The sequence below is a fragment of the Silene latifolia genome, chromosome X (assembly GCF_048544455.1).
Source record: "Silene latifolia isolate original U9 population chromosome X, ASM4854445v1, whole genome shotgun sequence".
NCBI lineage: Eukaryota > Viridiplantae > Streptophyta > Magnoliopsida > Caryophyllales > Caryophyllaceae > Silene > Silene latifolia.
In genome coordinates, this window is record NC_133537.1 from 72,114,145 (window position 1) to 72,186,233 (window position 72,089).

General features: G+C 38.2%; 2 protein-coding genes and 1 non-coding gene across 3 annotated transcripts; 2 read left to right on the top strand and 1 right to left on the bottom strand.

The window, feature by feature from the left end:
• Nucleotides 1–16,708: 16,708 nt before the first annotated feature.
• On the bottom strand, nucleotides 16,709–17,419 carry LOC141617612 (beta-amylase 3, chloroplastic-like). Its single transcript, XM_074434785.1, has 2 exons — nucleotides 17,408–17,419; nucleotides 16,709–17,233 (listed from the first exon to the last, which is right to left on the bottom strand). The coding sequence occupies exons 1-2, from the start codon at nucleotides 17,417–17,419 to the stop codon at nucleotides 16,709–16,711; spliced, it is 537 nt and encodes a 178-aa protein (XP_074290886.1).
• A 3,396-nt stretch (nucleotides 17,420–20,815) lies between these two features.
• On the top strand, nucleotides 20,816–34,503 carry LOC141623405 (zinc finger protein BRUTUS-like). The gene is made up of 14 exons (XM_074439520.1): nucleotides 20,816–21,419; nucleotides 24,117–24,326; nucleotides 24,622–24,816; nucleotides 24,887–25,236; nucleotides 27,862–28,087; nucleotides 28,376–28,544; nucleotides 28,640–29,854; nucleotides 29,962–30,133; nucleotides 30,220–30,441; nucleotides 30,537–30,674; nucleotides 31,308–31,542; nucleotides 32,156–32,215; nucleotides 33,797–33,868; nucleotides 33,946–34,503. Exons 1-14 carry the CDS (start codon nucleotides 21,105–21,107, stop codon nucleotides 34,078–34,080), a joined length of 3,714 nt encoding a protein of 1,237 aa, XP_074295621.1. The 5' UTR covers nucleotides 20,816–21,104; the 3' UTR covers nucleotides 34,081–34,503.
• Nucleotides 34,504–62,861: 28,358 nt separating this feature from the next.
• Nucleotides 62,862–62,968, top strand: LOC141625641 (small nucleolar RNA R71). Its single transcript, XR_012535410.1, has one exon. It is a non-coding gene; the product is annotated as a small nucleolar RNA R71 (small nucleolar RNA).
• Nucleotides 62,969–72,089: the final 9,121 nt, after the last annotated feature.

Consider the following 72,089-nt stretch of genomic DNA (forward strand, 5'->3'; position numbering starts at 1 on the left):
TAAGGGCTTAAATGACGATTAAGTCCTTGAGGAATCGCTCCTCTCAGAAAAAGATGCGGGTCTCGTTTTAGCCGGTCTTTCAAAAATATGCGCATCTTTCATGGAGCAAGAAGAGGACGTGTGGGTCTGTAACACAATCCGAGCGTCCAAGGGTCGGGACGAGCGGATTCTTAGGTGGCTGGACGAGCGGCCTTCAAGGTTGGACGCTCGGATTCTGGCAGTCTTGGACGGGCATCTGGGAAGCTTGGACGAGCGTCCTGGGAAGCTCCTGGACGGACGTCCTGCGTGGTTGGACGAGCGGATCTTGCCCCAGCCTTCCTTTTCTTCTTTTCTTCTTCTCTTTTCCCAACAATCCTCCGGGATTTTGTCGGGGATGCAAGGATCTTCTTCATCATTGCCCATCTACTACAATATGTACAAAGGCCTTCTAGTCTTGTCTTATCTTTGATGCTTGGTCATTAGATTCGATCAATTTAGCTCTATTTTGCCATGAAAATACAAGGTTTGCACTCCTCTCCTACCAAGGAAACAAAACCTCAAAGAATATGCAAAACAAAGGACTAAAGATAGTAAATGACCCAAATATGCACTAAAAAGCATAGGAACGAGGCTAATTCGGGGACTAAATATGCTCAAATAATGGTCACATCAATTACATAAAACGTAAACAAATGAATAAAAGTACAACTCATGACATTTATACTCTTCTAGCCAACTAGACTCGTCTCGTGACTCATCAAGCTCGTCCCGTCTCCCGCGTGATATCCAAACAACGTGTACTTAACCTGCTCCCCATATGATCGGAAATATCATATGGATCGACACAGGCCACCCCGGAAATAGGTGACAATTACACAGACACACAACAAACGTCAGTTTCAATAAACAAATGAATAAGGTGTGACACGACTCGAGTGTGTGAGCATGCAACATGACTACAACATGAATGAACCACTATCAACAACCACCACCACGGTACCGGGACATGCCCAGACATACCAACAACCACACTGGTACCGAGACACGCCCAGACATACCGATAACCACAAACAGGTAACGGGACACGCCCAGATGTACCGGGTCCGAAAGCCAACCGGATTCCCTGCTAGACGTCGTGTCTCAATCACACGAGTCCCTCCGTGACTCAAGCCATTAATGTACACATCCTTCTTGGAGTGGGAAGGTCCAAGAGGCGACTTAAGCGTAAGACGGTCTCCCAACCGTCTTACATCTCCAAAACAACAACAACAACAACAACAAATCCTCCAACATATACGATCCCAACATGCAACAACCGTCACAATATAAAATGCATGACATGTAATATACACCATGACATGCCAAACATGCCATGGATACCAGTTTCTCAAATATCCCGACTCCTCGAGTCGTCATGACCAATCAACATGTAATACGACTCACTCAATGCAATTAAATGATAAAAGACTCATTTTATAAATAAACACAACAATGAAACTGAGTAGGATAAACCTACCTCACAGTATATCCGCATATGCAATCCGTCACACAAGCTAGGCCCGTCTCGTAAAACCGTATCACAAAACCCATCTCCTAAAATCAATACATATATATAAAGCAGAAACGTTTCGAGCGATATTAGAGAGTCCAAGTTTTGAGAAATTCTAAATATTATTTTCAATGAAGTTATTAATTATTATTAACAATAATCAATCATCAATACGTATATATAAAGTAGAAACTTTTCGAACGATATTAGAGAGTCCAAGTTTTGAGGAATTCTAAATATTATTTTCAATGAAGTTATTAATTATTATTAATAATAATTGTAGAAGTAGAGTAGGAGTCTTGAGTATCCATATACTACTCTGAATTTGCAGGAGATGTAAATTGTAATTGACAAATTAGAGTACGAGAGACTATTAATACTCCCTCTATTTTTCTTTATATGACTTTCTCACATTTCGAGACATACACTTCTCTCTTCAATATCTCTCAAATTATATGCTTAAATATAGTGATATGTATACTCATATGAAAGAGTTTTTCATAAGTAATCTAATGGTATAATTTTTATAATTTTTTACCAAATATTTTGTTGTAAATATTAAAGTCAAATGGTCGCCTCGAAAAAGCAAAACGTCATATATTAAAAAGTGGAGGGAGTAATAGTTATCAACTTATTATTATGATATGTAGCATCATCTACGTAATTCATGGATCAAAGTGTGTAGAAGTAGGGAAAGATAACATGTCTTTAATTTGTCATAGAATATAATACAATGCTTACATATACTATGATTCATAATCCTAATATCCTATTAAGGAAAAAACGTTACAGGCGTTTATACTCTCATTAATAGTTGTACACCCATTAAGCATATAAGCATAAGATTAAACGAATGAATTGTTACTCCTACGAATAGTCCCGGATCCTAACAAGCAAATTACACTATCTCTGTTTTTTTATATATGTCATTTCACTTTTTGAGAAACTCTCTTATCTCTTAAAATATAAGAAAAAAAAAATCATGAAATATATACTCATATGAAAGACCCTTTTATAAATAATTATTTAATGGTGTAATATTATAATTTTTTGATTACAATATTATTGTAAAAATTAAAGTCAAATGGTCATCTCGGCCTCGTTATTTGTTTATCTTTAAATTTGATACAAATTAAAAAAGAAAAAAGAGGGGGTCACCTTGGATGATAAGTAGACCAAATTGAGTGTGGAGGATTAAATTGTTCATCAAATGCATTTCCAAAATATAAAGGTAAACAATTGACTGAAACATCCCAAAATTAAATAAGTAAATAAATGATCGGGACAGATGGAGTATTATCCTATCTTATTTCAACTCTTTCTAAGACAACATATATGATTTGTCATTTGGATAGATGAGACAAAAAAGTAAATATCGAGCAAATAACAAAAGTTTTTCTCATCTATCTAAATAGTTTATATTTGACCATTTATCTATATGTAAAACGAGATTAACTGTTCAAGAATTAACACCTTAAGCTTAATATTAAAAATCGGTTTTTGACACTTTGAAATCTTAGGTATTGCGGTAATGCTTTTACCACGAGGAAAAATGGGTCATAGAAGATTTAAGATACCTATTAACTTATTTGAGAACTCAATATGTAACATCTCGCAGAAAGGCTAACTTAGCTTGTATAACTCATATGCATATGTCATTAATTATATAGGCGAGACTGTGAGATATAATCACATTTCAGGACCCACAAACAATGTCAAAGGTTTTTGGAGGGAAAGTAGTGCTGCTTAGGGATGTTTCTCGCTAGGTCATTGCGATAATCGCGAAAGGATCACGATAAGACATTGTTTAGACATAAATTAGAGGAATGAGTGCAAAGTTTAAAAACTTAAAACAGAAAAAAACATGAGGGGAAGGACACGAGCAAAAACAACGAAGGCATGGCTTGTTTAATGAATGACTATTAGCTACGGGAGAGGCCATCTCAAAGAAAAGACAAGTAATAAGGAGTAAGAAGCGACTTGAAATAAGATACCCGAGAAGTATATTGAAAGCCTAGGATGGAGAGCTCAAATTTGTGACAACGGTAGTGAAATATATCCTAATGGTGACTTCAAACATCATAATAAAAAGTACCTCGGGGAAATAGTCATACTTACACGGTTACACCCTTGGACACGACGACGAGTTTGATACACAATTACATTAGCGGCCTTTTTTCAAGGGAGAAGATAACGTATAGAAGTGATGACAAAATGTGTTCTTCGTACACGGAATGTGAGGAGCAGTTCACATCGTAGGCAACCAAATATTTGAACAGTCTTATCTTGCAAGAACTATAACATCATGATTCATGAGTTAAAACTCAACGTAGATATGTCAGTTATGTTGTTAAGGCCTCGTATGAGGATTATGTAATGGGACTTGTCTTATTATTAGTCGCATCAACAAATTCATAATATAAGGGAAAATAATCATAGATTCCAAATCGACTAAAAGGTATTGATCAAGAGGATAGTGATTATTTCTTCCGTGACAAAAATCATTTAATTTCGTGCTTAAGCGGAGGCAGTATCTATGGCAGTCACTTTATTATGTTGGAGTTTATCTACAAAAATCAGTTTAGTCCCGTAGCAGAGTCAAGACAACATCACCGAAAGGATAAAGTTTTACATTGTTGATAGGGACCAAATGTACCGGGACCACACGAAAAACTTTATTTATAAAGAGGTTTGCATAAATCTACCAAATTAGGCGTCATATTATATATTTTGCATGAAGTTAATTGGGAACAAGTAGTCATAATCGTAGATAGTAAAAGACAAATTCTGTTGTATAGACATAAAATAAATTCTCCAAACACGCTATATGTATATTGTCTCAAAAGATCCTATGAGAGTCACGTGTATCGCACGGGATTTCCAACTAGTACGATAATAATACAAATAAGTATAAATATACTAATATATTTATACAAATACGCATAAATATACTAATCTAATACTAATTGAATACGTATACACTAATTAAACCCGTCTTATACAACTACCCAAAATCCGACTCACTACACTCGGTACCACTTACCGCCGCCACCGTGGCCACCACCGCCAACCACGGTGGACCACGGCCGGCAGCCACCACGACCCTCCAACAACAACAACAACACGACGATCTCAACAACAACAATCACACGACAACCCATCCACCATGGCCACCACTGGCCACGGTCGGCCGTGCTAACCACCCCCACCGTGTCCCCCAACCTTAGTTGACACCAGCCCCTCCGACAACCACCAGTAACACCAACGAGACCAGCAACAACGAAGACAACAACACCACCCCGACATCCCTTATTTCTCCCCTTGAAACCTCCATTCCCGCCGCCCTCACAGCCACCCACAACCACCACTCTACTCCTCTCACCACCCTCAACCCAGACCTACCCAGAACCGGACCCAAACCGACCCCTAAAAGGGTGAAACCCGCTGCCCTAACCCGAGTCACCAAAACCCCCAAAACTCCCTTTTTACAACTCGTTCAAAGCCCTATATGGGTGGTCAACGGCAGTCATATGGTGGTCAAAGACGTGTCAAAGATGAGTCGGGGTCAAGGCGGGTCAACGGTATTAATTAAATAATATAAAGGCTAGTATAAGACGGTCTTACCTTACGAACTCAAGAGGGAGGGACAAAATCTCCATATCTTCTAATCTCTCTCTTTTCTCTCTTTTTCTCTCTATAAATTTTGTGGTGGATTGTGTTTATGAATGGATATATATATATATATATATATATATATATATATATATAGAGAGAGAGAGAGAGAGAGAGCAAAGTTCTCCTAAGTCCTTTATATCTTTTTAGTCCCTAAGTCTTCATATGGGCCTTAGGATGAAGGGGATGGAGGGAGGAGATTGCATCTCAATGGAGGGCTAGAAATGCATCTAGCTAATCTTCCTCCCTAATCATTCCTAATCTCCTCCTCATTCTAATCTTATTCTTATCATCCACTCACTCATCTCTCTTTCATTCATTCCAAAATCAAAACCACATCTCTCATCCTCTCTTCCTCTAAAAAAAAACCAAAAAAAAAACCAAAAAAAAACCAAAAACCAAAACCAAATCAAAAACCACCCGACCACCATCAACCCTCATAATCCATTCCTCCGTGCGCGCCCCCTTGACCCCCTGGCCCCCACGACACCACCAATCCTGTCGCCTAACACCCGTCACCAACCAACATCCTTCTCCTCCCTTCTTTTCAGATCTGAAACCACCTTCCACCCCCGTCACCAATACCACCACGCACCACCACCTTCCACCTCCGTCACCAACACCGCGCCTCATTCACACTCGGCCTCCACAACCCAAAACCCGACACCTAACCACCATCCTCCCACTTTCACGGCCACCAGGCCGGCTCCACCCTCCTTCACGGCCCACAGCCATCTTCTGTTTCTCTTTTTTTTTTTTTTTTTTGGGTTTTTGAGATCTGTTTCTCATCACTCCCATCTTCTATTTCTCTTATTTTTTTGGAGTTTTTTCGTTTATTATTTCAAATTTGTATTGTTTATTTGTATTGTTTCACATTTTCAGAAAAAAAAATTGGGTTAATACCCTAAAAGAAATCGTTTTTTTTATTGTTTTTTTCGTTTTTTTTTCTGCATTTTTGAATTGTTATGATGTTTTGGTTGTTTTGAGTATTGTTGATAATTATTACTCGTGTAATGTTATAATAATTTCAGTATTTTTTTCGGTTTTTTATAATCTCATCTATTTTTTTCGGTTTTTCAATTTATTATTTTAGATCTAGTATTGTTGATTTTTTTGCTAGGTTATACGGACTATATTTTTTCAGATTTGTTATTTAAAATCTCGTCTTATTATTATATTGTCTTGTTTTATATTTTACAAATCACGCCTTGTTAATATCCGTCTTGTTATTATATTAAAATTACACTTTTTTTTGTTAAAATTACATTTATTTCTGTTATAATTATACTTTTGTCCGCTAAAATTATACTTTTTCCTATTAAAGTTACAATTACACTTTTTTTGGTTAAAATTACACTTATTGCTGTTACAATTACACTTATTTCGTTAAAATTACACTTTTTCCTGTTAAAATTACACTTTTTTCTAATAAAATTACATTTTTTCCTGTTAAAATTACACTTTTTTCTATTACAATTACACTTATTTCTGTTACAATTACACTTTTTTTGTTACACTTTTTCTGTTCAAATTTCACTCAATTCTGTTACAATTACACTTTTTCCTGTTAAAATTACACTTTTTTTGTTACAATTACACTTTTTCTTGTTACAATTACACTTTTTCTGTCACAATTACACTTTTTCTTCTTACAATTACACTTTTTTTGTTACAATTACACTTTTTATGTTAAAATTACACTCAATTCTGTTACAATTATACTTTTTCCTGTTAAAATTACACTTTTTCTTGTTGGAATTACACTTTTTCTTGTTACAATTACACTTTTTCTGTCACAATTACACTTTTTTTTCTTACAATTACACTTTTTTTTTGTTACAATTACACTTTTTATGTTAAAATTACACTCAATTCTGTTACAATTACACTTTTTCCTGTTAAAATTACACTTTTTTGTTGGAATTACATTTTTTTCCTTTAAAATTACACCTTTTTACTTTAAAATTACACTTTTTTCGGTTAAAATTACACTTTTTCCTGTTAAAATTACACTTATCTCTATTAATGACTAAAGTTACACTCTTGGACTAAAGTTAGACAGACTAATTTGGACTATTTGGACTAACTAATTTGAACTAACTAATTTGGACAATTTGGACAATATGGACTTACTAATTTGGACTATTTGGACTATTTGGACGAACTAATGGAGTTATTTACGACTAAATTGAATACAATATTTACAACTAAATTTGGACTAAAATTATACAATTTTGGACTAAAAATACAATTTTGGACTGAAAATACACTATTTACGAATAATTTTGAACTAATAATACACTATTTAGGACTAAATTTAGAGTAAAATTACACAATTTGAACTAAAGTTACAGAATTCATTTATTTTGAGTCGTTGAGATTGTGTAATTTCAATTATTGTCCACTAAAGTGTAACTTAGTAAATTGATAGTGTGTGTATCTTTTATCATTTTATGAGTGTAATTTTAGTCCACAAAAGTGTAATTTTAGTCCAAAAAAGAGTAATTTTAGTCTACAAATGTGTAACTTTAATCCACAAATGTATAAATTTAGTCTATAAAACTGTAATTTTAGTCCATAAAACTGTAATTTTAATCCAAAATGTATAACTATAGTCCAAATTTGTGTATCTTTAGTCCAAATTGTGTAAGTTACAATTTACAAATAACTCCATTAGTTAGTCCAAATTGTGTAATTTTAGTCCAAATTTGTGTAACTTCAGTCCAGATTGTTCTAGCTTTAGTCCAAAAGCGTACTTTAGTCATTGAGAGGGTAACCTTAGTAGAGATAAGTGTAACTTTAATAATAGAGATAAATGTAACTTTAATGAAGACAAGTGTAATTTTAACAGAAAAAAGTGTAATTTTAACGGGAAAAAGTGTAATTTTAACCGGAAAAAAAGTGTAATTTTAAAGGGAAAAAGTGTAATTTTAACCGGAAAAAAGTGTAATTTTAACGAAAAAAAGTGTAATTTTAACGTTAAAAAGTGTAATTTTAACAGAAAAAAGTGTAATTTTAACGTTAAAAAATGTAATTTTAACAGGAAAACAACTGTGATTTAAACCGAAAAAAGTGTAATTTTAACGGAAAAAAGTGTAATTTTAACGGACAAAAGTGTAATTTTAACCGAAAAAGTGTAATTTTAACCGAACAAGTAAGTTTAATAGATCCTAAATCACACAATACCAAAACAAAATTTTAAATACGAAATTTGGCAAATATATATAACAAGACGGATATTAACAAAGTGATATCAACAAGAAAAAAGTAAAAAATGAGATTTCATAACTAATAGATTTAGTACTAAAATCACACTATAATTTGTAAGAATGTCAATAACCGGAAAAAAAAGACCAAAACATCAAAATTGAAAAAAAAAAAAAAAAAAAAAAACGGGTCAATGAAAATTTATCTATTTTAGTAGATCTAAGATTAAAATTTAAAAAACTCACAAATTTAAAACAATATTATATAGCAAGACGATATAAGGAGGAAAAAAACAAAATAAAAAATAAAAAGAACACCCAAACATCAAGTTTAAAAAAAAAAAAAAAAAATGACGTCGGGCGGCGGCGGCGGTGGTGGTGGCGGTTGGCGACTGTGGTGGTTTCCGGTTGGTGGTGGTAGTTGAATGGTGAATGAGAAAAAGATGAGTAAATAATTTATTTGGATTTTTTGGGTTTTTTATTTGTTTGGTTTTTTGAGTTTTTTTTTCTTGGTTTTTTTGGAGAGAATATGGAGAAGTGAGATATAGAGAGAGAATGAGAAGATGTGATAATGAGTTGGTGAATGAAAGATGAGAAGGATTAATGTAGTTAATGATAAAATTAGAGGAAGATGGCAAAATTAGAGCATTAACCTTAATTTTTTTGTTCTCATCTTAGCTCTCCATTTCCAAGATCCAATGGCCCATAATGGAACTTATAGACTCACATGTAAGAGGAGGACTTACTTGATCTTATTACATATATATATATATATATATATATATATATATATATATATATATATATATATATATATATATATATATATAGAGAGAGAGAGAGAGAGAGAGAGAGAGAAGAGATCAACTAAGGCCAACATTTATATTGAGTCCATAAGTTCTATTATGAGCCATTGGATGGAGGAAAATGGAGGGATGAGATCAACCCCAAAAAGTGTGTTTATAAGCTAATCTCACCATCTCTCTCCTCCTTCACTAATCCACTCTAATTAATCACTAATTTACTATATATTTGTTTTCCACTCATCCATTTCTCTTTCATCTTACACATTTCATTTCTCTCTTCTCTCAAACTCTAAAAAAAACCCAAATAAATAAAAAAAAAACCCAAAAATCCAAATAAATAAAAACCCAAAAAAATCCAAATAAATCAAAAAACTCAAATAAATCATTCATTCCTCTCTTCCTCATTCACCACCACCCACCACCACCCCACCCGACACCAAATAACCACCCACCACCCCCGCCGCCGCCACCCCACCGCCGCCCTTATTGCACGACTTTTTTTTTTTTCATTTTGTATTAATTTGTATGTTTTTAGTTGTTTTTTCCATTCATTATTTTTTTTGTCTTTTATTTTATTTTAGTTGTCTTTTATTTTGTTAGTTCTCATTTTTTATTCATTTTCTTAAATCTCTTCTTGTTATACGTTTTTTTTAAGATTTCGTGTTTTAAATCTCGTTTTTTTTTGTGAGATACTTTTTTTTCATCTAAGACAAAAATGGAGTAAAGTTATACAAAAATGAACCAAAGTTATACAAAAATATACCAAAGTTATACAAAAAAAGACTAAAGTTATACAAAAATTGGACTAAAGTTATACAAAAAATTGGACTAAAGTTATAAAAAAATGAACCAAAGTTATACAAAAATGAACCAAAGTTATACAAAAATGAACCAAAGTTATACAAAAATGGACTAAAGTTATACAAATATGGATTAAAGTTATACAAATATGGGCTAAAGTTATACAAATAAGGACTAAAGTTATACAAAAATGAACCAAAGTTATACAAAAATGAACCAAAGTTATACAAAAATGGACCAAAGTTATACAAAAATGAACCAAAGTTATACAAAAATGGACTAAAGTTATACAAAAATGGACTAAAGTTATACAAATATGGATTAAAGTTATACAAATATGGGCTAAAGTTATACAAATAAGGACTAAAGTTATACAAAAATGGACCAAAGTTATACAAAAATGAACCAAAGTTATACAAAACTGGACTAAAGTTATACAAACATGAACCAAAGTTATACAAAAATAGACCAAAGTTATACAAAAAAAGACTAAAATTATACAAAAATTGGACTACAGTTATACAAAAAATTGGACTAAAGTTATACAAAAATGAACCAAAGTTATACAAAAATGAACCAAAGTTATACAAAAATGGAATAAAGTTATACAAATATGGATTAAAGTTATACAAATATGGACTAACTTTAGTCAATTTTTGTATAACTTTGGTTCATTTTTGTATAACTTTGGTTCATTTTTGTATAACTTTAGTCCAATTTTTGTATAACTTTAGTCCAATTTTTTGTATAACTTTAGTCCATTTGTATAACTTTGGTGCATTTTTGTATAACTCTGGTCTATTTTTGTATAACTTTGGCTCATTTTTGTATAACTTTAGTCCATTGTTGTATGACTTTAGTCCAATTTTTGTATAACTTTAGGCTTTTTTTTGTATAACTTTGGTCTATTTTTGTATAACTTTAGTCAATTTTTGTATAACTTTGGTTCATTTTTGTATAACTTTGGTTCATTTTTGTATAATTTTAGTCCAATTTTTGTATAACTTTAGTCCAATTTTTTGTATAACCTTAGTCCATTTTTTGTATAACTTTGGTGCATTTTTGTATAACTCTGGTCTATTTTTGTATAATTTGGTTTCATTTTTGTATAACTTAGGTCCTTATTTGTATAACTTTAGTCCTTATTTGTATAACTTCAGTCCAAATTTGTGTAATTTTAGTCCAAAATTGTATAACTTTATTCCATAAGAGTACAACTTCAGTCCAAAATTGTATAACTTTAGTCCAAAATTGTATAACTTTAATGCATGATGTATAACTTTAATAGACAAGATGTATAACTTTAATGCACCCAGTGTATAACTTTAATGTTTTAAGTGTATAACTTTAGTCGTAAATAGTATAACTTTTATAAAAACCAAATAAATATGAAAAATCGTAATTAATCAACAAATATTAAATCTGAAAAAAAAATTAAATAATAACAAAAACCAAAAAAACTCATAATAACAAAAACAAAAAACCAAATAACAATAATAAAACCAAAAAACCAACAACCCAACCAAACCCGAAATCTGAAATAAACCAAATAACAATAAAAAAAAAACCAAATTTAAATATCGTGTGTATAACTCTAATGCACGCAGTGTATAACTTTAATAGATAAGATGTATAACTTTAGTCCAAAAAATCAAATAACAATAACAACCAAATAAAAAAATAAAAAATAAAAACAAAAACAAAAAAACAAAAACAAAACAAAAAACAAAGAACAAAAACAAAAATAAAACAAAAAACAAAGAAAAATAAATAAACCAAACACTGATTAGAAAACACAAAACAGAGAACACAAAAACACAAAAAAACCCACCCTTAGCCACGCAAATCTGAAAAAAAAAAACAAAAAAAAACTGAAATACTAAAAATGTTTTAACCAACACCCAAATAAACAAAAAAAACGAGATCTAAAAATACCAAAAAAAAAAAAAAAAAAACGAGAAAACCAAAAACGAGATCTAAAAATACCCAAAAAAAAAACGTGGTGGTGATCGTTCAAACTTCAAACAATGAAAAACAAAGTTAAGAATTGATCTCAGAAATTATCAAAAACAAGATATCAAAACCAATATCAAAAACCGATACATCAAATACGAGATCTAAAAAAATTATAAAACATAAAACAAAATGCAACAAATGTAAATCTGAAAAAATAAAAGAGAGAAAGAAGAAAGGGAGGCAGGCGGCGGTGTCGTGGCTTTAGGAGGTGGCCGTGGGTGTTGTGGTGGTCAGGAGAACGTCGAGGAAGTCGTGGGTAGTCGGGTGTCGGTTTGTCGGGTGGGTTTCTCGGTGGTGGTGGTGGGTCTGGTGGATCTGGTGGTTTAATTTGTGGTGGGCGGGTTATTGTGGGTCGGGTGTGGTGTGTCGTGTCTGGTGGTATGGTGGTGGGTTCCGGATCTGTGCGGGTGAGGAGGTGGTGGTGGTGGTGCAGTGAGGTAGAGGTGGCGGGGGGTGGTGTATGGCGGCCGAGAAGGAAGGAGGTAATGGGAGGCAGTAACGGGATGAGGGGAGGAGGGTGGTTTTTTGGTTTTTTATTTGTTGGAAATTTTAGGGGAAATGGATTTTTTGTTTTGGGTTTTTTTGTTGGGAATTTGAGAGAAAATGGGATTTAGTGAGAGAGTGGAAGGGTGGGATAATGAGAGGATAGATTAGGAGAGGGTAAAGTTTAAGGAGTTGGAATGATTAAGGGAGATAATTAGAGGAGATTAAATTGTAGCCTTTCATTTAGATACAATCTCATCCCTCCATCCCTTCCATCCAAGGGTTCTTATCTCTCTCTCTCTCTCTCTCTCTCTCTCTATATATATATATATATATATATATATATATATATATATAGATTCAGGATCCTATGAGAACCACTAAGATAATGAGAACTGTGAGAACCTCTCACAACCCTTAGATCTCATGAAAATAAAGGGCTGAGATGAAGTCACTAAACAAATGGAAAATTATACAAAAATGAAACGTACCCCCAAACCCTCCATTTCCTGTCATTTTACAAAATCTCCTTTCTCACTCCACTTTCTCTCTCTCTCTCTTCTATCTCAATCTCCATCTACGTATTTCTTCATCACTTCCGCATTCATCAAAGACGATCGACCACAATCCAATCTTGTTCCTTCCTTTGTTTGCTTTGATTTCATCTCGTTTCTCTTGCTTTATTCTTTAAAATTTAGGCAATTTCTCAATTTCCCCTATTTTTTTTCTAGTTCTTCAATTTTAATGATTTTATGCTTCGAATCCATGTCTTTTTTCATTAAAAATTAGGGTTTAGTTATTGTCAATGTTGACATATTTTCTCATTTCTCTTAATTTCAAGTTCGATATCATTACTCGAATAGTAAAAATTAGGAATTGGTGATTAGTGAATTTTATTAGTTTGAGCGATTCCCGAATAGTTTATGTTCAGTGATGTTATTTTGGTTGTTATCCGACTTCATCACTAATATTAGACTGTCACTTCTCAATAATGTGAATTTAGTAGTAGGTGATTTTTTTTAATTTTGTTATTAAACAGTTTTGAGGTGTTTTAGGGCTGGTTTAGAGTAAGGTTGAGGAGTTTTATGGCAGGTTCAGCAAAAAAAAATAAGGTTGTCATGATATTGTAATGGCCACTTGTTTGTGAGGGTAAAGAGGGTAAAAGGGACGAAAATAGGGACTGGTTTGTTACTTTGTTTGTACGTCTGATATGGGTTGCAGTAGGGCTATTTGAGACGGGTTTTGGGCTGCTTTTAGTTGCAATTTAGAGGTTATTTGGGGTGGGTTTAGCTGTTGTTCCATGAATTTTGAGGGTAGAATGAGGATGGTTGAAGGGTAGAAATGAATGTGGTGTTAAGGGTGGGTTGAGGTGGGTTGAGGCAAGTCAGAGGTGTCTGCGTGAGGGGCGTTTACATGGATGTTCCATTTATACATTAAGGACTGTATTTAGCTTAAAACCTTGTTTGTTATTTAAAGAGTATAGAGTGATATGTAGGAAAGAAGTAATAAGTCTTTTGATTTATCTTGGAGCTACCATTTTTATTCTTGTTGTATATCTTATTAGCAAGGTGATATATATTCTTAGAAGGTGAGCCAATACACTATTAATGGTGCATATACGGATGAGTAATATTGTGTAAAATTTGGTACCATATTTAATCTATCTTTTTTTGCTCTTTTTTTTGTAGAATGAGAAGGTTGGTTACGAAACTGGCACGTGTGTCCATTGTTCGCTTCAGTATACTTGCTCCGGAAGGAATGAAATTATCGTGTTTTCACAGGTGAACCATGGTATTATGATATTGTATTGTTTTAGTAGCTCCATTATATATTGTCTACCTTAGAATATTAGTCAGTACTCATGGGTTTGATAATGAAATTTTAATTGTTGGTCTTATGTCTTGATTAGTAAGTGGTTGGACTAATTTAATCTTTAGAGGGAGCTTGTTTTGTTCTCAAGCCTATTCCTATCAGATTGTTAAGGGACTAAAGCATCATGTATAACTGGAGCTTTAGCTAGTGTATTCGAAGTTAGAAGAAACATCCTAGACACTCACTTATTGTGATTCCTATGTGTGTGGCTGTTAGACGCATTGGAATTTTGCTTGCTTGATTGGTGTGGGAGAATACAACATGAGGTGGACTATAATATGAATATTATAATTGAATCTTTTTGCTATAGAATTTGCGGACTAAGGATGGATGTTGTTGTGCAAATGCAACTTATGACATGATTGTAGTTAGATTATGAATATGTTCTAAGTCGATTAGATAACGAGGTCAGTAGTTGACGTGTTTTTCCTTAGTTTGTATTTATTTTTGGGGTTAGTATAGGTTTTTTTTAAAAATAGTTAGTGGAATTGATTTTTGTATGAATGGTGTAATTTTGTTATTACTGATTGATGAAAATTCTTACTTTTTAGCTTGCAAAAATTCCGGTATGTATGAAATTGTAGTTTTGAACATGCTTAAGGTCCTATGTGTATTAAATAAGGTTCTATCTGTATGAAATAAGGTTCTATGTGCATTAAAAAGTTCTTCAGATGCATCCGTTGGTTATACTATGATACTAATTATTGTTAGTTAAGGACGCTAATTTTATATGGGCGTGAAATAAGGTTATATGTGTATAAAATAAGGTTCTATGTGCATGAAATAAGGTTTTATGTGTATTAAAAAGTTCTTCAGTTGCATCAGTTGGTTATATTATGATACTAATTACTGTTTATTAAGAACGTTAATTTTATATGGGCTTGAAATAAGATTATATGTGCATGATATACGGTTCTATGTGCATGAAATAAGGTTCTATGTGCATGAAAAAAAGTTCTATGTACATGAAATAAGGGAAATGATTGTGGAGGAGATTTAATGTATTTACCGTTCTTTTTATGTAACTATAAGGCATTTTAGTTTATCTATTACTTATCTTGCTAATATGTCAGAAACATTTCAGTATACTTATGTCAGTTATTTAGGAGGCCATAATCATACGATATGCTCGTTATTTCATACTCATATTGGTTTAGCGTCTTTTATCTGGGCATGATGTGCATGAAATAAGGTTCCATGTGCATGAAATAAGGTTCTATGTGTATGAAATAAGATTACAGTGTATCTTCAGGATATGAATGGTTTAGGGAGAAAGAACAAAAAGTTGGATGGGCAAAATTGGTCTGGAACAACGGGTGCATCCCTAAACATTGTTTTCTGAACTGGTTTATTTTCAGGAATGGTCTAATGTTAATGAAAAATTGTTCAGACATGGAGTTATTCAAGATAATAGATGCTGCATTTGCAATAGTCACTCTAAATCCGTTGTGCATTTATTTCAGGAGTGCAGATATGTGAGCATTTTGCTGGATAGAATCTCTGCTAAACTTCATATACCAGCCCCTACAGGTAATGTCGTTAGCTGGATTGGCAGGAGACGTTGCTCTTAGGAGAAAACAGTTGTTTGCTTATTTATTTGTCATGGCGACTTATTACTTTGTATGGCAATAGAGGAACACAGCTAGAAAGGAAAGAGTGATCCATAGGCCTGAGTGTGTATTTGAGCAAATCATGCTTATTACTTTGAATGACACCACTCTTGTATTTTCTGCTACTGATAGTGTGTGGATCAACTCAATTACTCTAATGTAGTATGCTGTAGTTGAGTGGTCGTGATGTAGTAATTTAAATTCGGTGATAGCTTGTAATAGTTTGTTTTGTGCTTAATGAATTTACTGACATTACACCCAAAAAAAAATTGTATGTGCATGAAATAAGGCTATTAGCTCAATGGTAGAGCAATGTGCAAATTTTGCACAAAGATATGGGTTCAAGTCCCATATAGCCTACTAAATTGCAAATCCAATGATATGTGTTACCAATTATACTATTTTTCATTCTTGTAAAAGAAAGATTTGTTATTTCATAGCCAATATGGGAGTCGAACCCATATCTTGTGCATTGCACAATGCTCTCTCGTTTGAGCTAATTGGCTTCAATATGTGAAAAGTTGACGAATTAACAAATTTGAAACAAATTTGAAACTTCTAGTATAGTCGAAGTAACATAGCTGCCAACAAATAGACTCTCTAGCTTCATACATTAACATCAGATACCAAAACCAATATTTTCACCTCAAGAGTCTCATCATTCTAAAAGAAATGTCATGTGCATTCACACATCGCTCCACCAAGTAAAGGCACCTAAACAAACATCAAGTTTCCATAGTCGCATTTCAATTTCCAAACAATTCTCTGCTTGTTTACATAATATCTCTCCAAGGCATTTTCTCCCGCAAGTTCTATTCCAGTCGTTTGTGTTGCCATTTTTACCTGCTGAACTAGCTTTTCTGGTGAGCAGTTTGCATTCCCTGGCTGATCGCCATCTTTCATTTCAATACACATAAAATTAAACACAACCCCGTGTTTAGCAAACATTCTTGCTATTGGTAAGTATCCATCCTTATTTCTCGAGTTATTATAACCGGCTGTTAACTCAGCTGCGTGTGATCTAGTATTGTAATGCCAGTGAATTCCTGCTACTTTACCAGATAACTTTACCCCAGTTCCCTGAAATACCGGTTTCATAGCTCCGAGAATGGTGTCACCGTGTTCAAGTAGTTTCCCACTGTACCACTCTAGGAAGAACTGTCCATATTCTGTATTCCATGTTCCGTCTTTACGGAAAAACCCAGTTTCTTCCGGATAATGATTGTCTACACAGGTTTTCTGAAATGGAGGCAGAATATTTTTCCCCAAGATAAGATGTAGTTCTTCAAAATGAGGCTCCAACGGATATTTACATCCTTGTCTCCGGAGCAGCGGCAAATGTTTTTGGACATAATCTCTACTGCAATTTCACTAGCCTGCAAATGCAAAATTACTGATTAAACTGGTTTGTACTTGAATGGACATGGTAGCACATGCAGGACATGAACTGGTTGTTCAGAAGGTTCTAACAGGAGATACCTTTGGGGAGGTAGGGGTACTCTGTGACAGGCCACAACCCCTCACTGTAAGAACAACTGAACTGTCTCAAATCTTAAGGATAAAGAGAACTCCACTTCTGAACCTTATTCAAGCAAACAAGGAAGATGGCCAAATCATAATGAGCAACCTATTCCTGGTATTGTCTTTCTTAACAACTTTTTTTCATTTGTCCGTGTATAGCTTTTTGGCGGTGAACAACTAACTCCAATCCGATCTTCATGCGCGAAACTCAAAGTCCCGGAGAACCAAGGGTTTACTGTACCCCAAAATTCCGAGGAGTATCATTCCAGTGACATCGAATACAAACCCATGATTCAAGATGAGGACTTAGGTGAGGTTAATATTCTGGTAGATGCAGATGCACCTGTCAAATGGAGGGTAGACGATTTCAACCAATTTAGGCAATGTATCACTTTCCCCATCCCTAATTTTCCAGTTTCCACAGTCTAATTCACGAACCCTATTTTAACAAAAATAATTCATTTTTACGACCGACAAGGCATTGGACCTTAATTAATCTAATCTAAACGGAATGGACATCCACATCTCCTTGAACTACTAAACCAGCGGCGTCTTTCGAAACAATTGAGGTAATTTCTCAATACTCCAACCCTAGTTTCAATTTATTTTCCAATTACATGTATATATATAACCTCGAATCAATAATTCGTCGGCCCTATTTTGTTGACTAATTAACAAATTTGAGACACATGATGTCGAAATTCAAGCAAATTGATAAATAAATTAAACAAACCTCATCGGATTTTGATGAACGGCGAGGTCGATTTACGTCTCCATTGATGAAGGATGTAGTAGATATCGAAGCTGTCTCCATTGATGAAGGATGTAGCAGATATCAAAGCTTGTTCTTCAAATCCAAGAAGCTGTAAACAGAGAGAGAGAGAAAAAAAAATTGGAGACCAAAATTATGAGTGAAACAAATAGTATTTTGGTTACATAATGCGGTATTATGTCAGCCATCGATTTGTTTAAGATTTAAAGGTCATGTGAGAGGTTCTCACGGTTCTCAATATACTAGTGGTTCTCACGGATCCCGACCTATATATATATATATATATATATATATATATATATATATATATATATATATATATATATATATATATATATATATATATATATATATATATATATATATATATATATATATATATATATATAGGGTGAGTATATGTATGAGGTGGGTATAGTATGTATGTATATACATATAACTTGTTATTATTATTATTATTATTATTATTATTATTATTATTATTATTATTATTATTATTATTATTATTATTATTATTATTATTATTATTATTATTATTATTATTATTATTATTCCGTCTCAAGCCCAATTCGCTAAATACGATAAAATATTATTATTATTATCAATTATTAAATACGGAGTATTACAATCCCTCAAACTTAGGCATCAAAATAAAAGTTAGATACTCCCTCCGACTGGGGCGGACGCAAGATTTTACTTAAGGGAGGGCACCAGAATTTTTTTTTACTAAAAGAATGTTTGGTTTGCATTTTTTTCCAAAAAAATAATACATAAAGTAATGCTCTTGGTGGGATTTGAACCCTGATGGTCTTGTTTATAAAGTAAAGCTCCAACCATCAAGCCAATTGAAGATTAATGCTACTAATAAGTACCAAAATTAAATTATTTCTAAAATTTGAGGGTGGCACTTGCCCTCCCTTTTCACCCCCCAAATCCGCCCCTGCCTTCCGATTTAGACCAAATCTAACATAGGCAAAAATGGAGTATTTAAGAAAAGGTGAAAAAACTAAGGGTAAAGAGGATAAATATAGGTGATGTATGTAATTTTGGGTTGGTAAGTGGGTATGTAATTTCATTTTTTGTAAATATCAAATGGGTATAAGGGCAATTTGGTAAAGTTGTGGGCCAAATAAGGAATATTATCTTTGGTTTGGATCGTCCGTTTATAGTAAGTGTTACCTTTGATCTGGATTAGGGATGGCAATGGGTGGGATATGGATGGGGCAGAGCCATATCCATATCCATATCCATTTAATTTATGGTCATCCATATCACGTCCTCATCCATTTAATGTTTTTTCATCCGTCCATATCCATATCCACGAGGTGAAGCGGGTACCCGTTGGATATTTTCACAACTTATAAAATTTAAAGATAATATATCGTAAAAAAAATTGTGGCGATAAAATTAAAGGCATACATAATTCAAGTAACAATATTTGTTAGCAAATAGCAACCCAGTATATATCCAACAACAAAGTGTCTTTGCAAAGCATGTGACCATACAAATATGCCACGCCAACTACAAAGAAACCACCAATGCATTATATTATTGATTAAACTAACAAAAGTAAGTTACTTTGATTAGTGAAAATAACAATATGTCAATATTCACATTATTGAAAATAACAATATGTCAATATTCACATAAACACAAGTTTTACTTTTCCTAAATTATAGTATGATATTAAAATTAAGTAAAATTTCTGATAAAAAAATATACTTTTGAAGGGAAATCATTAATGAACTAAATAATTATTAACTTAATAAAAAAATTAATTATAAATAATAATTTCGGATATCCACAGGGTGGTTAAGCGGGTGAGAGACGATCATCCATATCCCACCCTAAATTCACCCATATCCATATCCTACCCTAAATTCGAAAAAAATTTGTCTTCCATATCCCACCCATTTAATTTATGGTGGATGGATATCCACAGGGTAAGGGTGAGACTGTCATCTCTAATCTGGATTAGAGGAAGTATTTTATTTTTAATTTTTGTCATTTTTTTATTTATTAGAATGTTACTAAAATTCGACTTCCATTACCAAAATAACATCCAATACAATTCAACATTTTACAATCATGGTATAACAATACAATAGGTCTTGGTATAGACGGGTGGGGCGAACAGACGGGTAAAGACCTCTAATAAAATGGGTAGGGGGGATAAGGTGGGGCACCTCCCATGTGCTTCCCACTTTATGACAAATGGGTATTTTGTGAGGGAAAATGGTATCCGTCTATATGTATAGACGGATAGTGTCCGTCTATAATGAGAATTTGTGATAACAATATCTCCCAATTAAGCATAGGCGATGAGGGCAAACGTCGTCGACAAGACCGTGGAAAGAAAAGAATAAAACGTGGTGTACAACGACGACCCGCAATCCCTCCTGCATACGAGCGTGAGCGTATACCCAGAATGAGTGGATGACACACAAGGCAAACTCCATCCACGTGGACCACCCATTTTTACATTTTTACATTGTACATACTTTTCAAGACCATCCACCCAGTCACCCACTCTCCTTGTTATACTAAGGACTATTACTATTACTTGTATCATTTATCCTCCTCCATTGCCTATTTGCCTCTCTCTCCTTTATCCCCCCCTTTTTTTTTTACCCTTTCCACATTAAGATTAGATTTAAAACCAACCCAACAGCATAACAACCCAACAACTTCAACAACAAATAAATGATTAAATGAAATGAATTCACCCTCTTCTCGTGCTCCAACCTCCTTTCAATTGCATCCATATTGCTTCAATTTCTAGGGTTTTATTTTTGAATTGGAGGGTAATTTTGATTAATGGCGACGCCGATGACGGGGTTAGGGCACAGGGAAGCTGGAGGAGGAGGAGGAATTGCGATAATGGCGGGAACGCCGGTTAACGCTGTTGATCCTTCGCCTTCTACGGCGATAACTTGTGTCAAGAATTCTGCACTTAAATCGCCTATTTTGATCTTTTTGATCTTTCATAAGGCTATTAAATCCGAGCTTGAAGGTCTTCATCGTGACGCTGTCGATTTTGCAACCAATCATCGTAGTGATATTGCTCCTTTGCTTCGCCGTTATCACTTTTTACGCTCTATTTATCGACATCATTGCAATGCTGAAGATGAGGTTTTCTTTCTGTTTTTGCTTCTTTTTTTTGGCATTATTTTGGAATTTAGCTGTTCATTTCGGTTATGATTGGTGATTTTGGAACCTAGTGTAGGTTGTTGATTACCGGTAGCTGTTACTGCGGTTGTTGTGTTGTGATAATTGCCTGATAATTTAGAGAAACTTGTCATCTTAGCGTATCGTCTTGTTGCTACGTTTATGTGGATGCAACCTTACATTTGTTTAGTTGATGTCAGATAATTCATATTCTTATGAAAGTGTTTTCAGTTACGAATTTAATGGTGCAAATTTCATAATTTTTCTCAAAACACGTTATATAAAGTTGGAAGTTAAAGGCTTACCTCGAACGACAAAAACGACTTACCATAGGAAAGAGAGGGACTGAGGGAGTCCTAGGTATGTTGTAGCAACGTGAATGTGAAAGGTTGTAGCATTGCTCTTCCTACATATGATAATGTCTGAGTTGAGACACTAGTTTTTGCAAGGGTTCAAACATTTATTTGGCAGCGGATTGAGGTACTACATAATTATGTTGTCCGTTGTATGTAATTTAGCATATGCATCCTTGTGGTTGAGGTTAGGTGGACATCGGAATGACGTCAAGTGTAGTAAACAGTTAAAACCTTGGGAAAAGTGAAACGTTACTCTTAGAAAAGATGCACTTACGGATTTCCTTTGTTTGTGTATAGGAGTAATAATTAGGAATCGGCAAAAAGTAAGACTTCCCTTTTCCTATATTTTGGCGCCACGATAATAATTGAAAAAGAAAAGAGAGGGGGGTGGGGTGGGGTTGCTAATTTATCATCCGCACTTAATACATTTAATATATGTAGTTCCTTACATTATTCGAGTATCTGAAAGCAAAAATGTGGGTTCATCTGTTTCCGACCTACAAATCCCCTGTTTTGAAAAAAAATGTTCTGATGATTGTGGCTTGAAGCTAAAGTTGGGTATCTTAAGTGTTCTGTAAAATTCTTGATCGGATTCTTTCGACAGTGAGGAACTATATTCAGATGCATGATATGGTATGCAGTAATTGTACTTTGAAGCCGCACTAATATGACAAAAGACGTATTAAGGAAAGGGATGTAAATAGTTGTGGATCTTATCATAAATTTCTTTGTACACATGAGATTTTTCACTTCGTATCAAGTGGCCAAATGTTTTGGCATCTATGCTTTATTTAAGACATTGAAGAGATTTTCATTATCCCTTTAGTAATATTAAAGTATTTCTTTCTGATAGTTGAACCAACTCAACCAAAACCTTAAGGTGATGGTTGAGGCCGAACTATTATAAATATTCCTATTACGCTCCCTCACTCAAATGCCCATTGGGCTTGAAGAGTGGTTGGTTGTGCACCGGCTCCCCCGTACCGTGTGCTGGAATTCCACTTCGAGTTTTTGAGGAGTTTTGAGGTTGCCAGGATTTGAACCCGTGACCTTCGGTCACACTGGCTCTGATACCATGATAAATATTCCTATTACTTTCCTTATGCACTTTATTTATTTTCTTTTGTGTGTTCGCGACAACGTGGACACTTTGACACTGTTGCAAGGTCAGGATGTTGGCATCTTAAAATTGATAATGCGTGAAACGAGTGTGGAAAAAAAGTGTTGGAAGGAAGAAAAGGTCTTTTTGTGAAGAAAGTTTCTTCGTTTCAAACTGGTTTTGGTTACTCATTTGGGAAGTAAAAGTTACATCCGATGGGATTAAAGAGAGGCTGTGCAGTACACTAATCCAAGCCAACGTTATTAAATATTTGGATTACAGAATGAAGTACAAATGTTGTATCAAGATTAAGAAAGTTCCATAACTTGTATGGAATATTTTTTTTTACTGCCGCTACATTTACACTGCATGTTTTTATGTTAACTTGCTCACCATTAGACAAGTTTCATGTTTTACTATTATTAAACTGTTTACTTGTTTAGGTTATTATCAATATTCAGCTAATGAACTGTGTGGATAAGATTGACGAACTACCCAAAAAATTTCTGTTAATTCTTTGTTTATTTTGTCTATGCTTCCTTCTTTTGTTTAGCAAAATATTAATTTGTGATTGATGATTATATATCAGCACTTTTATGTTAATTTCTCGAGCATCTGTGTTTACTGGTTATCATTGTTGAAAGTTATTCATAACAGATTGATTTGATCATTAACTTTACGATCCATAACGGGACCCGTTCTCTTTGCAAATCGCCTCTCAATTCGCAAATGAGGAAATATCTTAATTTAATGTCCAGGATCTCATGACTACTATATTGATTGCCTCTTAACTCTCCTCTGTGGCTCTGTCTCCCTCTCTTTGTTTTTTTGTCACTAGATTCACCGAAGCCGTGTGCCTTTATGTGATATTGAATTCTAGTTCATGTCTAGTATTGTTCAAACTCCATTGTGATTATCAATAAATGTAATGTTGCTTATTAAGATCATCTGTAAAGATTGGAGTACACGTATCTGCGAGTTCCATATTGGTCCCCTCTAACTCTCTAACTTCACGCATCGTTCTTCTTAACATGCATTAGAAGTCTGTTAAGATGCCCCCATTCGGGGTTAAGAAAGTATTGTTTGAAAGAAAATCGTTTGTCAAGTACTTCATTCATTATGTAAAATCTCAAAACAGAACATCTATAGTGTTTCAAGAAAATAGTTTGTCCTCAGGTTTGTCGCAATTGTTTTTGAAAACTACAGGTCATCTTTCCAGCGCTTGATATTCGTGTGAAAAATGTGGCTAGAACTTATTCTCTGGAACATGAAGGAGAAAGTGTTCTGTTTGATGAATTGTTTGAGCTTTTGACAAGAGATGTGCATAGAGAAGAAAGCTACAGACGAGAGTTAGCTTCTCGAACAGGGGCCCTCCAAACATCTATTAGCCAGCACATGTCCAAGGAGGAAGAGCAGGTGATTGTTTTTATTATTGTTGGATCTTGTGCAATTAAGTTTCATCAATGAAACCATTAGTCAAGCAAAAGTAAAACATAAACTTTCCCATGATAAAACATGGCATGATAATTGGAATATGTTGATGTTGTGATTTAAGTTGAGCTAAATGGATGATGTGTGACTGGATACTTCTGATGTTATATGATTAACTGAACACCTGATGTTGTGCTAGTGATGGGAGGATTCATCATTCTCTATTGATTGTTGACTTTTACTCACTATCATTCCAATGTTTGTTCTTCAAAAATTGCAGGTATTTCCATTGCTTATTGAAAAGTTCTCTTTCGAGGAGCAAGCATCACTAGTATGGCGGTTCCTCTGCAGTATACCTGTTAATATGATGGTGGAGTTTCTCCCATGGCTTTCTTCTTCTGTCTCCACTGATGAAAGCCAGGATATGCATAAATGCCTGCGCAAAATCATTCCAAATGAAACTCTTCTTCATCAAGTAAGATTCTAACTGCTTTGTGGGCTTTGCTTGAATAGATTGTTTATTGATATCATTTTTCTATATGGAGGTTATTTTCGACTGGATGGATGGACCAACATTAAGTGAAGGTGGTTCCACACTGTTGTATAACCTTGAGTCTACAGCCTGCAAATCAGTGGCTCAAACCAATGGGGCATCTTGTGCTTGTGAAGCTCCACAGGCTGGAAAAAGAAAACATGATGAGCTGAGCAGTTCTGCTGTAGATTCAGATCTCAGTTGCCCAATAGATGAGATTTTGCACTGGCATAAGGCGATTAAGCATGAACTTACTGAAATAGCAGAAGCTGCTAGAAACATACAGTTAAATGCGGAGTTTTCTGATTTGTCTGGGTTTAATGAGAGGCTACATTTTATTGCAGAAGTATGTATCTTTCACAGGTATGCCCCTGTGTTTTATTTGGTTCTACTTTCTCTGTTCTGTCAAAGAAAAAATGCTTTACACGCCTGTACATAGTTATATATTGATTACTCTATGCTAATGTTCGGTTGCTTGCACTAATAAATCATAGTAGCTTGCTTACAACCTTCAAATTAGCCAATTGCACAATCTTGTGCGCTTGTGCCCTTTCTCTCCCTTTATTTTAGCTCATTAAATCAACTTTCTTTTATATATGGAGTGGTTGGTTTTGACATGGCTCTGTATGTATTGATAGGGGAGTTATTGTCTTTGAGGCCATTTCCTAAGAATAGGTGGTCTTGCTAGATGTCTTATCTGGATTAGTTTTTGTTTTGTATTGTTTTTACTCTGAACGTCTGTCAAATCATGATCGAGAGGAGCAGAAGCATGTGAAAGCCTGAGGAAAAAATAGTCATATGGTGGTTCTCTTAGAAATAAAATGGCCCTGATTGTTGAGGTGTATTGTGCCTTATAAGCAATCAGTTACTTCTGGTTTGAATATCCACGAATCTATGAATTTAATTTTGTCTTTTGTAGTAATACAACTTGTTTAACCTTGTCATTTGTACTAAATAATAGTTGGTCTTGCAGAATGACTTTTGCGCCTTTTTTGTATTGCGTTTCTTTTTTTTTTTTAAAAAAAAGAATTCTGAACTCGTGTCAAAGCAAGACTTGCTAGGGTGGAAAGCATGAGAAAAAAGTAGTGTGCTGTTTTTTTCCCTCTGTCTCTTTTATTTCATCGTGAACTGAATAAATGTTGTAATACCCTGATTACATGAGGTGACTCTCATCGCCATCATTTTTAGATTATGGGTGCACGGATTTTCGTTCCCAAGGTGAAAAACAATTACAAAAACGTATTGGTGTTTCAACTCCTACTTAATTCTTCTTCCAATGTGAAGAGCATTTATGAATCTCGGGGAGAGTGTGAATCATTATATGCAATTCTAGTCATACTTTCATTATGAAATCATTTTAAACACTAAAAAACCTCTTTGTGTCAACCAATGGGTAAGGCTGCATGTATCTAACCCTCTTACCTGACATTCAGTGGTGGATCTTGGATAATTTTTTGAGGAGAGCCATGGATAAGCTAACAATTACGGAGTATATATAGAGTATAATTGTAATATTGATAGCCAGATTACCTGTAGTACCTATTTCTACTTTTATTTTCTTTATTACAAAGTCTTGTGCTTTTGGAGTATGATATGAAATAAATAATGACTAAACAAACTGACTTTGAATCTTTCTATATTGAAGTACTATCATTCGGTGGAACACCGACATAATTCTAATAATGGGTCATTTAGATGCAATATCGTTGTCTTGTTATCATATTAGTAAGTGGGTATATGTGTTTTACTTTCCTACTCGCGCATTATGTTATGTTAATGCTATTAACATGATTAAGACATCTGCCCCTAAATATATTTAAACATACTGAGTATTAATTAAGATGTTTTTTTTTAAGACACAAGCTTATATTTTAAATATATTATATTGCATTTACTTTTAATATATGTCTAATCTATTATCCGCGGTGAGTGGTGTAAGCATATTGTCTATTTTTAAAACAATGAGAATGAAGTTTGTAAAATTGAAAGGGAAGGAATAAAAGTGACCAAAAAATTGTAAAAGAATTCACTAATCAATCCTTATTACAAGGCGAGTTCTTTGTTGTTTATAGTCTCCTAAGAATTTGATAAGCGCAGCTTCTGTTCTTATTGAGCTTTCCCTTTGTGGAAATATCGGAGGGGCCAGAAATTATAAAAGAATCCAATCGGGTTGAGGGTGCAGGGGACTTGCCTCTGCCCAAGCAATAGAAGATCCGCCGTTGCCAGCGTTTGTGGGAGCCTTTGAGGTAGTGGGAAATGTTGGGGGTATGGGGAGACAAGGAGCAAACGGATGTCTTGTTTCTTGCATGTATTTTGCGAATATTGAACTTTGTTATAGAGTGTGAACTTTTCCATCTTCGAATATAGTCTATGGGGATCCTCGCAATGTAATGGCTTTTGATCATCTCAGTGATGAAGGATCCATGTAAAGTCATAAACATTCCCGTTCCTTCTAGAATGTGTAGTTGCTTCCATAGTCTAATCGGAATGAAACTCAATATTTCACTCATGAAGAGGCTGTCTCTATATGGGATTCTATCCGTTCCCCTTCCAGAGGACCACTTCAGCTGTCTCTTACAAGTTACAAGTCAAATATTAATTTTGTTAACATATTGATTTGGTGTTCTAATTCCAAATCGCAATGGAATCAAAGACTCGTTATTCTTTTGTTTTGGACCATGATGGAATATAACATAATGGCTCACTAAACTAGTTGCGATTCTTTTTATTGTGATGTATAACAGTCATTCAATGTAGTTCTCAACGCAATTTTCATCTTGGGTTAAAATAACAACCTCTTTGTGTTGCTAGTACAAGGATAAGGGCGTAAGGCTGTGTACATCCGAGCACTCCTTACCCCTCAATTTGTGGGAGCCCTTGAGGCACTGGAGTAACATTGTTGTTGATTGATTTGGTGTTTTCTTTGATTGTGAATTGTGAATTGTTTTTCATCTCTGAGTGTGAAATGTGCTTTAATGTTTGCCGCAGCATTGCGGAGGATAAGGTTATATTCCCTGCAGTAGACGCAGAACTCTCTTTTGCTCAGGAGCATGCTGAGGAAGAAAGTGACTTTGAGAAACTTAGATGCTTGATTGAGAATATACAAATTGCTGGAGCAGAATCATCTCTAGCTGATTTCTACGTGCAACTATGTTCTTATGCCGATCAAATAATGGACTCTATACAAAAGCATTTCCATAATGAAGAAGTTCAGGTTTGTACATTAGGTGTATGAATTTCCAGAAGCTGTGTTATTTTCGTTTATGTAAGGGGCAAAAAATATTCATTCTATAGATTGATTTATGGGTTGACGATATACTATAAACCTTTATGAGTTGTGGGCATTGGTGATTGCGACTCTGCAATTCCTCAATTACCCTGTGAATATACGAGACTATAGTTTGAGTAGGCAACTTGCATAATTTAAATGTGATCTTTTTACTTCCCATTCTCTAGGGAAACCATTTTGAGTTTTAGTGGTTACATCTATCTTGCACTCCAGGTACTCCCTCTTGCTCGAAAGCTTTTTACTCGTCAAAGGCAACGGGAACTTTTGTATCAGAGCTTGTGTGTGATGCCATTGAAACTGATTGAGCGTGTATTGCCATGGTTGGTGGGATCACTTGGTGAAGAAGAAGCAAAGTGCTTTCTCAAAAATATGCACATGGCAGGTGATTAGGAATTTATTTAAGCTTGTTGATATGGTAAGATCCTCACATTCATGATTCTTTTATCCCTAGTTTATTAAGCTCAAGTTTTTATGCAGCCCCGGCTTCAGATAATGCTCTTGTTACACTTTTTTCTGGTTGGGCTTGCAAAGGTTTTACAAAGGATGTCTGTTTGTCGACGAGTGCTATTGGGCGGTGTCCTGCAAAATTTCTTTGTGGGGAAGCTAATGGGCAGCCAAATCGTAAATGCAACCCTTGCTTATCGAATGGTAAAGCAGCTTCAATGTATCAAGATGATGAAGCACGGCCGTCCAAACGGGGTAACATCACATCAAGAGAGGAACTTGGTGTTATAGACAATAGGGACATTGATGCGCAAAGGTTGTCCTGTGGCACCTTATCTTGTTGTGTCCCTGGTTTAGGAGTTAATAACGGTAATCTTGTAGCCAGTTCTTTGGCTGCTGCCAAATCTCTCCGTTCCTTATCTCTTAGTCCCAGCGCGCCGTCTCTAAATTCAAGTCTTTTCAACTGGGAGACGGAGATAAACATTTCAGACTCCGGCTCTTCTTCAAGGCCCATTGATAACATATTTAAATTCCACAAAGCTATACGTAAAGACTTGGAGTACTTGGATGCTGAGTCTGGGAAATTAAATGAATGTGACGAGACTTTCCTTAGACAGTTTAGTGGTAGGTTTCGATTGTTGTGGGGGCTATATAGGGCTCACAGTAATGCTGAAGATGATATAGTATTTCCGGCGCTGGAGTCTAAAGAAACACTTCACAATGTTAGCCACTCATATACTTTAGATCACAAGCAAGAAGAGAGACTTTTTGAAGACATTTCCTCTGCATTATCTGAGCTCACAGAACTCCACGGAGAAGTAGGTAAATCTGGATCTGCCCATGATCCAATTAAAGACTATTTTGATGCTGGTGAATCGAGTGATAGTTTGAAGAATTATCATGAACTTGCCACAAAGCTACAGGGAATGTGTAAATCTATTAGAGTTACTCTTGATCAGCATGTTTTCCGGGAAGAGCTAGAACTTTGGCCTCTGTTTGACAAACACTTCTCTGTGGATGAGCAGGATAAACTTGTTGGTCAAATAATTGGTACTACTGGGGCAGAGGTACTTCAATCTATGCTGCCTTGGGTAACATCTGCTCTCACACAAGAAGAGCAAAATAAGATGATGGACACGTGGAAGAATGCGACAAAAAATACTATGTTTAGTGAATGGCTCAATGAATGGTGGGAAAGAAATCCTGCTTCTCAACAGTGTTCTGCATCAGAAATTGGTAGTGCACAAGGTCCGTGTTCTGTCTAAATATGCACCATTCTTTTTCAGTTTTTGACTGTCGTAATGTCTTGAAAACTTCTCTTCCTGATCATTGAATGTCCTTTCTTGAATCTTTAGGCCATGATATGTGTGAGTCTATTGATCTGACTGATCAGACGTTCAAGCCTGGATGGAAAGACATTTTCAGGATGAATCAAAATGAACTTGAGTCTGAGATTAGAAAGGTTTCTCGTGATTCCAGCCTAGACCCAAGAAGAAAAGCTTACTTGATCCAAAATCTGATGACCAGGTTAATTACTTATAGTACTGTCTCAATTATTAAAACTGTTGTAAATTAGGGTGTTATTCTGACAAATTTTCTTCTGTTATTCTTAGTCGTTGGATAGCTGCCCAGCAGAAGTCTTCCCATGGAGGAGCAGGCGAGTCTTCTAGTGGGAATGACCTTCTTGGATGCTCTCCTTCATACCGAGATTCTGGGAAGAAAATTTTTGGGTGCGAACATTATAAAAGAAACTGTAAACTTCGAGCTGCCTGCTGTGGCAAATTGTTTGCATGTAGGTTCTGTCATGATAAAGTCAGTGACCACTCCATGGATAGGTGGGATATGTTACTCGTACTTCTGATCTACTTGTTTTTTATTTACGGAGTATTTTTTTAGTTGTACGCTTATTCTGCGTTCTTATTGCTTGCAGGAAGGCTACCTCTGAAATGATGTGTATGCAGTGCTGTAAGATACAACCTGTTGGACCAGTTTGCACAACACCCTCTTGCAATGAACTACCAATGTCTAAATATTATTGTGGCATCTGCAAATTTTTTGATGATGAGAGGTAAAAAACATATTCTTGGCTACATTAATACAGGTTAACTTTTCTTTTGTATATATATTTGAAATTTCTTGGTCAGACTTTCAGCTTTATAGTCAGACTTGATGGCCTACTTATACTCATAGTATCTGCTGTTCTAGACGTTACTTTGTATATTGGCTTTTCTTTTTGAGATATGTTGGTGACTTGTGATATATTGGTTTCAAGGTGTTTCTAGGACATGGTCATTACCTTGAATTTTATGTCGGAGACTACTGGGCTCCTGGGCCTTTCAAGCACTGTAGAGATTATATTTTTCAATGCTATGTCACTATATACACTATATTGGCATCCTTGTATCCTACTTTGACAAGTTTTGTTAGTCAGCAACGTTGAAACCAGGTAAATCAGGAATTAATGATATTGCTGCCAACTTAATATTAACTTCAAGACTGAAAGGGCAATTTTTGTAGACGGATCAGTTCATTTCTTGATTATTTGCTCAAATATTTTCATGAATTTATGTTGCCATCTTGGCGTAATCTTCTTAGGAAATCCTCCAATTGACCTTGTAAATTAGCCTGAATGACAATTTTCTGCACACAAGATTTTCTGAACAAACTTAATGGTACTGTATCTTTTTGCCTTGAATTGTAGGAGTGTGTATCATTGCCCCTTCTGCAATTTATGTCGCGTAGGAAAGGGACTTGGTTCAGACTTCTTCCATTGCATGACGTGTAATTGTTGCCTAAGCGTAAAGTTAGTTGACCATAAATGCCGTGAGAAAGGTTTGGAAACTAATTGCCCGATTTGCTGTGACTTCCTCTTCACTTCTAGTGCATCTGTCAGAGCGCTTCCTTGTGGCCATTTCATGCATTCGGCTTGCTTTCAGGTTTGAAAATCCTTCTACATGTTTGCTGCTCTGTTTCGTCTTTCATCGTTTGCACTCATCTTATTTCAGCATAGAGTTTACTTTTTATCAAATGACCCTGATTGCAAAATCGCCACTAAAAAGTACAAAAAATCCTACATGTGAATGCTATTATGAGAATTGTATTTTTTGTTATTGGGAGTATGGAACGGTGAGAAGGCATAGGCAAGTTGAAGTGTAAATAATGCATTAGAAATGATTTATTTGTTTTCTAATTGATCTTTTGATGAAACAAAACTAATCTCACTTAGTAAATCAAACGCCCTTGTTTATAGTGGGTAACTATTGAATGTATGTAATCTTTTCTTAGCTTATAAATTACATAGGTTTTCAGTTCACCCATAATGGTAATTAAGTCGATCAATGAACAATTTAACGAGTCTTTGACTTCATTGTAAATGGAAAAACCCACAAAATAAGCAACATACCGTGGGAGTATAAAATAAAGTTGGAGGTATAGTTCTTCATGGAGTTGACAGATATAGTCGATTAGAGAGAGGATTTGTCTGACGGGGTTTCTGAAATTTGTCCTACTATTTCTAACCTACAATTTTTCCTTGGTTGTGAATCGCAGGCTTATACTTGCAGCAGTTACGTCTGCCCAATTTGTAGCAAGTCGTTAGGAGATATGGCGGTATGCTTTTATCTTTTTTTTTTCTTTCGTCTTCAGTGTGTGACAAGTTTTGGGAGAATTTTGAGATAAAAGTTTACAGCCTGTTTGGGAATCAATATTTGATTCTCAAATCCCAATTTGACACAAATCTCTTGTTTGGGAGCCCAATTAATTTTGGATTTGGATTTGTATCAAATCCTCAGTGATTTAATACAAATCTTTATCAGACTAAAACAAATACCACCTCTCAGGGTGTTATTTAGAAATCTTGCGTCATTGACAATCATCCATATCCATATCAATTTTGTTTCTCTAGGATCACAAATTATACAGATTTTCAACCTGGATCTTTTTTTACTACTCGCTCAATCACTCTCACCTTTCTCTCCCTCATTAATTCAATCTTGTACTCAGTTTTTCTGTGCATGATTCATCATCTCATGAAATATTAATAAAAAAGATGGTATTCCTCCATGGAAGATTTGAGAGCGCAGCAAATTTGGGGATTTCTATGCAATAATTAGGGTTTATGAATTAGTAACAAGATGTGTTAGGAGGAATGTGATTAATTATGGTGATTTAATTTGGAAAAACAAGGTAATTTATTACTACTATTTATATAAATTTTTGCTTTCTCGATTTTAAGTTTTTTTTTTTTTTTTGGTAATTGAAATGTATACATTAGAAGATTCAAAGCATTGGTCTCAAATCCAAAATTCACTTCCCCAAACAGTATATTTGCATTTGAAAAACTCAATTTCAATTTTCAGATTCTAAATCAAGGTTTTGAAATGAAATACTTCTATCCAAACACTACCTAAATTTATTTGCGTGCTTTGACATGAAATAATGCATTTTATTAGGGCTGTTATCATTTGTTTGGTCTTGTTGAGGAGTGAACGATGTACTATCAAACTGATCTTGATATACAAAGCTGTGTTGCCATCTTAACAACCTCCTGCAGACCTGATCTGGGTGTTCTGCTAGAATGAGGGTAGGCACAAATGTGAGAGGTCGAATCTTTGGGTAGATTGATGAGATTTAAGAACAAGATCTGCTTATACAAGCTATCAACATCCTGGGAGAACCAAACCTTGTATGGCATGAGTTCCAAAAATCTTGGGCATTGTTTCATCACTTTCTCTTTGCAAAATGGGGATAGTGAAATTCATTAGAAGCTAAATGAACTAATTAAAACTTGGGACGAATGGAACATGTTACTTAACTTGTGAAATTCTGTGTCAACATACGTTTCTTGGACCAGGTAAGGAAGGAGCTACTGATGCTGTAAGCATGCTTGTTTGAGGGCATTATCATGTATATCTTGAGCTATTAGTTTGTTAACTTTTCCCCGTAGGATTACTGTGTTCCTTTCTGATACCAAGGCATTTTTATCTGTTCAATTTTTTTCTGTTCCAAATTGGCTGAAACGGATGATGTACGAATTGTCCAAAAAGCATTCATTTTCAGTTTAGGATACTCTCTCATGAAATAAGATGTTTGCTTACATGGTCTAGATGTCCAGTTTATTGGATGTGCAACAGGGAGAACAAATGTGTTTTTCGTGTATGATTTTCATATTAGTGCTTGTTCCAAATGCAGGTGTACTTTGGTATGCTGGATGCCCTGTTGGCTTCTGAACAGCTTCCTGAAGAGTACAGGGATCGCTGCCAGGTGAGGGGTCCTCTTATAATCTCCTTAATGTTCTTGTCTTCTTGTTTTGTATGGCTTCTGAATCTTTTGGCACACAGGATATACTCTGCAATGACTGTGGTAGAAAAGGAATTGCACGCTTTCATTGGCTTTACCACAAGTGTGGTTCTTGTGGATCGTACAATACTCGCGTTATTAAAATGGTCTCTACGGATTCCAACTGTTCGACGTAGGCAAACCATCAATGTTCAATTTAATCTGTAGGCGATGGCGAATCTGATGAGACAATTCTGAATATACAGCACGGATAAAAGACAGTTTTCTTTGGAATTGATTTTTTATCCAGTGAAAATTTGGCACTTTGTGGATGTTGGCCGATTCCCTGGAACTGTAAGTTGTTTCCGATTGTAAATAGCATGGTGGTAAATATCACGCTATTTTTGCACCCATACGTTTTCCTTCTCTCTCCTTGGCAATAGCTGTTAGGGTTTGCTGTTCTAAGATTTTTGAAAATTTTGGTCGGAGGAGCAAGTCATTTACCAGTTCCGTTTCTTGTAGTGAAAAGGTTGTCTCTATTTAGAATCTTGTACTACACGGCACTTCATGTTTATGGTCAATTTCAATAATCTACACAACAATGATGTCAATTTCGCTAATGTTTACTGCCTATTTTTTCCCGGAATCAGAAAACTTCCAAACTTTCTACCGTCTTTTAGATTTTAAGTTGGTACTTGGTAGTCTGTATTACTTAACCCACTTGGATGTAAAATTGAGGAGACAAAATGATGCAATATCTTACAGAAAGAGATGGAATGCAGCAGAGTGACAAACCCGGGAGCATGTTGCCAGGCTTACAGATTAGTAGAGCTTTGAAACCAAAATGCTAAGAATTTGGGTAATAGTATGATAGATTTGGATGGGGACTGGCGCTGAAGGGGCCAGAATGGAGGATAGTTTTTTGGATGTCACATAAGAGGTGACGCATTCCTAATCATTATTCCGGGCATCCTAAAGTTCTAGGAGCATGATGTAAGCTGAAGCCGCAAAGCGAGAGGATGTGCAGAAGTCCAAAGTCCAAACCCTTGGTACATACATAATTGAATAAAACTACGAGATAACTGTCTAGAGCTAGCATTATTACAAAATGATAACCGCGTCGGGTAAAACCACCAAGTTGGTGGACTACGAAGTACTGGCCGCGTCTTCACCTACATCACCCACATAGCTAGCATCTCCGCAAACCCATTGATACATATGAAAGAGTGACGGTAACAAGGTGTACTTACGGTACAAGGATGTAGGCGTAGAAATAAAGGTGGAATGCAAACCAAGTCAGTTTGCCTCCGATGGAGAATAACCTCCAACATTTTAGAGATCGAGCTCTACGAATACAAGACCAACGGACCAATAGAACCAGCAAGCAAAAGAGTATGCACAAGGATCTCCCCTTAACCAGCTTATGTCCATAGTAGCCATTCTGCAGCGTCCAACGGCAAATCCAACCTTGTCCGAACGCATGCCATCTTTAAGCACCTCGTAAAGGCTACTATTCCAGTGAGCATTAGCATAAGACCACCACTGACTAGCAACGCAAACCAGCGAGCTAGGGGACCTCAACAGCGAGGACTATTGACAATAAAAACATTAGATCATAGATTAAGGGGCAGGACACTCTTAACAACCAAAGATGACCCCAATGACTAGGGCTGTTAATGAGACGAGACAGCTCGCGAGCTACTCGAGATCGACTCGGTTAAAGCTCGGTCAAAACTCGACTCGTACGAGCTTGGCTTGGGCTCAGGATCGGCTCGAGAGTTTAATGAGTCAAGCCGAGCAAAGGCTGACTCTGACTCGAAAAGCTTGCGAGCGGCTCGAACTTGTGTAATTACATAAGATATTGCTCATATTTTATAAAAATATGTTATCATGATTATATTTTTGTATCACAAATATCAAATATCTCGCTAATTTGCCAAATATTTTTACATATAACCTTCGAGTCTTGTTACTGAAAATATCGAAAGAAAAAAAAATAAAAAAATAAACAGTTTTATATAGGCTCGAGCTCGCGGTAAAGCTCGCAAGCTTTATAACGAGCACATTTTTTTTCAATCTCGGATAAGCTCGAGATCGGCTCAAGCTCGAGTTTTGATTCTTGAGTACAAGCCGAGCAAGGCCAAGCTCGGGTCCAACTCGGCTCGTTAACACCCCTACCAATGACATCCCTAAAGCAAACTACTAAGCTAATTCCCTCGAAAAGGGAAGTTATTGAATTGAAAACCAGGATACTAGAGATTACGAAAGAAAGGGAGATAATAAAAAGCAAGAACAACTAAATATAACAAAGCCATCACGGACCCAACCAACCTTCAACCACCCAAACTCACACACCGAAACCAATTCAACCTGTAAGAAAATAAGGACTTACTTTAACGCGGAAGCGATTGAATCGTTGTGTTCGCTAACTGTCCACTACTGTATATTGTACCTCCAGCGGCTACTAGAGTCCCGGTATATTTCCACGCCCCAAATTCCAAGTCACATAGATGGTAGACTAAGAGATTTGTGAGTAACTTGTGTTACCTATTATATGGATTAAGTAGTATTCACCAAATGCTTAATTGGTGAATATATAACCTCACATAGAGGTATTTAGTGTGGAGAATTAATATACCCATTAATATACAATTTATTAAGGGGATTAATGGGAGAGAATTGTAACAACCAATTTATGGTGGCCGTTACATAACTTATAAAATTCAATACTCCAACACGGCCACACAACCGAGTTAATACTCCCACTTGGCCACTAATCCAAGTGATGGGGCATATTCTGCACCCGCTGACCAGTCAACATATTGAGCAAGGTCAAAGATATCCACAGCAAGTCAACGGCTTAGGCAGCCTAACCGACGAGGCCTGTCGGCCTGTCAGATGGGTCCCGGCCGGGGCACACATCCGCGAACTCATATCCAAGACCCCTCGGCGGTGAGTCAACAGGGCCCGCCGGCCTGCCATGGGTCCCTCGGCCGAGGGGTAGGTCAGTCTTTCCACCTGCTAGCCACTTGGCCACTTGGCCACTACGTGACAAAAGGTGAAAGTCTATAAATACTCCTCTCCTCTCATTGAGTAAAGGATCCACAATTTAACCTAAGAATCACTATTCATCTGGTAATATCTTCCTTATCTCTCTACAATACGTACTTTGCCAAGTAACAACAACTTACCTCTCTAAGTTACTGACTTGAGCGTCGGAGTGAGTTCGCTCGGTCCAAAGCCGAGCCCTCGCTTGTTCATCGTTTCCGGAGACCGCAAGGAGGATTCAACTAAAGACGTCATTCTACAAGCACGGGTGGTAACATATAAGCCTGGAATTACACCCGGAACAATTGGCGCCGTCTGTGGGGAAAGATACTAGAAGCTAGTCACATTCATTCCCAAACAAAAAAACAAAAAACAAAAACCCACCCAAAAAGCTAAGAAGATGTCAAAACAACAAGAGGTATTCGAATCGACGAAACCGAGTTCGCCAAGATGATACCGTCCACAACTCGGAGTTGCGCAGCCCTCCACCGGCCGGGTAATTCAACCGGAGTACGGGATGCCAATAATACCAGATACGCCGCCGCTTCGCCAACCAGGTCACCATCATGGGACATGTGGTTGATGTAGCAAAACCGAAGCTACTCCTGGACCTCATTGGTAGTACGTCGGCTCACACTGTCACACCGACAAGAGCGGCGGAACCCGTCCGGGAGACCGGGGGGCCTTAACGTGACTCCAAGAGACTTGAATGGAGCACCGGAAGAAGCGGCCCCGTCAAGACGCCGGAGGAGCCCGGCGTGCGCTGGTGGTAGACCTAAGTCCTTCCCGCACCCGCGGGAGGACAGCGTCGCCGCGGCACCGACGAGGCCCGCCTCGTAGAAGTGAAAGAAGTCCGACTCGTCGTAGTCGGAGAAGAAGCCCGACTTACCATAGTCGGAGGAGAAGCCCCACCCAAGACGAGGGAGAGGAGCGGACTAGGAATGCGAGGAGCCGATCGCCGCGTGTCATTCGACACGTGGTCGACACCCCTCGGTGCCTATGTCCTTGACACCGCCGTGCCAACCAAACTGAAATTGCCGGCGTTCACATACAAAGGGGATAGCGACCCCACCGACCATGCCGAGGCCTTTTAGTCGTACATGTCGGTGTGGGAACAACCCGATGAAGTCTGGTGCCGAGTCTTCCCAACGACCTTGCATGGGATGGCTCGGAGTTGGTACAAAGGGTCGCCCGACGGCTCGCAGATATCGTTACGCCGACCTAAGGGACGCCTTCCTAGCCCAAGACTCTTGCAATAAGAGGAGGGCCGTGGAGACATCGGACCTCCTAACTATTAGGCAGGAGGGGGCGAGTCTCTACGAAGCTATGTGAAGAGGTTCGATGCCAAGGTTGCCAGATTCGAGAGATTAATCCCGGAGGGCGCCTTGCGCCGATGAAAGGCCTCCCAAGGGGAGACTTAAAAACGAGCTCATCAAGTCCGGAGGCCTGGGCTTAGACGCCGCCAGGAAGATGGCCGACCAAGCCATTAAGGTAGAGGACTATCACAAGACCTGGGTCGGCCACAGCGAGGCTTGGCACTCAGAGAAGAAGAGCCACCGGGAGGACAACCCGGATGAAAGACGCCGTGACAATAATAGGTCACGGCCGATAGATCTGCCCGGAAGCGAGCTCGGCGGGCGCCGGGGAGTTCGGGAACGTACCACCAAAGGCGGCACAGCTGATCACACCCCCCGGTTGTATCGCCGCCGAGGTCTTCGCCCGAGCAAGGGCGAGGGCCGAAATGGGAAAGGACCCCAAGCCGAAGGGAGACGGTGACACGAGCCGATCTTTGTGAGTACCACGGCCACACCGGTCACCTTACTGACAACTGCCGGCATCTGAAGAATGCCATTGAAGAGCTAATCCGGAAGAGGAGCCTCGGCAAGTATGTTGCCAAAGGCCAAAAGACTGAGGCCGGCGGATCAAATAAGAAATCCGTCTTTGAACGGATAGGAGTGATCCATGTTGTCATCGGGGGCAACGAGAATGGTGGGTCCGCTCATGGGCACAAACGGCACCTGAACGAGCTGTATCAGGCCATCAACTTTGTGCCCAAAACAGCGGTCCCCGCTTCCAACATCCCCGATATAACTATCGGAAAGAAGGACTACGAGGGGGTCATCACCCCTCACAGCGACCCACTCATAGTCCACTTGGACATATCCAACCACCTGGTCAAGAGGTGCCGATTGACACAGCGCCACACGAACATCATGTTCAGGGAGTGCTTCCTCAACCTCGGTCTGAAAGTCAAGGACCTAAGCCCTTGCACCAGTCCACTGTACAGCTTCTCCGGGGCCGGCCTAGTACCCCTGGGGTCAATCAGATTGCCGATGATGTTCGGCGAAGGGAGTGCGGCTAAGAATGTCCTAGCTGAGTTCGTGGTCATTGACGGCTCGTCCGCCTACAATGTTCTTATCGGCCGAGTCACTCTGAGCGAGGCCGACGCAGTGATGTCCATACGGGCCCTGACACTGATGTATGTCTCGGACCGGGGGGAAGCGCATAAGCTCGTCTCCAAGGACGAGAAGGACGAGGTGGTCAACGTCCAGATATCTGCCAGAGGATGCAACATGCAATCCCTCAAAGCGGCAAAGAAGTCGGAGAAGGGGAAAAGCCCATCCTTACAACAGGAGGGCGACCTCATGGATGCAACTGACGGCTAACTAGGAAGGTGTGCCTTTAATAAGCCGTTAGAACACTGACGATCTCAGAGAGTACCTTGTAAAACGCCGGAGGTGCCCAAGACAACTGTGGGTACCCCGACACATGTTTATATCTAATGAGGAATCGTCCAAGTTCTCCATCAAAGTGTTCATTTCCCAAATAGTCACTATCAGAAACAGGTACCGGCTCACACTGTCATACCGACAAGAGCGACAGTCATCATCGAGAAGCTGTGCGCCGTCGCAGTCACCCAAGTAGTAGACGCTACGGCGATCACCCCAAGAGGTAGACGCCGCAGCAGTCACTCCAAGTGGTAGACGCCACGGCGCGATCTCATCATCAAGCGTGCGCCGTCGTTATCACCCCAAGTAGTAGACGCTTATGACAAATCACCCCAAGAGGTAGACGCCGCAGTTCACTCCAAGTGGTAGACGCCACGCGATCATCATCAAGAAGCGTGCGCGTCGTCGATCACCCCAAGCGAGAGACGCTACTAGTCACCCCAAGAGGTAGACGCCGCAGTTAGTCACTCAAGTGGTAGACGCATACATCATCATCAAGAAGGTGCGCCGTCGTTAGTCACCCCAAGAGGTAGACGCCACTAGCTATCACTACCAAAGACAATGGTGATACTCGCAAAAGCGATCAACATTCCTTAGGAACGTTAAACAGTTGAGATACGCACTCTAGACTGCCTCGGCCAGGCCGAGGCGAAAACAAAAGAGGCGCTCAATTAATAACGTAAGACGACAACCCAGACGAAGACGAGAAAAGACCTCGGCCAAGCCAGAGGCAAAGTGAAAACGTTTACAGTTAAGATGTTCAACTACTAGCGCAAGAAGACAACTCAGAAAAATGGGGTAAAGACCTCGGCCAAGCCGGAGGCAAAAGAAACGAGCTCTTATTAAAAATGTTCAACAAATTACAAGAAATGCAGACGACGGCCGTCCCCATAAGGATAAGCCAAAAGACAACCTACCAAGGTTGTACAAAATACAAGGAAAAGAAAGGCAAAAGGTTACAGATATCAGTTAAGCGCCAAAAGATGGCGGGAGGAAAGGCTTAATAATTGGCCCCGAACAACTAAAACTATCCGAGATGCCGGTGAGCCGGTGACGACCGCCCGTCTCCCTATGCTCGTTGCTGCTTGCCATCGCGGCGTTAGCAAAGATCGTCCTTAATGGGCGACCCGTAGGTCGTCTCTTTAGTCTCGGCCTTCTCGGCGACCACGGCCTCGGCGGCCTCACCGCCTTCAACCTCTCGGCTTCCTCCTTGGCCGCCTTAGCCTCCTCAGCAAGGGCCGCTCTCTCCGCGGCCACCTCTTCCTCCTTCTTCACCCTTAGCTCCTCCTTGGCCTTCTCCTTCGCGGCTTCCTCCTTAGCTTCGAGCTTGTCATCAAACAGCTCGTCAAATTTGTCCCACGGAAAGGAGCCATCCAGAGGAAAGAGCTCCTCAATCACTTCCCCGGCGGCTTCTTCGGCCAGTCCCGTATTGGGCGCACATGTTAGGGAGGAGCACGGTTTGGAGTGTCTTAATGTCCTCCTCCCTTTGGGCGATAATAGCGTCCTTGTTCCGGACCACCTTCCCCGGACCCGGAACAAGTCCCTAAATCGTTCCTCTGCGTGAAGTAAAGGTCGGCGTGCTTTCGAACGAGGTCACGCATCTCCCGCGCCTTAGCAACTTCGGCCGCCGCAGCCTCGGCCTTGGCTCTCTCGCAAGGACCTCCTTTTCGGCGTCCTCCCCGAGTTTCCTCTCAAAGCACGGACGCCTCTTCACCTCGGCCTTGGCCCTCTTAGCCTCCTTGTTCGCCGCGTCGAGTTCCAGCCTTAGCCGCTCGAGGGCGCCTTCGGCCATAGTCTCCTCTTGCTCCGTAATGTGGGAGCCGGCTAGCGAGTCCATTTCGACCTCTTACTTATTCTCATCCCCTCGCCACAAGCTCGGTGGGGGAAACCTTCCGAAGTGGGGGATCGACGGTGACATTTCTATCACCCGCCTTCTCAGCGACTTCTCCAATTGCCGCACCGTGAGAACGGCGGTACGCCGACGGAGTTGATCTACAAAAAGTCAATTAAAGCACCCGTGTCAAGTATATATGGACGTATCGGAGAACCTGTCATCAGGAACGCCTAATGAACCGGCTAAGTCTGGGCCACAGGATATATCTGTACCATGCTTGGCCTTCTTACTCGGAGGACGCATCTCCTCGCCGGCAGTTAGCGGCGATAGCAGCAGATATCGACGCAGCAGGGGTGGGCTCTTTCCTTTTACGGATAAGGGGAGATCCCTCCACATCGGAGTCCCCCCCATCGGTAATGTCAACGATCTCCACCGTCTCCTTCTGGACTGAAGGGACGGAAGGTGGAACGGATGTCGACGCCATCGCCGTCGAAGATTTTGTTTTCCGCGTTCGGCGCGGCATGTTACTAGCTACCCTTGCCTGGGCCGCCTCCACATTCAGGCCTTTCGATTCGATCCATCAGATCATTCGGCGACGTCCTGCGATCACGGGCCAGAGCCTTAGGGTGCAAATCAGCAACGGTCTTATCCTTGTGCAGCCCCATCCTCCGAAGGATATCCTCAGACAGGTCCGGTCCTAAGTGGTCTGCAAAGGAAGCAAATCAAGAGTTAAGTAGAAATAAGTCAAAATTCAAGAAACAGAAACACTGAGAGCAGAGATGGGCCTCACGCCGACCCCACTCACCCGTGCCAGGGCCGGTATGAGGCCGACATGGCAGAAAGACTCATCCTGAAGGATGATCTGCGTCGGGGGGATCCATCTTTTCGACACCCCACTCTTGTCCGTCTCAAAGAGCCTCATCGCCAGCCTCTCATCCTCATTAAGAGGGACCTTGTCGGCGTCCATCTTAAGCTTTTTACGTTTAACCCATCTGTCATGCTCCGCCTTAGTCTCGCACCGCAAATTAACTTGGTGCTGGAAGGACCGGGGCAGCGGATAGTCATCCGGCACCTCAATGTACACCCACCGATCTTTCCAGTCTTTGCAAGAAGACAGCTTATCAACGGAGACGTAACCCGGCTCCATTTGCACGCTGTACCATCCGACGCGACCAGAAAATGACGGCCGCAGGTGGTGAAGCCAACGGAATAAATTAACCGTTGGGACCTCCCCCTTAAAGAGACAGAGCCAGACAAAGCCGACTATGATCCTAATAGCCAACGGGTGCAGCTGGGCCACAGCGACGTTCATGGCCCTAATGATGGCCATAACGTAATCATTCACGGAATCGGAGCCCGTACTCCAAGTGCTCTGGGATGTATACGCCGGTGCGGCCGGTGGAGGACAACAAATGGCCTGGCCCTCCTCAGGGATAACAATTTTGTACCCCCTGCCAAAGTGAAAGTGGCCCTCGAAAAATGTCTCGCCGGAACAACTGGCGAACTTATGGGTCCAGACACGGTCAAGGCGGACCTTACAAGCCTCGCCGTGATCCATAACGTACTGCCTCCCCCCATCAGGATGAGCCCTTTCAGCATCATCACCGAAATCATCTCCGTCGTCATCAACATCATCATCATCCTCCCATTCCTCCAAAATTTGAGGATCAACTTCAGGAGAAGGAGACCTAGGGCCCCCAGACCTTAGCGGGATGGCGTCTAGCATCTCCTCCTCATCAAGACGCGATGCGGAACCCCCCGGCGTCGGTTTACTAGTTCCGGCATCGCGAGAAGACATGTTTACACAAAACTCACAAGTTAAAAAGAGAAATTTGTTGGTTTACCTTGAAGAAAAGTACTAGGAGTAGTGACACCGAAAAATAGAAGAGAAAAGCCCTTGAAAGTCTAAAGAAAATTTTTGAGAAAATGAAATTGGTGCCCAATTTTGGGATTAACGCCCTATTTATAGGGGAAAGCCCATGAAGAAGGACCAATCGTGGCTCGGCCCATGAAACATCACCAATCAACAAACGGACACGTGTCGGACATGCAACCACGGAATGTCAATCGTTGCAACAATTGAATGTCAATCAATGCAACAGTGACCAAGCGTCTTCAACACGCCCCTTCATATCTCTCCCGCTGTTCATCTTCCTCAACAAATTCCTAAGTATCCGTCTCTCCGCCGGCCACATGATCAACCAAGCCAGAAAGCACCGGCCAGGGGGCAATCAGAAACAACCGGCACTCTCAACCCTGGTCTCAGCCAGCGTCATTGCCTTTTCCACATCGGATGTCCATTACACAAGCATGTGGAGGGGGGATATGGTACGGCCTAAGCAGAGCCACGCCGAGGTAGAAGAAGCCGGGGCAGAAAATTTGGTCTTACGCAGAATATACGCTCAACGTACATCGGAGCCCATACCACGGCATAGACTACGCTGGGGGCAAATTGATGGGGCATATTCTGCACCCGCTGACCAGTCAACATATTGAGCAAGGTCAAAGATATCCACAGCAAGTCAACGGCTTAGGCAGCCTAACCGACGAGGCCTGTCGGCCTGTCAGATGGGTCCCGGCCGGGGCACACATCCGCGAACTCATATCCAAGACCCCTCGGCGGTGAGTCAACAGGGACCGCCGGCCTGCCATGGGTCCCTCGGCCGAGGGGTAGGTCAGTCTTTCCACCTGCTAGCCACTTGGCCACTTGGCCACTACGTGACAAAAGGTGAAAGTCTATAAATACTCCTCTACTCTCATTGAGTAAAGGATCCACAATTTAACCTAAGAATCACTATTCATCTGGTAATATCTTCCTTATCTCTCTACAATACGTACTTCGCCAAGTAACAACAACTTACCTCTCTAAGTTACTGACTTGAGCGTCGGAGTGAGTTCGCTCGGTCCAAAGCCGAGCCCTCAGTTTGTTCATCGTTTCAGGAGACCGCAAGGAGGATTCAACTAAAGACGTCATTCTACAAGCACGGGTGGTAACATATAACTGCTCTGGAATTACACCCGGAACACCAAGAAAATACTACACTTGGTCACAAAGCCAAGATAAGTTTTCTACTCTATCACAAAGATAGATAATTACACTTGGTACACAACCAAGTTTATGACAACACAACTCTAACATAAACAGTCTCTTAAGTTTCATACGGAAAATTGGGTGTGCGACCATAAAGTAACAAAGTAGCGTTATACTCCCTCCCATTCACAATAAACCTCCCATTTCATTTTGGCACAAATATTAAGGAAACACACTACCCCACCATATAATTAAATTTCAACCACACAAATACACTACCCCACCATACAATTAAATTTGGACCACACAAACACTTACCAAAAAAGGAAATAGGGAGGTTATTGTGAATAGACGGAAAAGGAAATAGGGAAGTTTATTTTGACTGGGAGGGAGTATTAAGTTACCATCAAACTAACATAACACTTTCACATTATCTGTAACACCCGCGAATTTTCCATTTTGACATTTAAAATTTATTAAACCGTTTAATTACTTTATTATATATTTTTGAATTATTCATTTTAATTAATTTTATGTCAAACACGATTTTTATAAACGTATTATATAAAAGCTCTTTTCTATAAAAATACGTATTATTAAATATTATTTTTAAGACATAATTTGTATAAAAATATATGTATACGTATTTTTGGTCGGATAATAATAATGACCGTAATAATAATAATTCCCGTCTTAACTTCCGTCTAGCTATAGACCGTCACATTTCCACTTGTGAGACTAATCTTTTCTCGACCTATCCTATATTGACAACACACTTACCTACCCTCTTACACCCTACCTCTAAATATCTCTTTTATATATTATTATTATTATTATTATTATTATTATTATTATTATTATTATTATTATTATTATTATTATTATTATTATTATTATTATTATTATTATTATTATTATTATTATTATTATTATTATTATTATTATTATTATTATTATTATTATTATTATTATTATTATTATTATTATTATTATTATTATTATTATTATTATTATTATTATTATTATTATTATTGTCCTTGTTGTACACCGTGACCCCCACCCCCTCATTTCTTCTTCTTCTTCTTCTTTTCTGAAAAACAACAATACGCAGCAGCAACAACAAAACAATCAGAGCCGTACCATAACCATTTTCGTCCCTTTCAAACCAAGATCCCTCCTTCATTTCTCGACCAAACTCGAAGATTTTTACACCATTAGCTTCCTCGTTCCTTCCTCATTCTTTTAAGGTAAGAAAGTCTCGTCATTGTGGTGGTTTCGTCTTTCGCCGTCTTATAAAAGTTGCGGTTTTTGTCTCAATCCTTTCGTGTTCTTCCTCCTTGATGAAGGTTTCGAAGACCCGGTGGAATACTCAAGCTTTGGGGGCCATTTATTCGAAGAAATCATGAGGTAACGGTGATAGGTTACTCGACAAAATGTCGAAATTTCCGTCTTACATGTCGTTTCATAAGCTCTTGTTTGATAAAGTCCGACTCTTTATGCTTTTTCCCATTTGTATGCTAATTTCCGTCTCAAGATGATGTTTGAAATAGACTGTTTTTATGCGCTCTCCATTTATATCGGTGTTGATGGTGGTGAAGAGTGTGGAAATGGAGTGGGTGAGTTGGAGAATGAGTTGCAGAAAGCTACTAAGGTCGATGCTGCGTAATAAACACGGTTTTAGCGAATGATGTGTCTAGTTTGCGAATTGCAGTTCATGTTTGTCGCACATAAGTATCGAACCTTTGCTTAGGTTGAATACTTGAATGTGTTTTCCATAGTTGTTCTTGAGATTTCACCCTAGTTTCATCGTGTTGTGCTCTAATGTTCTATTGTTATTTTGATTCTTCTACTGCACCTTCTCTCAGTTACTATATAAAGCATTAAATTTGCCTGTCTAATCTGCTTACACTAACTAGATCGATCTAAATATAGATGTGCGTGATTGAGCCAAGCCAATGGAGGCTGAGCTTTAGCTTGTATCGTTTTGATTGTTTGTGTTTATTTAGCTCGTTCAAATATAGGCCATGACAGGATTGTTTTGACTCTAGTTTAGTTTATTCGAAATATTTGAATTTCTGTCTCGTGTTTTATATAACGTGACTCGTTAAATATTGTTCTTTTACATATTATGTTTTATTTTTTGGATTCAATAGGTTTTATTTGTTGGGCTCTTTTGGTCCAAATTGTTGGGCTCATTTGGTTTTACTTGTTGAGTTCTTTTGGCTTTAATTGTTGGGTCCTTTAAGTTTTGTTGGTTGGGCTCCTTTGGCTTCATTTGTTGGGCTCATGTGGGTCATTTATTGGGTTATCATGTCTAATGTGTTGGACTTGCCACATAATTTGATTGTTGGGCCAAGCTTATGTTTTGTAGTGGGCTCATGAATAGGTCACGCATGCTTGTCTCCATTTTATTCCGTTAATTTTCACATGACGTAAATTATTCATTACTACTTGTTATATTTTATTTATATTATTTAACCGGCATGCTAATTTATGAAGTGGAATATTTATTAATAAAATACAAGTATGAGATATTTATTATAAGTAGTTACTTGTAGTGAGTCGTACTCTAGATAATGTCTAGTATTGTTCGGATGTGAGAGTCTTGATTCTATCGGTTACTAGGGGTGAACCAGAGGCCCTCTAGTTGCGATATGATCGTCGGGATTGATGTTCCTATCCGTACTTATGGCGATGCAGGTCATAAGTATGAATGTGACATTTATAATCCCGTCCCTGAGTCTTGGTCCTATCGGATACTAGGGGTGAGCCATAGACCCTCTAGTTGCGATATGATCGGCGGGAGTGATGTTCCCATCCGTACTTATGGTGATGCAGGCCATAAGTATGAATGTGACATTAATCATCCCGTCCCTGAGTCTCGGTCCTATCAGATACTAGGGGTGAGCCATAGGCCCTCTAGTTGCGATAAGGTCGTCAGGATTGATGTTTCCATCCGTACTTATGGTGAGATGCAAGCCATAAGTATGAATGTGACATTAATAATCCCGTTCTATGTGCTTGTTTGTTGTGCTTGTTTGTTGTACTTGTTTGTTGTATTTGGCCATGTTTTAATGGTAACCGCTGAGCCAGATACTTGTTTATTGTGCCTCGGACATGTTTTAAAGGTAACCTCTGAGTCGGGCACTTGTTTGTTGTATTTGACCATGTTTTAAAGGTAACCGCTGAGCCAGATACTTGTTTGTTGTGCCTCGGACATGTTTTAAAGGTAACCTCTGAGTCGGGCACTTGTTTGTTGTATTTGGCCATGTTTTAAAGGTAACCGTTGAGCCAGATACTTGCTTGTTTTACCTCGGACATGTTTTAAAGGTAACCTCTGAGTCGGGTACTTGTTTGTAGTATTTGGACATGTTTTAAAGGTAACCGCTGAGCCAGATACTTTATGTGTGATGCTTCGGACATGTTTTAAAGGTAACCTCTGAGTCGGGCACTTGTTTGTAGTATTTGGACATGTTTTAAAGGTAACCGCTGAGCCAGATACTTTAGAGGTCGTGCCTTGGACATGTTTTAAAGGTAACCGCTGAGCCAAGGTACTTAAGGACTTGTGTCACGGACATGCTTTAAAGGTAGCCTCTGAGCCGGATGCTTTGCTTATTATGTGATGTTAGTAGTCCCATTTCATGTATTGTATGTTGTTTGGTCTTCAAAGTTGGATGTATCATATGCCTTATCTATGATTGACTACGCATATTTTGAATGTTAGTCTCATGTCTGAGTGCTTGCATCAAATAGTTATATTCATGATGTTCTAATATGTTCTTGTTTATCTGTGTTTCGACATTTTGTGGCTGGGAGAACCTTGAGTTACTCCCCACTGACTGTGGCGTTCATGTTTATATGAATGACAGGTTGTGAAGATGCTTACGTGGGGAAGACGTGTGGGCTAGCGAGAACTAAACCCTTGGATCTTAGTTTGCTAGTTTAGGAATCCTTTATTTGTTTATTCGTGGGATATCCTTTCCCCGCTTTCTAGAATTGGGTTGTAATAACCTAAGTTTGTCTATTATAGTATTTGTTTCATTTCTTTTGGCACCCGCGTGTTAATCTTTAACTAGTAATTTAAAAGTTTTTAAAATCTCATAAATTTCCGCTTTAATTTATTAGTTATATTTTCCGCTTTATCGCGTGGTGTCACAGTTGGTATCAGAGCATATGTTGCTCCCGACGCACACACGTGTACCCCAAATTTAAACTTGAACTTGACCTTGAATAATGAATGAGAGATGGGTAGACTTAAGGACCTAAGGTGGTAGTCTGTAGTGTGTCTGCTCTTTCTTAGGTTCTAACATGTTTGTTGATTGTCATTTTATAATTGTTATGCCCGTGGATCAATAACCGTAAACTGATCAACGTGAAGATTAAGATTGGTGCCTATTGCTGAGGATTGAAGATTTGTTCAACCTTTGAAGAATGCTTCTACTTTCTCGAAGATGTTTCTCATTCTTTGTGTACCTTGCCTTATTCTTTATCTCTTAGTGCTTATCCTTCTTCTAAACTCTCTTCTGTTCTACTGTGAAAACTACTCTTATACCCCTAATTTGTCCTTTGTTCCTTCCTTATCCTCCCTTAACGCCTTTTTGATAGTAATCTTTCTTTCGAGGAATGTTAACCTTGATTGGTAAATTCAACTTTTGAGGAGATTGTTTGTTTGTTTCTGACCCTTAACCCTGGTTTTGAGAGGTTGCGATGTTGGAAAGACTTAGGTAGTGTGATGAGACATACTTAATGATTCTTATACCTAGACCTTTGATAAGTGAGTATATTTGATTGGTGGATTCTGTGTGTCAAGTGTGAGTTGCATTTGTTACTAAGGTTATAGAACTTGGCTTTGTTGTTTATGTTTGGGATTTGAAAAGCTCGGGAAGTGTAGTGAGACGTGTCTTGGGATACTAGTGCCTAGTACTTGACTTAAAATGGATGAAATGGAATGGTGGATTTGAGGATGTAGGATCGACCAAGTAAATCGAGTTTGTGATTGGCTTTCGTAGTCGCTTGGGATATGAGGGTTTGATAATGTGTATGTTACCATACGAGAAATGTCAATTGTGGAATTATTAGTTGGTCTAAGTGAGTGATCTTAATTACTACTTGAGGTATGGTATGAGAGTGAGACTAAGCTACATTGTTGGGGAGTCTTAGCGCTTGTTTTAGTAGCTAGAAAGGATAATGGTATGGTTGACCCTAGTTGGATATGAGTATAGCTTTGTTGGAAACTTTGACCTTAATCTTGTGGAAGTTGTTTCTGGTTGTTTGAGGATTTGGAGTGATGAGATCACACTTATAGTGGAGTACCTTGTTTCAGGGAATGGATTAGGATGAAGTAACATGAGTGTTTGAGGAAACCCTTGGGAGTGTTGTGATTATAAGTTTTGTTGTTACGAAGTTTTAGGAACCGTTTAGGATGGTGTTGTTGTTTGAGATTCGAGTACTTGGCGTTTCCTTGTTGCCTAATTTCCCTTCCTCTTTGACCATAAGCGTTACCGTTCATACCTCTCTTTCTCGCTTCATCATGCTCCTCTTTTAAGTTTGATACTCGTAACCTATGAAATTCGTCATAGCTCTTTTGATTAGTTAAGTTTGAATCCTTTTAGCATACTTGTATCTATGATGTCTAAGTCACTTTTATTTTCGTACAATTTCTAAACATTTTAAACTACCATTTTTGAGTCGTCGTTAAAAATTTATGTTACTCTTACAAACCTTACCTATTTTTAAAAAAAAATTGAAGATGAAAATTTGATTTAGTTCCCTATTTATTCTTTGAATATAAACTCCTTTATCATAACTTTAACTGCTAAGCCCGAGGTTTCTTTAAAGTTTATCCAATTTCTGTTAAATTTGATCTATTTATTACTTCTTTGTCAAAGTTTAATACTATATTTTCATAAATTAACTCCTTTTTGAGGATCAACAATGAATATTTCAATTTCCATTTGGCTTTTGCAAAAGAAAATTTGAGTGAGTTACCTTTCTCTTTTGATTGTAACGTTGATCGGATGTTAGAACTCGTTATTAGAGACGTTTAATAACTTGTTCTATGCTTGTCGGCGAGTGATTTTTGTTTTAAATTTGTCTTTGACTTGGAAAGTTAACGTTCATGTGTGCACGACAAGAGCAATTTCGTTCCATGAATGAGACTTTCACTTTCGAAAACTCTTCTTTAAAGTTTTTGAAAGTATTTTGATTTTTGATTTTTGTTTTAAACCAATGATTTACCTTTCGATCGGGTTCTGTCGGAAAATTTTATTTGAAGCTTTTGAAAGAATTTTAATTCTTACGATAAGTAACTTTTTAAGTGTTTTGGTTACCGATTCCAAAATTCCAGTTTTATTTTATATAACCTTTCATTTCTACTTTCAAGTTTCGAGGACGAAACTTTTTAAAAGATGGAGTGATTGTAATACCCGCGAATTTTCCATTTTGACATTTAAAATTTATTAAACCGTTTAATTACTTTATTATATATTTTTGAATTATTCATTTTAATTAATTTTATGTCAAACACGATTTTTATAAACGTATTATATAAAAGCTTTTTTTTTTTTTATAAAAATACGTATTATTAAATATTATTTTTAAGACATAATTTGTATAAGAATATATGTATACATATTTTTGGTCGGATAATAATAATGACCGTAATAATAATAATTCTCGTCTTAACTTCCGTCTAGCTATAGACCGTCACATTTCCACTTGTGAGACTAATCTTTTCTCGACCTATCCTATATTGACAACACACTCACCTACCCTCTTACACCCTACCTCTAAATATCTCTTTTATTATTATTATTATTATTATTATTATTATTATTATTATTATTATTATTATTATTATTATTATTATTATTATTATTATTATTATTATTATTATTATTATTATTATTATTATTATTATTATTATTATTATTATTATTATTATTATTATTATTATTATTATTATTATTATTATTATTATTATTATTATTATTATTATTATTATTATTATTATTATTATTATTATTATTATTATTATTATTATTATTATTATTATTATTATTATTATTATTATTATTATTATTATTATTATTATTATTATTATTATTATTATTATTATTATTATTATTATTATTATTATTATTATTATTATTATTATTATTATTATTATTATTATTATTATTATTATTATTATTATTATTATTATTATTATTATTATTATTATTATTATTATTATTATTATAAGAAGAAGAAGAAGAAGAAGAAGAAGAAGAAGAAGAAGAAGAAGAAGAAGAAGAAGAAGAAGAAGAAGAAGAATATATATACTAATAATTATACTAATTTGAGTGTTTAGGTAGCCACCACAAACCACCTTCTATCCTAATTAGATAGAATAATGGAGCACCAATTTGTCAAATTGTTGTTCAAAGCCTAGCTCGTGTAAGTATCATACTAATTTGAGTGATTTGGTAGCCACCAAGAACCACCATCAATCCTAATTTAATTAATTAAATAAATAAAAGTTAACAAATCCTAATTTTATCTTTAACAAACAAATAAATTTTGAATAATTAATTAAAAATCAACAAATAATATTAATAATTGATAAAAAAAAGTAAAATATTTTATTAATTGAAATTAATCTTTTGAGTCATTTGAGCAATTAGAATAGGTTTTAGGAAAAATGATGATTTCAGAGTTCATTTGGTTGGGTTTTAGGTAAAAAAGGGTACTAAAATGAAATGTTTAAGAAAAAAGGTATGTGAAAAAATAAAGTTCGTATTTGAAAAAAAAAACGTATTTATAATAAAAGTAATAATAGTAATATTTTTAAATAATAATATTAGTTTATTAAAATTAATAGTACCAATGTTATTAATAATATTATAATTAATTAATATTCATATTCATATTCATATTAATAAGAGTATTAGTAATTGTATTATTTATATTAATATCGATATTATTGATTATAGTAATCACAATATTCATTATAATAATAATAATTGTGATAATTAATTAATTAATAACAATAATAAAAATATTAATAATATTGATATAACAATTTTAATATAATAATAATAAATAAATAAATATGAAAATATTAATGAAATCTATAAGTTTAAGATAAGTAGAAATGAAATGGGCTGAACTTAGTGGGCCTGAACTGAACTGAATGAAGCTGAACTGAATGAAGCTGAACTGAATGAAACTGAATCGAATCGAATCAATCAATCGAATCGAATGAATCGAATCGAATGAATCGAATCGAATAGAGCTGAGTGAATCAAGTGAGTGAAAATAAAGCGGTGTCGGTTTAAACTCGGCGTCAAAAGCTACCTACCAAAACAATATTTATAACTTCACAAACTACTCTGGTCGGACTCACTTGGAGCTTAATTTTCGGTTACTTCACGTTAGGAGCACCTAGACCAAAACAATATTTATACCTTCACAAACAACTCTACTATTAGTAAAGAGGCAAGTAAAGGTCGGATCCCAAGGGACGGGTATTGATGTAGGATTTTCGATTGCAAGTAGCGGTGTCTAGGGGTGTCACGATTTGGGTTGAGATAAGAAGATCACTAAACTAAATAGCAATAAAAGTAAACAAGCAAGATGATTAAAATGAGATGTAAGCAATTGATTAAAAGCACTAGGGTGTCATGGGGTCATAGAGGATTCATGAGAATTGATCATACAAACATATTCTCAAATTATAAGCAAGCAATTATTGTTGTGATAGATCGAGTTGGTTTATATCTTACAATCCTAGGAAGGTTTGGGGCCCGGAGCCGAATTGATTAGATTGTACAACACCTACAAGTCGACTTAATTTTCCCTACTCAACTATATGCATGGTCTAATGAGACTCGAGTTGGTTTATATCTTACAAGTCTCATTGAAAAGGTAAGTGATGGGTAAAAAAATGTAAGGATTCATAGGCTCGCATTTCTTCAAACATAACATGTGCATAAGTTGAGATCACAACAAGCAAGCAAATAATTTATGAAAACATATTAAATTAAGCATGAATCATCCCCATGTTGGTTTCCCCTAAATACCCATTAACCCTAGTTAAGGAAACTACTCACTCATTATCAAGTTTAACATGTTAACAAGGTTGTCAATCATATTAACAAAGCAAAACATGATGAATAAATGAAGATGATTAACAATAATTAAAAAGGGATTAAGAGAATTATACCTACTAATGATTCCAAAATAAAGCAAAGAATAATAGAAGTACTTGATGAATGATTGGAAGGTTGTCAATCTCCCAATAATAACCCAAATAATCTTCAATTACCCAAAATAAAAGATGAACAAAAGAGAAATTAAGGAAATGAGATTTGTATTAATATTTGATTAGAAGTTGATTACAAGATTAAGAAGAGATTAGAATGATATAAACTACACTAAAGATTGATAAGAAGAACATGATTTATCTAATTAGACTAATGGGGTATTTATAGTTAGGATTAGGTACACAAATTAGGGTTTACTAAGGGCTTAAATGATTATTAAGTCTTTGAGGAATCGCTCCTCTCAGAAAAAGATGTGGGTCTCCTTTTTGCCGGTCTTCTAAAAATATGCGCATCTTTCATGGAGCAAGAAGAGGACGTATGGGTCTGTAAGACAATCCGGGCGTCCAAGGGTCGGGACGAGCGGATTCTGGGGTGGCTGGACGGGCGGCCTGCTGGCTTGGACGAGCGTCCTGGGAGGCCTCTGGACGAGCGCCCCTATGGCAAAGACGCTCGGATTCTTGCAGTCTTGGACGGGCGTCTTTATGGTTGGACAAGCGGATCTCGTCCCAGCCTTTCTTTTCTTCTTTTATTCCTCTCTTCTTCCAATAATCCTCCGGGATTTAGTCAGGGATGCAAGGATTTCTTCATCATTGCCCATCTACTATAATATGTACAAAGGCCTTCTAGTCTTGTCTTCTCTTTGATGCTTGGTCATTAGATTCGATCAATTTAGCTCTATTTTGCCATCAAAATGCAAGGTTTGCACTCCTCTCCTACCAAGGAAACAAAACCTCAAAGAATATGCAAAACAAAGGACTAAAGATAGTAAATGACCCAAATATGCACTAAAAAGCATAGGAACGAGGCTAATTCGGGGACTAAATATGCTCAAATAATGGTCACATCATATGATACCGTCGTTTAGTACCAAAATTAAATTTATAATTCCAAACTAAAACTATAGCTAGTGATAGTAAGGGTCGAACCACAGAGAGACAAGGTTGATTTTGTTTGCTATTTTTCAGTCTAAAAAGTAACGATTAATTGGGGGTTTTGAAATTGATTGATTAACTGGCTAACTGCTAAAATAAATATTCTTAACAAGATAAAAAGAGGATCGGAAATTTCGGTTCACCATGGCAAATAACAGGTCAGTCAAGCAGCAGAGGTCTCATAATACGGTCTCAGGAAAAACAAGCTAGTCTTTCGATCAAAGCTCAAATAACCTCACGGTCTAATAATTCCCTAGAATTTATCAAAACTTTCACTCAAGAGAAATTCTAAATCTAACGACAAATCAAATTACCAATCTTTCAATCTAGCAAAGAAATCTATCAAAAGATAACAAGGCCAATACGGAAGAACTCATGCTACACAACAGTCCTAATTTCATACCATGGCTCACCTAATTCCCAATCAAAGGAATTACCTACGCATAATCATAACTACACTAATTGCGGAATTAATAAATACGAACAAATTCAACATGATGGAATCTAACTAGAACAAAGGGAAGAAATTCAATTGCTGAAATCAGATGAATGAAACAAGAATCAAAATAACAAGGGAAAAACAAGAAAGAGGAAGGATTGCATAAAAAGCTTACTAATTGAATTTCAAGAACAAAGCATTCGAATCAAGGTTTCCGTCTCAAGCTAGATCTGAAAACTAAGTTTTTCCAGAATGAAAAGCATAACCTAAAAGTTGCTGCGTTCTACTGATAAAAAGATCCTGAAAGTTAATTACAAGTTGGGCTTTTAAAAGTCTAACACGGAAAAATAAATATCAGCTCGAAATCAGGTCGATCGATCTGGTCAAGACGGTCGATCGATCGATTACTCGAACAGTAGCTTCGCCTGAAGCTCCAGTGGTCGATCGACTGAAAGGCTTAGTCGATCGACTGAAAATGCTGTGCAGTGGCTCCTTGTTGCTTCCAATCAACTCTTCACTCCTTGCACGCATCCCAAGGTGACTGAATGAACTCTCCTTCCTCTTGGCTTCCTTGAACTTGCTTCCGGAGGACGAATTTGGCTTGATTTAGCCTACTTCCACGCATTCCTACAATAAATCATAGAAAATGCAAAGTAGAAGGGTGAGCCCAGTCACCCTGTGGAAGCATCCCCCCCGAGCTAGCTCCTCGTAGACCGGGTACAGGGCGATGGCCGTGTCCAACCTGTGCTCGTTGAAACTCCTGCACAAATCACCCAGGACACGTGACATTGCCCTCTGGTCCATGACCGGAGGGACAACTAAGGGGGCAGGTGGACGAAAAGTGGCTGTGCCAGCAGGAGGAGTGGTAGTGGAGGTAGGGGGTGCCTGTGAAGAGGAGGCACGAGCCCTCCTCGAAGTGCTAGCAGAAGGTGTGGCCGCCACCAGAGGAATCCTGTAACTAGGCAGGGGCGGCCGAGCTGTCCCCTCAACAGTGGTAAGGGGCAGGACAAGAGGGTAGCCCGTGACAGGGATGCGGTCATAGATGAAAGAATCAATCTTCCACCGCATCTGTCTATCGATCCAATAGACACCCCTCGCGTAAGAGAGGTCCATAAAACGCAGCTCAGGGTCAATGGGGTCCTCCTGTCGAGGGAAAAGTAAAACAAGGCGGTTGGCGATACGTGTCACCAAACCGCCACAGGCAATGGTGGTCAAGTTGCCCTCACTTACAGTCTGAAAGTGAGCGGCGGTCAAGTAGGCAATGTTATAGATGCGGGCTCTCCGACGCTCAACGTTCAGATAGCCCGCCAAAATCGACAGCTCAATATTATTCACATTATTAGACTCTTTACGGCCAAAAATGGTATTACCCATTAGCCGTAGAAAATAACGAAGAGGGGGCAAGTGGACGGAAGTGCCCGTCCTCCTCGACCCGTAAGTGTCACCGATACAAGACCACATGGTCCGGTGAGTGTCAGAGGGGTCCGAGGTTCTGCCCTCGGAGTAAAGACCCAGAAAACCCGCAAAATCAGCAAGTGTCAGAGAATAATTGACATTAAAAAGGCGAAAGGATATGCAGGGTTTGGTCGCATCAGCCTCAAAGGCTTCGGAATCAAAAGCGTAAGAGGAAAAGAATTCAAGGGTCAAAACATAATATGTGAACTCAGCCATGTCCACAAGACCTATCATACCCGTCCCATTTAGCAGGGACACGACCGACTCATAACAGCCTAGTTTCTCCAAAGTGTCTTTATGGAGAAACCGGGTGGCTGTGACCTTCCTACTCGAAACAAAGAAGGAAAATTTTGCGCGCTGAATAGGTTTAGCAAAGATAACTTGCGGATAGTCAGGTAGACTATCCGTAGTGGCTTCTATCATCAGAGGCGGTCCGCGTGGCCGCTTAGCAGGCCTTTGGTTCGACTGCCCCTCCTGCATTGGCTCCTTCCCTTTTGTCATTTTTTTTGTACCTGCAAAAGAATCAAATTAGCAACAATTAACCACTTAAGTTTCAATTTCTAGAAACCCGAATCAAAATCAGATGATCCACGCAAATTAGGGTTTCGAAATTTTTGGGGAAAACTGAAATAACCATCTCCTAGTTGCTAATTAGTGTCGAAAATCAAAGGGGAAAGGCTTGAATAAGCAATTAAAGTACATAAATGACCAGAAATCACACCCTAAAATCGTTTTCCCCAAATCGATTTTTTCGTCTCAAGGGCACATTACTCGAAAATTTCGCATGGAGCTTCAGCAAAACTCGAATAAAAAGCATAAAGATGGAATTAGAGACATACCTTGAAGAACTTTGAAGATTAAAGCAATAAAAATCAAGTGATTAGGACGGGATGTAGGTGAAAATCGCAGCAGGGGAGAACTTAGGGTTTCTTTTGTTTTTCAGATTTTTTTTGGGAAGTGAATGAATGAGAAAATAAGGATGAAAACTTCCCTTATTAACTGCCTCTGAACTCATGGACTGGTCGATCGACTAATTGACCCCGTCGATCGACCACCTCTCTATTCACAGTACCTTCTGTTCTCTTTGTGTCAGTCGATCGACTGAACCTCCTGGTCGATCGACTGAAAGACCTGGCAATTTAGCTCAAATTCGTCAAACTTGTTTCCCGACTTAATCCCCATTTGTCTCACAACATCCAGTAAACCACTTACGCACTTTGCATAAAATAAATTCCTGCAGAAATCATCAAAGGCGTACAATTTTCCCAAACCAAGAAATTGCAAATGCATGAAATGAAAGGAAACAAAACAAGAAAACTTAAAATGCAAATTGAATGAAATAACAAAATAGAAATCCTGAATTACAAAAAAAATACAACTGGGTTGCCTCCCAGTTAGCGCTGGTTTAAGAGGTCCCGCACGACCCTTTTACCTCACTTTTCATCATCAGATAGCGGGTCGAAGTACAAAACCTCGACCTTCCCAACATATGCATCTGATCCATGATAGTGCTTCACATATTGGCCATTTACCTTGAACCTTTCTCTCCCAGGTCTCCAATTCAACGATCCGAACTTTGTGATACCGTGACCGTATAGGGACCGGTCCACCTGGATTTCAGCTTACCAGGAAATAAACGGATACGAGCGTTAAAAAGAAGTACCTTATTGCCAATATGGAACTCGCGCTTGATGATTCTCTTGTCGTGCCAGTGCTTTGATTTCTCCTTGTAGATCCTCGCATTGTCATAGGCCAGCAGCCTAAATTCCTCTAGCTCATTCAGCTGTGTCATGCGTTTCTCACGAGAGAGGTTAGGATCCAAATTCAAATCCCAAATAGCCCACCAAGACTTACGCTCTAACTCGACAGGTAAATGACATGTCTTACCATAAATCAATCGGTATGGTGACATCCCGATTGGCGTTTTAAACGCAGTTCTATAAGCCCATAAGACATCAGCTAACATAAGACTCCAATCTTTCCGTGATTTAGAAACAACTTTAGCTAAGACTTCCTTCGATTCTCTGTTAGAAACCTCAACCTGACCACTAGTTTGGGGATGATACCCCAAACCTCTACGATGTTGGACACCGAATTTAGTCAATAAAGCACTAAGTTGTTTCTCTTTAAAATGCATTCCCCCATCGCTAATGACAACCCGAGGGACACCAAAACGAGGGAAAATAATCTTTTTAAACAATTTAATCATGGCCTTTGCATCGCAATGGGGAGTAGCAATAGCTTCTACCCATTTGGATACATAATCTACAGCTACGAGGATATATTTATTACCTTGACTGCTCGGAAAAGGTCCTTGATAATCAATTTCCCAGACATCGAATATCTCAACCTCAAGAATACCTACCTGTGGCATCTCATGTCTCTTGGAAATATTCCCCGATCTTTGACAAGCATCGCACTCAGCAACAAAACTGCGATAATCTGCATGTAAAGTAGGCCAATAAAAACCAGATTGGAGTACCTTAGCTACGGTCCGGGACGGACCGTGATGACCACCATAAGCAGAAGAGTGGCAAGCCTCTAGGATATCCTTCACCTCCCACTGAGGTACGCATCTCCGGATGAGACCGTCTGCGCATTCCTTGAAGACATAAGGATCATCCCAAAAATATTGCCTAGCATCATAGGCAAACCGCTTCTTCTGCTGCCATGAAAGCTCGGGTGGTATCCTACCTGTCACAACAAAGTTAGCAAAATCAGCAAACCACGGAGGTGGATAAGACCCTGAAGTAGTAATAGCTAACAAACTCTCATCAGGGAAAGAATCATTAATAGGCAATAAATCCTCCCTTTCTGTCAGTGGCAGACGAGATAGGTGGTCAGCTACCACATTCTCTGCTCCTTTCTTATCTCTGATCTCCAAATCAAACTCCTGCAAAAGGAGTATCCATCTCAAAAGCCTCGGCTTCGCATCTTTCTTAATAAAAAGAGTCTTCAACGCTGCATGGTCAATATAAACAATAACCTTAGAACCTAACAAATAAGACCGAAATTTGTCTAAGGCAAAAAAACAAACTAGAAACTCTTTCTCGGTGGTAAAATAGTTGACTTGAGCCTCATCCATAGTTCGGCTCGCATAGTATATGGCATTCAAAGCTTTATTCTTTCATTGTCCCGAATCGCACCGATAGCATAATCGCTGGCATCACACATGATCTCAAATGGGAGGTCCCAATCAGGCGGCTGAATGATTGGCGCAGAAATTAGGGCCTCCTTTAACCTGTTAAAAGCGACATGGCACTCATCAGTAAATTCAAAGACAACATCCTTAAGGAGCAATTGTGTAAGTGGTTTAGCAATTTTTGAAAAATCCTTAATGAAACGCCGGTAGAAACCAGCGTGACCAAGGAAACTCCTCACTCCTTTAACATTCACGGGAGGAGGTAATTGCTCAATCACCTGCACCTTTGCTTTGTCAACATGTATACCTTTATCAGAAATCAGATGCCCTAACACAACTCCCTCATTGACCATAAACTGACACTTTTCCCAGTTTAAAACAAGATTAACATCTATACAACGCTGCATGACTTTATCAAGGTTAGCTAAACAACGATCAAAGTCACCACCATAAACTGAGAAATCATCCATGAATACTTCCATAATATTCTCTATATAATCAGAAAAAATCCCCATCATGCACCTCTGAAAGGTAGCAGGGGCGTTACACAATCCGAAAGGCATTCTACGATACGCAAAAACACCCTGTGGACATGTAAAAGTAGTCTTACTCGATCATCCAGGATGAATAGGGATCCGAAAGAACCCGAATATCCGTCTAGAAAACAGAAAAATTTGTTAGAAGCAAGTCTTTCAGTCATTTGGTCAACAAAAGGGAGGGGGAAATGGTCTTTCTTGGTGGCGGCATTCAACTGTCTATAATCAATGCACATCCGCCACCCTGTCACTACTCGAGTTGGTATTAATTCATTTTTATCATTTTTAACCACGGTAGTCCCTCCTTTCTTCGGGACTACCTGAACTGGGCTAACCCACTTGGAGTTGCCAACTGTATAAATAATACCTGCATCAAGTAGTTTCATCACCTCAGCCATAACAACTTCCCGCATCTTCAGGTTCAACTTGCGTTGACCCTGTCTATAAGGCTTGTGGCCTTCTTCCAATTCTATCCTGTGCATACAGACATCAGGGCTGATTCCCTTAATGTCATCCAAAGAGTAACCCAAAGCCTTCCTGTTTTTCTTAAGTACACACATCAAAGCAGACAGCTGGTCATCGTTAAGCCTAGAGCTAACAATAGTGATCTTCTCGTATCATCTATAAAAACATACTTAAGATTAGGAGGAAGTGGCTTACGCTCCGGTACCTTTACCTCTCGCAAAGATAGACAGAATCGGCTTCAATGGTGTAGCAAGTGTTCACCAAATTATCGTTGGCCAGGCTCAAAAGCGTCTCATCTTCTTCTTCATTGAGCTCGTAGCTCTCCATTGAGGCAACCAAAGCATCTGGCTCCTCAGCATTCTTCACTGTATTACCTGCACACTCATCTGAATGGGTTAGATCAGCTAAGGGATCCTTGGCTAAGGATGCCCTCCAATTACAAGTAACAACCCTGTCAACAATATCAATGGAATAACACGTATCCTCATCAGCGAGTTCAGTTGCCTTGTGAGCAAGATCGAACTCAATGGTGTCATCCCCTACCTCTAAGGTGATGGTTCCGCGTTTGACATCTATCACAACCCAATTTGTATGTAAGAACGGTCCGCCTAAAATAATAGGTATCCGACTATCCTCTGCAATGTCCAAAACAACGAAATCGACAGTTATAAAAAACTTACCCACTCGAACGGGTACATCCTCTAGAACACCTATAGGTCTCTGAGTCGATCTATTTGCCATTTGAACGGTAATATCGGTCACCTTAAGTCTACCAATGTTTAACCTTTCGCAAACAGAATACGGCATGACACTAACACTGGCCCCTAAGTCACAAAGGGCCTTTCCAATTACGTGGTTACCTATAGTGCAAGGAATTGAAAAACTACCCGGGTCCTTTAATTTAGGTGGCACATTAACTTGTGAAAGAGCATTACATTCCTCCACAAACGCAACATTACCATCATCACGAAAATTTCTCTTACGATTCAAAATATCTTTCATAAATTTAGCGTAAGAGGGTACCTGGGTAATTAAATCAGTGAAAGGAACCGTTACCTCGAGATTCTGGACCATCTCCAGAAACTTACCAAACTTACGCTCCAGCTTGGTAGCCTTCAAACGCTCCGGATACGGGACTGCAACACTGGCCGTAGGATCAGTAACCTTCGGCTTCCGTAGGTTTAAAACCCCCGTCAAATCATCAATGAGTGACGAATCATGCAAACTAGTTGACGGATTTGCATCCTGCTCTGGAGATCCAGTCGATCGACTGGTATGGGTGGTCGATCGACCAAGTAAGCTGGGTGTGAACAGTTTCTGTCCAGAATTAACGTCATCAGGTATCTCAGTCGATCGACTGAGGATGTTGGTCGATCGACTGGATGTGCTAGGTGTGAATAGTTTCTGACCAGAAACTATTTTGTCTGACAATTCAGTCGATCGACTGGGAGTGTTGGTCGATCGACCAACAGTACTGGCATTCAGACTCGTTTTTGCATCAGAATTTAAACGAGCTTCTTCATCATTTCCCGAGTCTTCCTTTGTCTTGTCGGGACTTTCATAGGAAAGGCCACTTCTGAGATTGATGGCATTGATCGTCTCAACCGGCCCTTCACATTTAATTGAGGAAGTAGCGGCTTGCTTAGCCTCCATATTCTCCAATTGTTTCACAAAATTCCGTGAGGACTCAATCCATTTGCTTCCATATTCGCCACTTGAACCAAAAGGAGTTGGACCATCTCTCTTAACTTCTCGATCTCATCAGAGTTTTGAACAGGAATCTCGACTTTCTCCTTGGAAGCTTGTAAATCTCGAGTTTCTCGAGACGGGTAGAAATGGAAGTTATAAGTGTCACAACAGCAGTCATGTCTTCACTTTGCTTTCGTGACTTTCCACGTGAACTTCCAAACTCAGCTTTATGGACTGCCATCTCCTCAATGGTGTTCCAACCTTTACTTTGACCGGTATTATTTTGAAACTCGCCATTAGTGTTGCATCCAAGATGACCTTGTAATCATCATATAAAGCATTGTAAAATAGATTGCAAAGATACCATTGCTGGAAACCATGATGAGGGACACTCGACCAAACTTTTGAAACGTCCCCATGCTTCACAAAAATCTTCGTCGGCTCCTTGCTGAAAACTCGTGATTTTACCCTTCAAGGCATCGTCTTTGAAAGCGGGAAGTACTTCTTGTAGAAGGCTAGTGCTAAAGATGTCCAATCGGTGACTCACCTGCTACTCTATCGAGGTAGCGATACCAATCTCGCGCCGAATCCTTCAAGGAGTATAAGAACATAAACCCCTTTACTTCATCTTGAGTTACCCCCTCCGGTATAGGTATTGAACATCAATAGTCCGTGAAAATTTCCATATGTTTCAAGGGGTCTTCATCTGGCAGACCCGCGAACTGGTTTCGTTCCACTTAATCAATATAAGAGGAACGAAACTCGAATTTACCGGTAGTAGGGGTAGGTAACTGGCGCCCCTTTGGAAGGTGGTGCTCCTTTGGCTGAAAATTATCATATATCGTAGCCATAATTTCTAAAGTGAGAGTACTCAAGTCTTCCTCTCAAAAACCTGTCTTCTAACTGTGCAAAAGCAAAACTAGAAGCAAAGGTAAGCAACGGCCTCAAGGAACAAAAGTTCCTTGAGACAAGAAAAATAAACTAAAATAAAGCAAATGTAATTACACCGTCTCCCGCAACAACGGCGCCAAAATTTGATACCGTCGTTTAGTACCAAAATTAAATTTATAATTCCAAACTAAAACTATAGCTAGTGATAGTAAGGGTCGAACCACGGAGAGACAAGGTTGATTTTGTTTGCTATTTTTCGATCTAAAAAGTAACGATTAATTGGGGGTTTTGAAATTGATTGATTAATCGGCTAATCGCTAAAATAAATATTCTTAACAAGATAAAAAGAGGATCGGGAATTTCGGTTCACCATGGCAAATAACGGGTCAGTCACCAAGCAAAGCAGAGGTCTCATAATACGGTCTCGGGAAAAACAAGCTAGTCTTTCGATCAAAGCTCAAATAACCTCACGGTCTAATAATTCCCTAGAATTTATCAAAGCTTTCACTCAAGAGAAATTCTAAATCTAACGACAAATCAAATTACCAATCTTTCACTCTAGCAAAGAAATCTATCAAAAGATAACAAGGCCAATACGGAAGAACTCATGCTACACACGTCCTAATTTCATACCATGGCTCACCTAATTCCCAATCAAAGGAATTACCTACGCATAATCATAACTACACTAATTGCGGAATTAATAAATACGAACAAATTCAACATGATGGAATCTAACTAGAACAAAGGGAAGAAATTCAATTGTGAAATCGGATGAATGAAACAAGAATCAAAATAACAAGGGAAAAACAAGAAAGAGGAAGGATTGCATAAAAAGCTTACTAATTGAATTTCAAGAACAAAGCATTCAAATCAAGGTTTCCGTCTCAAGCTAGATCTGAAAACTAAGTTTTTCCAGAATGAAAAGCATAACCTAAAAGTTGCTGCGTTTCTCGATAAAAAGATCCCGAAAGTTAATTACAAGTTGGGCTTTTAAAAGTCTAACACGGAAAAATAAATATCAGCTCGAAATCAGTCGATCGATCGTCAAGACGGTCGATCGATCGATTACTTCGAACAAAGAGTTTCGCCTCGAGCTCCAGTGGTCGATCGATCGAAAGGCTTAGTCGATCGATCGAAAATGCTGTGCAGTGGCTCCTTGTTGCTTCCAATCAACTCTTCACTCCTTGCACGCATCCCAAGGTGACTGAATGAACTCTCCTTCCTCTTGGCTTCCTTGAACTTGCTTCCGGAGGACGAATTTGGCTTGATTTAGCCTACTTCCACGCATTCCTACAATAAATCATAGAAAATGCAAAGTAAACCGTTTCGGGAGAAATAGCAGCCTTAAGCTACCAATTATGCGTAGAAATACATGCCAAAACCACAGATAAAGTGTATAGAATATGCACGTATCATCATACTCTTAGCAAAGAGGCAAGTAAAGGTCGGATCCCAAGGGACGGGTATTGATGTAGGATTCTCAATTGCAAATAGCTATGTCTTAGGGTGTCACAATTTGGGTTGAGATGGAATTGTTCTAAACTAATTAACAAGATGAAAGTAAAGTAATGAAAACAAGCAAGGCAATAAAAATGAGATGTAAACAATTGACTAAAAGCACTAGGGTGTCATGGGTTCATAGGGGATTCATGGGAGTTGATCATACAAACATGTTCTCAATTATATAGCAAGCACTTATTGTTGTGATGGCATCGAGTTGGTGTATAAGCTTACACTCCCTAGGAAGGTTTGGGTCTCGGAGCCGAATCGATTAGATTGTACAACACCTACAAGTCGGCTTAATCCTTCTTATTCAACTATATGCATGGTCTAATGAGGCTCGAGTTGGTGCATAAGCTTACAAGACTCATTGAAAATATAGGTGATGGGTAAAAAATGCAAGGATTCATAGGCTCGCATTTCATCAAACATAACATGTGCATAAGTTGAAATCACAACAAGCAAGCAATTTAATTATGAAAACATATTAGATTAAGCATGAATCATTCCCCATGTTGGTTTTCCCTAATTCCCCGTTAACCCTAGCTAAGGAAATTACTCACTCATGATCAAGTTTAACATGTTAATAAGGTTGTCAATCATACTAACAAGGCAAAACATGATGAATAAATGAAAGTGATTAACAATAATTAAACAAGGTTAAGAGAGAATTATACCTATGAAGATGATTCCAAATAATAAAGCAAAGAATAATATAAGTACTTGATGATTGATGGAAGGTTGTCAATCCTCCAAATAAACCCAAATAATCTTCTAATTACCCAAAATAAAGGAAGAACAATAGAGAAATTAAGGAAAGATTAAGATGTGATTAATATTGAGAAATTGTATTACAACTAAATTAAGACTAATTTGAGAGAATTACAACTTGATTAAGAGATTGATTAAGATATTACTAAGAGATGATTAGGAGATTATTAAGAGATGATCCTAATCTAGGTAGTACAAGGGGTATTTATACTAAAGATTAAGTACAAGATTAGGGTTACTAAGGGCTTAAATGACTATTAAGACCCTAAGAAAAGTTGAGTAAATGCTCCTCTCGAATGAAATGAGCATATCCATGTGGTAGTCTTGCCACGATCCGCTCGTCTTGAGGTAAGGCACGGGCTCTTTTGTCTTAGAATCCGCTCGGATCCAGGGGAAGACGCTCGGCTCAGGGTGCTGCAAACCGCTCATCTTGGGCACAAGACGCCGGGATCTTGCTGTTGTGAGACACCCGGATCGTGCCTGATCCGCTTGGATTCCTGGGCAGACTGCTTCTTTTCTTTTCTTCCTTAACAATCCGCAAGGATTATTTCGGGGATGCAAGGATCCTTTCATAATTGCCCATTTCACTTTATTATCTACTTAGGCCTCTAGTGTAGGTGTTCTCTTTGATGCTTGGTCATTAGATGTGGTCAATTTAGCTCCATTTCGCCTCATAGATGCAAGGTTAGCAATCCTTTCCTGCCAAGGAGACAAAACGTCAAAGAATATGCAAAATGGGAAACTAAAGACAATAAATGACCTAAATATGTGCTAAAAAGCATAGGAACGAGGTTAATTCGGGGACTAAATGTGCTCAAATATGAGTCATATCAAACATCCCCAAACCGAACCTTTGCTCGTCCCGAGTAAAGAGGTGACTAAAACTGGGACCTTTATTTAAACTAACCTACAAATATAGCTGATGTGAGATAATTAGCAGGTCTCACTCCACCCCTTCAACTCACAACAATACAACCATGAGGTAGGATGCCTTCTTGCAAGGCAATGTGGGGCTTGCCAAAATGGCGACACATCCAAGCATTAGGCACACAAAAACAAGTAGTGGATGCATCTACAAAAATGAATAGCCACTTTCCTCATCTAAGTGGCGGAAATTATCTACAAGGGAAGCAATCTAAGGGTACACACTCCATCATAGATACGGTTTCTTCAAGCTACTAAGCCTAAAAGGATACCAATAAATCACCTCCAAGTTGTATCAAGCTAGGGTACCTTTGTCCTCAATCGTTAAATGCTTTCGTCAATAGTAGACTCCTTATGGCGTTAGAAACACTGAAGGATCGCGGAATTCCCCTTCTTGCCTAGACAAGAAGAAGGGTCGTCCCCTCTCTACCATGCACAAAAGTGGATTCGATGGATAAAGGGATTAATGTGTTTTGAGTTTCATATGGGAGTTTGCTTTTGATGTTGTTTTTTTTCCCTCCAATTTCTTGTGGCATTTGACATTTGAGAACAATTTCTTTTTGCCATTTCTTGATGTTTGGCATTTGATGCTTGACAATTTCAACTTTTTGCATTTTCTTTTGAACATTTTCAAAGTCACCCCAATTAGTAACGAGGGTGCTTATATTTGAAGCATATGAGTTTATTTTTGCTCCTCTTTTCTTTGATGAAAATTGCAAACTTTTTTATTTTCATTTCAATGCTTGAACTCAAATTTTGATAGTTTTTGTGCCCATTCCCTTTTTGTTAACAAAATGTGGTAGAATGTAGAAGATGGTTGCATGGTTTCAAGGGTCACCTTGGAATAAACGGTAGCGAATGAGTTATCACACCACAAGGTAATCTTGACTAGGCCTTAATCCATGGGTCAAAGGATACTAGCATGACACATCCTAAGGTGTTTTAGAAGCATTCTAGTGAGCAAAGTTTCAAGAATAAAAAGTATCTACAAGGGCCTTATATACACTTGTCAAGTTTCCCAAATAGATGTTTTCACAAAAAATTTCCTAAATGCAACTACATGCCATGATACAACTATCATTTATACAACCTAATGCAAATGCTTCTATCAACTAGTATGTCATATAAACTACATGCAACTCCTAGAATCACATTGGTTTGTACCGCATCAATCAAAATAAAGCCACATAGTCATTAACGTAGAGAGGAAAAAGGAGATTGGAAAGATCATACCATGCGGTCTTCATAATCCTCATGTCTCGGATGTGGCGTAGTCGATCAATGTGATAGAAGGATAAACAAACAAAAAAACAAACAAGTATATACAAAATATAAAATACTACACTATAAAGGAAACGAACATGTTTTTGGTTTTTTCAATTTTTCAATTTTTTATGGTTTTTGATTTTATGGAATAAAAGAACATATTTTTGTATTTTTCAAAATTTTTCAATTTTTATCATTTTTTTGATTTAAAAGTCAAGTTAGAATTTCCCATCCCCACACTACTATGGGCATTGTCCTCAATGGCCAATACAATAGGAAATTATACAAGCTAAATGAGAATGCATGGTTTTTACACTAATATGCAAGCTACATGGCAATATACACAAGTGATGCATTCTAAGCTATACTATATGATGCATAAATTTATTGGTTGGAGAGCTAATTTGAATTAACTCCCATTTCTTGTGCATAAACTTCCTCAAACCAAGTAGGACACTATTTCTAGTGTAAAATGGGGGAGTTCATGCACAAGTATGCAATGCATGAAACTAATTTGTCATTTTGGATTGTACAAGTGGGAACAATATGAGACACCTCAATGAGACCGAGGTGAGAGTCCTCTAGGTGTTGCTAGAACTCAAAACCAATGATCAAGATTAAAAATTGTAAACAAGAGGTATACACAAAGCTAAGAGGAGGTGTAGGAAACTCACAATGGATTGTGGCATCCTCCAAAATCTTGTTAATCCTCAATTGTCGCTCATTGCGACATCCTCATCACTATCATCGCTATCATCATCTTCCTCATTGTCATCATCATCATCTACCTCCATGGACCCAGAGGCATCACCATCTTTATCATCACTTGAACTTTGTACTTCTTCTTCTTCTTCCTCATGGCAAGAATAGCTACCTTCCCACTCTCAACAACAATCTCCTTCCCCTTAGCAACTTCACCATCCATGTTGGAATCTCTAGGAGCATTTGGGAAGAATACCTCCCTATCCGCCCAACTAGGCAAAGGACATATAGGATCAAGTAGTCCTTGCCTAGCTAAATGAAGGAGGGCGGATATTCAGCCCGATAGGCATTGACCCGATCTTCATAAGCTTGCTTATGCATGTGTTGTAATAGTTGAGTCAAGTAGTCATTGCCTACCATGACATTTGTGCCACTTAGTGTGAATTCTTGGTAGGCGATTAGATAAGGTGGAGTCACAATAGAGGAGGAGGAGGGCTCGACATTAGATTCCCAATGTTGCTTCATAATCATCTCGGCTTCATCGTAGATGGGTAGTAGGTAGCTTGGACTTTGGACATTGATGCGGCATATCTTGTTCGGCAAGATGAAGGACTTAGCTTCTTTAGTGAGCCACTCAAATTTGTTGTCAAGATTATCATTCTTGACCCAATGGAACTTGTTGATCATAGTGGCCAAATCAAGAAGGTTGCCACCTTTAACTGGTTTGTATGTCTTGTCTTTGTTGAAATCCGGGTTAAAGTGTTTGGCTAACCATGTTACTAATCCTCCATTCACAATAAAAGCCGCTCCTTCTTTACCACTATCAATTGTAAGCCATCGTTCAAGTAAGAGTTGAAGTATGTTGTATTCCTTGGTGAACTTTTTGTTGACATTCATGGTGGATTCATGATAGACAAAGTCGAGCTCGGTAAAATGATTTGTGCCCTTTCTTGCAATTAAAGTGTTGCCCACAATCTTATGCCACACTCTTATGCCCGGATGGTGGACATATAGAACATGACACTCATGGAAGGATTCATATTTTCTCCCGGGGATTGCTTTCCATAGAGGTGTTGGGTCATATTTCAAGGGCTTCTTCTCATAATGAGAGTGTTCTTCAAGACCAAACACTTTGCCAAACTCACTCATAGACATTCTCCTATCCTTGTTTTCTAGAAGGAATTCAACACTTTTTCGAGTATCCACCTTAGTCACCTTCAAAGAGCTTATAAACTCCATGGTAAGGGAGGGGTAAGTCAATTCTTGCATGTCAAAGAGTGTTTTCAACTTCATAGACTCAAAAAAATTCTTAGTCCTCTCAAGAACACCCAACTTGTCTAAGGCATCATAGCATATGAATTTGGTAGGCAAAACAGTTTTTCTAGCAAGGGATACAAATGCTTTCCTATGATAATTGTTCAATGACCGGAGTAGGAGTAGCTTCCACCATAGGAGTAGCAACTTCTTGAATCTCCACCCTTGGTTGATGCACTACCATAGCCTTTGAGGCTAAAAGAGCTTGTTGCCTTTTGGAGAGATTTGATGTTGTGGGTGCCTTGTTTCCACCTTTTGTTCTTGCCATTTTCTTCTCCTTGTCAAGATTGTATCAACAAACCAATGCTTTTCTTGAATGATTCTAGTCTCCTCAAGCTCCAATTAATCCCTAATCGATTTTGGGATTTTCGAAATTGCCTTGAAACCCTAGAAAATCGATTGAATTTTTGAGGATTTTGGTGTTTGGATGGTGTTTTGTTGGTAAAGGAGTAGTTTGATTGTAATTTGAGGAAGTTTGGGTTTGATTTTGGTGAATTTGGTTGAAACATTTGGGTTTTGTTGATGAGGGGATTGAGGGTTTTGAGGGAGAAAGAGGGTGTGTTTGTGTTTTGAAAGAAAGAAATGAATTAGGGATGAGGAGATTTTAATCCCGTGTCATAGCCAAATAGCAGTGGGAGATGGGCTTCTTGTGCTGGGGACGTTCGGATCCTGAGTCATTAAGCTCAGTAATTTCCAACCCGTGCTGAGACGCGCAGATTCTTCAGGAGACGGGCGGATTTTGCTGAGGATGCTCGTCTTCACCTGGGGACGCTCGGATTCATAGACAGTGTGAATCTTAAATTTTTTTGAAGCAGCTAGGACGTGCAGATTTCTCTTGAGACGAGCGTCTTCTGGACTTGTACGGGCGTGTCCTATGCAGTCTGCTCAGATTTTTAAACAGACTGGAATTTTCAATTTCAGCTCTCTAAAGACGAGCGTCTTAGAGTCAGGACGCTCGGATCAGGTTCAGCACAAGCGGATTCCTCCTTGGACGCTCGGATCTTCTCCTGTACAACACCCACGAGTTCAGTTCCACACGCGGGGATCTTCATTTCCCATATCATTCTTTCTTCATTCCTTTGTTCCACATTGTGGGTGACTATGAAGGCTTGGTTTGCCTAGCCAATTGCTATCCCTACACTAAAGCAAACACTACACAACAAAATATATTAAAATCCCTCCCTCACTTTCTCTCATGACAAAACTCTTGATCAAAGTATGAAATTGCAAATCCAAAATTGACAAAAATGTAAGACAAGAAGTAAAATGCAAGTTAAGGGTTAGAATATTTACAAATGGTGGTTTAGGGAGGACTCCACCAAACTCTCACTTCTTTATTGAGATGTCAAGGGGGCATAGCCAAGGTGTTGTTGATGTTGCTCAACACCTTGTAGAAGTAGTCAAAGGCTTGTTCATTTTCAACATAAAGATCTTCAATAGACCTTTGCACATTGTGTTCCTCATGGTGGTGACCCATGTAAAAGTTATGACAAGGATCAACAAAGCCTTGGTCTAAGGTCATAGCATTGTCAATGTAGGGATTGACTAATCCTTCAAATTCGTCATCCCATAGACCATAAACTTCACTAGCTTTCTCCCCAATGGTATCATGAATTGACAAAAGCAACTCCTCTTTCTTGTTGTCATGGCCAAGGAGGCCTTCTTCTTCTCTTGTCATGGTTGATGGTGAGCTATTCAAGCTCTCATTGTTGTTGAAATTTTCTTGCTCCCCGGATAGAGCATCTTGAAGATTATCCACTTTCTTCTTCCATGTGGGTGGTGATTCTTTACCCATAGTTTGATCTTTGCATTGAGATGCCAACTTCTTCCTATCACTTTCTCGGCTATAGTGATTAATCTTGAAATATGGCTCATGTAGTTGGGGAGCTCTCATTGTCTTATCAAGATTAAAGGTGATTGTCTCATCTCCCACTTCAAGTGTGAGCTCTCCATATTTCACATCAATCACCGCTTCCGCGGTATGCAAGAAAGGTCTTCCTAAAATTATAGGAATGTTGGAATCCTCTTCCATGTCTACAATAACAAAGTCTACCGAGATGAAGAACTTGCCAATTCTTACGGGCACATCCTCCCATACCCCTAAAGGTACCTTTGTTGATCGAACCGCCATTTGAAGTGTAATGTTGGTGCACTTTAGCTCTCTCATTCCTAGCCTTTTGCACACCGAGTATGGCATGACACTTACACTTGCTCCAAGGTCACATAATGC

Coding starts and splice junctions, on each gene's coding strand:
- LOC141623405 (XM_074439520.1), top strand. CDS start 21,105: ATGGCGACGCCGATGACGGGGTTAGGGCACAGGGAAGCTGGAGGAGGA. Junction 28,545..28,639: donor CAAAAATATGCACATGGCAG/GTGATTAGGAAT, acceptor GTTTTTATGCAG/CCCCGGCTTCAGATAATGCT. Junction 31,543..32,155: donor TGCATTCGGCTTGCTTTCAG/GTTTGAAAATCC, acceptor TGTGAATCGCAG/GCTTATACTTGCAGCAGTTA.